Source organism: Hibiscus syriacus, unplaced genomic scaffold (assembly GCF_006381635.1).
Source record: "Hibiscus syriacus cultivar Baekdansim isolate YM2019G1 unplaced genomic scaffold, ASM638163v2 tig00003725_pilon, whole genome shotgun sequence".
Lineage (NCBI taxonomy): Eukaryota > Viridiplantae > Streptophyta > Magnoliopsida > Malvales > Malvaceae > Hibiscus > Hibiscus syriacus.
Genome location: NW_024061982.1, coordinates 131,489 through 202,654, shown reverse-complemented (window position 1 = coordinate 202,654; position 71,166 = coordinate 131,489). Strand labels below are relative to the sequence as shown.

The 71,166-nt window shown below is 32.0% G+C and overlaps 4 protein-coding genes across 6 annotated transcripts; 3 read left to right on the top strand and 1 right to left on the bottom strand.

Moving 5' to 3' along the window:
• The first annotated feature begins 17,089 nt into the window (after positions 1-17,089).
• On the top strand, positions 17,090-24,411 carry LOC120183176 (phosphatidate phosphatase PAH2-like). Of its 2 annotated transcripts, none has more exons than XM_039187927.1 (11): positions 17,090-18,616; positions 18,843-19,632; positions 19,982-20,559; positions 20,693-20,766; positions 21,255-21,339; positions 21,587-21,673; positions 21,839-21,911; positions 22,865-22,908; positions 23,354-23,482; positions 23,576-23,674; positions 23,968-24,411. In XM_039187927.1, exons 1-11 carry the CDS (start codon positions 17,240-17,242, stop codon positions 24,022-24,024), a joined length of 3,393 nt encoding a protein of 1,130 aa, XP_039043858.1. In that variant the 5' UTR covers positions 17,090-17,239; the 3' UTR covers positions 24,025-24,411. The 2 variants fall into 2 exon arrangements, with proteins under 2 accessions (XP_039043858.1, XP_039043855.1); XM_039187924.1 differs by lacking the exon at positions 23,968-24,411 and adding an exon at positions 23,821-23,961.
• A 34,274-nt stretch (positions 24,412-58,685) lies between these two features.
• On the top strand, positions 58,686-60,843 carry LOC120182861 (exocyst complex component SEC5A-like). 2 transcript variants are annotated; one of them, XR_005521881.1, is made up of 8 exons: positions 58,686-58,789; positions 58,917-58,990; positions 59,077-59,136; positions 59,261-59,453; positions 59,537-59,688; positions 59,947-60,035; positions 60,300-60,526; positions 60,660-60,843. XR_005521881.1 is itself a non-coding variant. In XM_039187714.1 (8 exons), exons 4-7 carry the CDS (start codon positions 59,322-59,324, stop codon positions 60,452-60,454), a joined length of 528 nt encoding a protein of 175 aa, XP_039043645.1. In that variant the 5' UTR covers positions 58,686-58,789; positions 58,917-58,990; positions 59,077-59,136; positions 59,261-59,321; the 3' UTR covers positions 60,455-60,498; positions 60,660-60,842. The 2 variants fall into 2 exon arrangements, 1 of the variants encoding a protein (XP_039043645.1); XM_039187714.1 differs by having other exon boundaries at positions 60,300-60,498; positions 60,660-60,842.
• Positions 60,844-62,542: 1,699 nt separating this feature from the next.
• Positions 62,543-63,934, bottom strand: LOC120183815. The gene is made up of 3 exons (XM_039188438.1): positions 63,685-63,934; positions 63,176-63,586; positions 62,543-63,093 (listed from the first exon to the last, which is right to left on the bottom strand). The coding sequence occupies exons 1-3, from the start codon at positions 63,932-63,934 to the stop codon at positions 62,543-62,545; spliced, it is 1,212 nt and encodes a 403-aa protein (XP_039044369.1).
• A 973-nt stretch (positions 63,935-64,907) lies between these two features.
• On the top strand, positions 64,908-65,973 carry LOC120183806. The gene is made up of 5 exons (XM_039188433.1): positions 64,908-64,915; positions 65,034-65,148; positions 65,275-65,364; positions 65,497-65,595; positions 65,682-65,973. Exons 1-5 carry the CDS (start codon positions 64,908-64,910, stop codon positions 65,781-65,783), a joined length of 414 nt encoding a protein of 137 aa, XP_039044364.1. The 3' UTR covers positions 65,784-65,973.
• Positions 65,974-71,166: the final 5,193 nt, after the last annotated feature.

The window sequence follows — 71,166 nt, the reverse complement described above, 5'->3', positions numbered from 1 at the left end:
AATTCATCATATGTTAATGAACAACTTATAGGCACTAAGTGTGCAATATACAAAATTCATCATATGTTGATAACAACCGTATAGACACTAAGTGTGCAACCTACAGAATTCATCATATGTTGATGAAAAAACGTATAGGAACTAAGTGTGCAACCCACGAAATTCATCATATGTTGATGAACAACCATATGGGCACTAAGTGTGCAACCCACGAAATTCATCATATGTTGATGAACAACAGTATAGGCACTAAGTGTGCAACCCACAAAATTCATAATGTGTTTATGAACGACCGTATTGGCACTACGTGTGCACCCCAGAGAACTTATAATGTTATGAAAACAATGGATTTTGATATATATGATATACTTATGTTTTAATTAAGGCATTTAGTTGCAACTCAGGTACCATATATTTTTATTCATCATATACTGGACAAACAAAGGATAAATTAGAAAATACTGATTGAAAGGTATGCTGGGCATACTAAAAATAGTTATCATGTTATTTGATGGAAGATTTGTTCTCTAGTATTGGTTTGAATTATGCGATTTTCATTTGTATTTTGATAAATTTGAAAATGTTTATATTTAAGTATAATTCTTTTTGTATTACTATGCATCACTAAGTAAATACTTAACGTGTATTGGTTTCAAGCGTAGGTAAAAGCCGAGATTAGAAGTAAAGAGTACCGAGCAACTCCAAGCATCAAGGAATATATTGTAATATCAGTAAGACATCCTATGATGGAATTTTTTACTTAGTTTAGTGGCATGTACTTATGGATGTTCTATTAGCTTTATTTTAATATTTTGGAAACTGGTTTGTATATATTAACTTGACCGTTTTATATTGATTTTAATATGGATAACATGAACTAGTATTGCTAATCGGAGTAGAGTGTTTAATATCTTATTAAATGGTTTTATTTAAAGAAAACGAAAAATTTTATTGATTTTCAAGTATAGAGAATGTTTCAAAAGTCATGTGACATCTGTGTCTCGTGTACGGAAACATATACAAGAAATGGGTGTTACATTTATTGGTATCAGAGTTACAGGTTTAGCCATTTCTGGACATGAACCAAGTATTAAATTTGTTAAGAATGAATACATGCCACTAGGATGTCAAAAGTTTACTAATATTTGTATATATATATTGTGATGATGCTTATAAGAGAGTAAAGTTACTTTTTATTAATGTAAGATGATTTTGACTGTGTTTAGATTTCAGAAACTAAAGATAAAGGAAAGGAAGTTGATAATATCGAAAAGAAGGTCAAGATCAAAATCAACCCTAGAGAATCCGACATGACTTAAGTATCACGTCTTATAAGGGTAAAAGCTGCTAGGAATTTTCCTCCATTTTGTGGAAGGAATGCCTCAACGTTTGACGACATTTTAGCATTTAAGGAATCCATTAAAAAGTTTGAACGTTTTACAAGAGAAGTTGAATCGGATGAGGATCCAGAGGAGATTTCTGAATTAAGTGATGATTCCGAGGTTTTTTCATGTAATCTTAAATAATTAAGAAAGATTTAAGTAAATCATTAAATTGTTTAAAGTATTATTAATTTGAGTAAGAAGAAATGAGTAAGCAGTAAAATACGTTGTCCGCTAAAAGTTTATAGATTATCTTAAGAATGAAATAAGAAATTTTAAAATAAAAGTATTCTATTCAACTTAATCTCGAGTGAGATGATAGCGGTAAATCCTATGGGTCATGGTGCAAGTGTGAGTTGGGTAGGTAGTAAATATTTGATAAAGATTCAAGGGACTATGCTCCCGGCGAATATGATGGAATTATCATTTGATGAGTTAAGATCATATTGGGTATAGGTTGTTTGTCTCCATAAATGATTAGTTCAGAAAGATGCAGAGGATATGAAAATTATAGTTTTGGAGAGAAAGTAAAATAATCGCTCCAGATGATATCTACAATGATTGTAAAGAAAATGATGTTAGAAAGATGTATAACTTTTCTGGATAATGTGTTAGATACTCAAATAATTAAAGTATAATAGTATGATATCTCCACAACTAGGGAATTTATAGATGTCTTTTCACATGAATTATCTGGGTTACCTCCAGATCGAGAGGGGAAAGTCAAGGTTGATGGTTATCAATGTATAAGCATGTTTCTATGATTTTCATATCATTTACTTAAGCGAGTTAAAAGAATTAGAGGCTTAATTAAAGAGTTGGTTGATCAAGGTTTCATCAAAATGAGTGTTCCTTTTTGAAGAGTATTTGTGTTATTAGCGAAAAGAAAGATGAGTATATGTGGTTATGCATAGATTATTGCAATTAAATAAGGTAATAATAAAGAATAAGTATCCTCTTTCGAGGATTGATGATCTGTTTGATCAATGGAAATGCACAACAGTGTTCTTTAATATAGACCTTAGATTATGATAGCACCAATTAAAGATTTAAGAGAGGATATATCAAAAACAACTTTTCAGACTCGCTAACGACATTATGAAATGGAGGTGATGCCATTCGGATTGACGAATGCTCCTGCAACATTTATGAACTTGATGAACAGAGTATTCCAATCTTACTTGAATTAGTTTGTGGTGACAATTATAGATGATATTTTGGTGTATTCCAAGTCAAGAGAGCTTTGAAATGCTAAAGAGGATTTTAATAGAGACAACAATGTTTATACAACTTGAGTTGGGTAAAGATTATGTGGTTGTTAGTGATGCATCTCCTAACGACTTAGGAAGGGGTGCTTATATAAAAGATAGAGTTGTGTCATATATCTCAATAAAGTTAAAGACTCACAAAAGTAATTACCTTACGCATGATTTAGATTTGGCAGTAGTCGAGTTTTCTTTAAATATTTAACGCCTTTACATGTATGGTAAGCGGTGCTATAGTTATGCTAATTGTAAAGGCCTAAAGTACTTGTGGACTCTAAAAGAGTTAAACCTGAGGAAAGTAAGACGAAAATTTCATGATAAGTAAATACTTTTGAGGCAGGCTCAACGGATGTCTGTATTATTATGGGATACTTTGTATTCCATACGACAAAGAATTTAAGAAAGATATTTTTTGGGGGCATTAAGCCAGTTAAGTATGCATTCAGATAAAAAAAATGTACCAAGATTTAAAGAGTCGATTTGGTGGCCTGGTTTGAAAAGAAACATCACATACATTGTGGCAAAGTGTCTGACGTACCAATAGAGGAAAAGGGAAACGAGTCATCGTGAGCTTTGTTACAAGGCTACATTTGAAACCTAGCAAGAAAGACTTATTATGAGTGATTTTTGATAGATTTACCAAGGCAATTCACTTCATATTAGTACGAACATATTATTCGATGGATAAATATGATGAATTATGCATATAAGAGATAGTTCGACTACGTGGACTGCCATTATCGATCATAACTGAAGAGATCCAAGATTTACTTCAAAGAGTTTGGAATTTCATGCATAAAGTTTTAAGTACTTGATTGAATTTTATGGCAGTCTTTCATCCGTAGACAGATGGGCAGTTAGAATGAACTATTCAGGTATTAGAGGAATATGTTAAGGGCATGTGTGATTGAGTTTAAAGGATCATGGGAAAGGTATTTACCTTCAACATAAATTTGCTTTTAATAACAATTACCAATTGAGTATTAAGATTGCTCCATATGAAGCTTTGTATGGGAGAAAATGTCGAACACCATTAAATTGGTTTGAACTAAAAAATAGAGACCTGGTTGGCCAGATTGGATGAAAGAAATGGAAAATAATAATAATAATAAAAATGATTCAGGATAATATGAAGATAGCCTCTGATCGACATAAATCATATGTTGATTTGAAAAGAAAGGAAATTGAATTTCAAGTGGGAGATAAGGTGTTTATGAAAGTGTTGCCTTGTAAGAAAGTGTTGCCTTGGAAGAAAGTATTGCGATTTGGGTGAAAAGGAAAGCTGAGTCCGAGATTCATTAGACCTTATGAGATTTTGAAAGGTCAGACCAGTAGCATATCAATTAGCTTTGCCTCCGGATATGGACAAGATCCACAATGTTTTTCACGTGTTAATGCTTAGAAGGAATATATCAGATCCATCCATGTCATCAGACCTAATGAAACAGAAATCCAATCATATTTAACTTATGAGGAGGAACCAGTGCGGATCTTGGCTAGAGAAAATAAGGAGTTGCGTAACAAGAGTATTTCTTTAGTTAAAGTGATATGTCAGAATCATAAGGTTGAAGAAACTACTTGGGAAAGAGAGGAGGACATGAGGAAGCAGTTTCCACACCTTTTCATTCCAGGTACTTCATTAAATTTGAGGACGGATTTTCTTAAGGGGAGAATTGTAATATCCCAAATGGTAGGTTAGTTGCTATTTTGAAAGAATTAAAAAATTGAGGATTGAATTTAATAAATGCTAGAGTATAAGGAATGATTTGAGTAAAACCAATTAGTAAGAAATAGATGATTGAAAGGGCATTTTAGTTTTTTAGAGTGAAATGAATTTAAAACTCATTTTTTTATTAGGGATTTAAGAAAAGGGGAAAGTTAAAAACTAAGTTAAGTTATTTACTCCTCTTCTTATTCCTCCTGTGGGTTATGCTCTCCTCCATAGCTAAAGGTAAACTTCATCTAACTAGTTTTTACTTGTGATTATGGTTTTTTTCTTGCAACCTTAGGTGATATGTAAGCTTAAGGAAATGTTAAATAAGATTAAAACTAGGAGATGGATTAAATATTTGAGATTTAAGAAAATTGGTTTTTGAATGATATGTTAGAATATGAGTTCTTATTGATGTTTACTAGTATATTTGACTTTTCAAGGAAGTAAATAAGATATTAGAAGCATTGGATGGAAAACATGTTAGAAAAAGTGATATGATTCTTGGATTGAAATGTTCTTTGAAGATTGTAGAAGTTATAAGAAGCTAAATGAAGGAAAGTTAGCAGTGATAAGTAAAGAAGAGTTTTATAGTATTGTTGGAGGTAAAAATAAGGGAAATTGACAAAATTTGGGTAAAAATCAGGTTGAAAATGGAAAATATGGGTAAGGGTATTGGTACTGGAAGAACAACACCGATACTACATGCTTAAATTTAAAAGAAACCAGATGAACAATATCGATACTGTAATGAAGTATCAGTACCATAGTATAGAAGTATCAGTACTAGGAGAAAAGTATTGATACCATGGATCTAGAATGTGGAAATGGTATCGATTTTGAAAGGGAGTATCGGTACTACAATATAGAAGTATTGATACCATGGTAGGGGTACCGATACTAGTGAGCCAGGAATTTTAAAATAGCCTGAGATTATTATAGAAAATTTAATAATAGCACTTTTGAGTATTGTTAAAGTATAAATGTTAGAGAATATACTAATATTTGGTATAGTATGTGTCTTTAATGGATATTTGATTGGATCGTAATCAAGCTCCCGAGTCAAGCAAAACGAAAGGCAAAGATAAAGTCGCCGAGTAGTCAGATTTGCGTTTTGGATATAATAGTAAGGCAAGCCAGGTGAGTGCATTTATTATGTATAGTAAGAGTTATAAATGTGTCTGTTAAAAGTATATGTTACAATTGTATATCAATACTATGTGTACTTTTGGAACTATATGTGCAACCCACGAAATTCATCATAAGTTGATGAACAATTATTTTGGCACTATATGTGCAACCCACATAATTCATCATAAGTTGATGAACAACCGTTTTGGCATTATATGTGCAACCCATATAATTCATCATAAGTTGATGAACAACCGTTTTGGCACTATATGTGCAACCCACGGAATTCATCATAAGTTGATGAACAACCGTTTTGGCACTATGTGTGCAACCCACAGAATTCATCATATGTTGATGAACAACCGTATAGGCACCAAGTGTGCAACCCACGGAATTCATCATATGTTAATGAAAAATCGTATAGGCGCTAAGTGTGCAACCTATGGAATTCATCATATGTTGATGAACAACCGTATAGGCACTAAGTGTGCAACCCACATAATTCATCCTATGTTGATGAACAACCGTATAGGCACTAAGTGTGCATCACATAGAATTCATAATGTGTTTATGAATGACCTTATCGGCACTACTTGTACACCCCAGAGAACTTATAATATTATGAAAACATTGGATTTTGATATATATGATATACTTATGTTTTAATTAAGGCAGTTAGTTGCAACTCAGGTACCATGTATTTTTATTCATCATATACTGGGCAAACAAAGGATAAATTAGAAAATACTGATTTAAAGGTATGATGGGCATACTAAAGATAGTTATAATGTTATTTGATGGAAGATTTGTTTGCTAAGTCTATTTGATGTATTGGTTTGAATTATACGATTTTCATTTGTATTTTGATAAATTGGAAAATGCTTAAAAATAATTCATTTTGTATTACTATGCCTCAATAAGTAAATACTTAACTTGTGTTGGTTTCACGCGTAGGTAAAAGCCGATATTAGAAGTAAAGAGTACCGAGCAACTCGAAGCATCAATGAATATACTGCAATATCAGTAAGACATCCTATGATGGAATTTTTAACTTAGTTTAGTGTCATGTACTTATGAATGTCCTATTAGCGCTATTTTAATATTTTGGAAACTGGTTTGTAATAGATTAACTCGACCGTTTTATATTGATTTTAATATGGATAACATGAACTAGTATTGCTAATCGGAGTAGAAGTGTTTAATATCTTATTAAATGGTTTTATTTAAAGAAAACAAAATTTTTTTTTACTGATTTTCAAGTATATAGAACGTTTCAAAATCCATGTGATATCTGTGACTCGTGTACGAAACGTATGCAGGAAATGAGTGTTACAACAACCATTGACTAAATTCTCTCTTTTTCTCTTTAATTTATATCATAATGATATTTGTATCCACCAGGTGGTATAACCGCACTCAAATATATGCAAATCAAAGTGCTTTTCATTGTTTAATTACCATCATCAACCTTAAGTTCTACATTTTTTGTGGTAAAAGCGCAAAAAAGACTGATATAAGAAGAGGAGGGTAAAATAAGTTATTTAGAAAAAAATGTTTTTAAGGTTGAAGTAACAATTAATTTTATGATGATTTTTTTATGAGATTCATATATTTTTTAGTTAAGATGTTTTTCTATAAAATGATCGATTGTTATTTATTTATCCAATATATCTTGAAATGTCTCGATTAAGCGTCGAACATTCAAAATACGTTTATTTTAAGGAAGATAGTGTGTGCCAAATTTTTTATACTAGATTAATATATGAAACTTTTATTTATTCTAAATTTTTAATATTTTTATTGATTGTTTGTAATTAAATTCATATTAATTTTTTTATATGTGTTTTAGAAAAGTTAAATTTATTTTATTCATTTGATTTTATTAAGTTTTATAGTTTAGTTTAAATATATTTTTAAGAATTTGAACTAAATTTTAGATATTTTGTAGCTTATAAATAAAAATCTCTCATACATATTTTAGAACACCATTTGACAATTCAAAAAAAAATTCAATTAGAAACTATCAATTACTCATTATTCTTCAAAGTTCTATGAGGGAGTTTTTCTTTCTTTCTTTAATATTTTTATTTTATTTTTGCTCCGGAGTGTAATATCTAATGACATTGCAACATGTTAAGGTGTTCTTTTCCACTGTCTAGGTTGTCAAGGTGAAATATTCATGAAGGGTTAGACGATCATTTATCACGACTCAAGGCCTCCGTTCAAGTTGTCAAGGCAAAATATCCTTAGAGACTTGGGTGTTTCATCAATCCAAACACACGTTTGTCTAAGACAAGGTTTTAGAAGGGAGTGTCGTCATATCCAGGGATGGACCAAGGGCTCAGTCATCCCCTGAAATTCCAAATTATTTAAGGATAGATCGAGGGCTTGGTCGTCCATTTTATTTTTCTTATTCTTTTAAATATATGTTTTCATTTTCTAGAATCATTTAATATTTTTAATTTTTAATAACTATTCATCTCGTTCATCTTGCCGTTTGCGAATGGAGCAAACTGAGTTGGGAGGGTCGTCCTTGCCTCTGCAGTACCTGATCTGGATTAGTCGGTCAATAGATCGGATACCATTGATTAATTCAAAAAAAAAAAAAGCTTTTCCCCTTTTATCATTTGGTATCAATTTTTAGGCGTTTTTTATTTATGATTATATTTTTAAAATTATTTATTTTAAAATTTTTAAACATTTTAAACCGAGGACAACCCCACTTTTCCAATAATCTTACAAAATCTATTTGTGTAACATAAACTCCAATATTTATAGAGATCACAAAAGGATTATATCTCTCCAAAATAATTATGTCTCATAATTTTAAAGGGTAAAACTTACTCTCTATTTATAGAGTCAAATACTTGGTCGCCAAGAATCTTTATTCCATAAGAATTATTTACTAAATAAACTTAATCACCAATAATCTTCGACCCGTAGAATTGCAACAAAATTCAACTTAATTACCAATTATAATATGGGTTAAAATATAACATTTTATAATTTGGTTAAAATATAAGATTAGGGATGGGTCAAATATATTTAAACTAAACTATAAAAATTAATAAAATAAATTTTAAATTATCTAAATCGCTTAATAAAATAAAAATAAAAATTAATCTAATCTTAACTTATCTAAAACACATATAAAAATTTATATTATGAATTTAATTAAAAATAATTAGTAAAAATATTAAAAATTATTAATAAATCATCATGAATAAGAATGTTGCATGCGTTGCTTTTGATAAAATAGATATATCTTGAGTTCTCTACATTCAATTGAAGCGTTTCAAGATGTTTTGGAATGCCTAGATCACATTAAAAAAGTTTTACAAATTTGTTGATGTTTCGACCTTAAAAAATTAACTTCAATTTCTTACCTAAGCTGACTAGTTTTATCACTCAGGTGCATGTATCATTCTCTCACGCCTAGAAAATACTTGTTCTTGAATCTAAAAAGTGAAAAGAAGGATCATCAATGTTAATCGAAAAGTAACCATTGTTACAGGTGGGGTGATTCAACTGACCTCCTTTCAACGAATTCTTGCAAGTCAAAGAAGGATGTCCAAAAACATCTTTCTTTTTCTTTTGCACTTCTCTTAGATTTTACCTGTAGCGTTTGTTCTCTCATTGAAATTAGGCCATTAATATGGCTTCTTTTTTGCTCTCAACCTCTTTTCTTTGGGTCTTTAAAAGTAACTCTCTTCTGATGTCCCCTCACAAAGAAAATAAGAAATTATGCAATGTTTTAAAATAATAATGCTGTACATACTATATCCAGCATGTCTTTTAAAAAAGAGAATAATAATCTTCTGACATATGCATGCATTAATATACTAGCAATGCAAATTTTGATCTAGATCTAAAAAATCAATCTTGTTTATCCTAATTCTAATTCAACTCAACTTGATTTATAAAAAAAATGGCTTCAATCCGTCTAACATACGCAAATTTTAAGCGACTAAAATCTGAGTGACCTGACTAGATATATGAACATAAAACAATGACATTCGAACTAAATCAGAAATCGACATAAACTTACAATGATCCGTAATTCAACTGGCTTGGCCATAGCCTAATTATCCATCCAATGCCCTATCATTAGGCTTCATCATTCTCCAACTTGAAAACATTGCTACAATTATAATACCATCAAAGTTAAACATATAAATTTCTGAAAATCTTTACACTGCAAGTTTATGACATTTTAAATTTAATAAAAATATTAAGAATTATAAACATAATTATGGAATAAGAATAATATTAATCAATGATTATTACATTTACAAAAGCATAAAAATTATTGGTATGAGTAGTAGGCATCAATGCACGTGCAATTGCTGGCAGGAACGCAGGTAGGAGAGGGCATGTGGAGTCCCGTCCCGTTTTGGAATTAAATAATTAATAGAAATAAATATAGTTCTCCCATCAGTATAATTTACATTTTATTGGCAATTATTATCTTATTATTTTTTTCTTTTACGTAACCCTTCTGTTTGACTTACTTACCCTTTGCCTGCCTATTCCGAGATTGCAATAGAAGCAGTTTGGTTATCTTCAATCAAATATACTTGTATCAGTTAAATAAAATGGTTAATATATAAAAGTATTAAACTATACATTTTTTTTATTTAGGTGTCTAAACTACTTTTTATTCAATTGATGTGTTTAACAATTCAAATAAACAGAAATTAAAAAAATTTAGTCAACCAAAGAATGTGACACATCACGTATTTATAATTTTTTATAAATTTAATTTAAAATTATTACTATTTTTCAAAAAATTCTAATTTTTTCTAAAATCTCGAAATCCTTAATCTTCCAAGCATCCATCCTACTTGTTGATCGTCTACCGTTGCTACCGCCTCCACCGGCAGCCTACCCATCGACCACTGTCAATCGTGGCTTCAAATCCCCAAAATCCCTAAACTCTAACACTCATCCATCTCAATTGGTGGATGGCTGGTCGGTGAACTGGTGATCGACGGGTGAGTCGATGATCGCCGACTGTGGTGGTGGTTAGCGTCGAAATTGAAAGTCTTTAGTCATTTTATGAAAAATAGGAATAGTTTGGATTTTTTTGAAAATTTATGAATTTTATTTTTAAAAAAATAAAGAAAATAAAAAAGCCACATGTCAAATACTGTTTGGTTGACTTATTTTTAACGGATTTTTTATCGACCATTACGACGTAGGCACCTAAATGATAACATTACGAACGTTAGACTATACATAATTTTTAACTATCACATCAATAATTTTATTAATTGTTAATGGCTAATGTCTTGATTGATAGCATTTTAATAATTGAATAATTTAATTAAAGAAAAAAATAGCTTCGATGGTCAAAATAGAATCAATCCTATAGTTTATTGACTATCTTAGTAGTTTACCCTTAAAAATATATGTATGATAAGTATAACAAATTGATGAATTTGTGGATTAAATTGTTGAAATATTGTATATCTATAGGGTTATTATTCGATATACAATCTATCTAATATTTATTTTATATAATCTATCTATTTTAGTTTTAAATCTTAAAATCTAAAATTCTGATCATAAAATTTAAAATCTAAACCGTTATGTTCTAAAATCTAAACACTAAAATAAATTTCTAATTCCCTAAAATAAATAAACGTGTGTAAATTAAAGTTTACACAACTAATGTATGCTATGTTTGTACATGTCCATATTTAGCGTACGCTATCAATTTAGTGAGTAGATACATGGAGAATCCTGGTGAAGAACATTGGAAAGCTTTCCAATTGATTTTCAAGTATTTTTATGGTACTACTGAAGTTTTCGTGTAGTTCAGGTGAACTAAAGATGGAGTCATGGGTATATTGATTCTGATTTTGCGGGAGATCTTGATAAGAGGAGATCACGTACGAGGTATGGCTTCACGGTTGGAGGATGTGCCAATATTCGGAAAGCAACTCTTCATAATACAATAACCTTATCAACTATAGAAGTAGAGTACACGGAGATCAGTGAATCTTGTAAGCAAACGATCTAGTGAAGGGATTCTTTGGTGAACTTAATGAAGACCTTCAGACCAATACATTGTTTTGTGATAGTCAGAATATTATATTCTTAATGAAAGATCAAATGTTTCATGAGTGAAAAAAAAAACATATTGATATTCATTGTCACTTTATGTGCGATATAATTTCTCAAGGTGACATTATTGTGATCAAAGTTAGCGCTCACGACAATCTTGCTAACATGATGACCAATTGCTCCCTAAAACTAAGTTTGAGTATTGCTTGGACTTGGTTGGTTTTCATTATTGAATATTACCTCTTAGAGGGGTGTTGTGGAAGAGGTGAAGAACTTGTTCGTTGAAGTGAATAATTGTTTTTTTGCCTCATCGAATTTGGGTTTTTTTGTCTCAATTTTTTTCGCTCTTTTAGAATTCGTGTCAAGGTGAAGATTTGTTAAAATTTGACTCAAATTCAAAGTGGTACAATTTAATTGGGAAAGTAATAAACCTTGTTTGATTAAAAGTAGAGAACTTTATTAAAGAAGTTTCTTTTTATAATGTAACCTTTTTTATTTAGTTTATTTTGTAATCAAGTATCTATCCCCATAAATAGATACAAAAGGTAAGGTTAGATATTAGGTTTTTCTCTCTACTCTTGTATTTTCTTCCTTCACATTAGTGAAATTCTTCTCCTCTGCCAATGGATTTTCTGGGGTTTTCACGTAAATCTTGGTGTTCTTTTTTTTTTTTTTTGTTTTCTTTTTCATTTGTGTTTATTTATTTGAAGATAATCGTTATGATATTTTAACACCCTCAATGTTAACATAGTCTTTCAAACCTCATACACCCAAAGTGAGGAAGTGGAACTCATTTGTGCTACTCTCTTCAACCAAAAATTTTCCAAGGAGGAAATTTGATGTGATATTGACGACCACATTCTTAGTGCTTTGTTCACACCATTGAGGATTCCAATGATTGATTTTAGTGGATTTTTATTTAACTTATGTTATAATCTCATATATGTCACACACTTAATAGATCAACATGTTAGTCCAACTTTTATAAGCATGATATTTGCATTACACATTCTATCATTGTTGCATTCCATTTATTTTATATATTTGCATAATACTTCCTCCATCCTATTAATTGTGTCTCATATTGACTATGCATATACAATTAGGAAATATATTTGATTAAGAGAAATGACAAAAATATCCTTAAAAGGTGATTAATAGATTTGAAAAAAATTAATTTTATATGTGTAAAAGGGTGACACATATAAGGGTAAAAAAGAAAATATAAGTGTTGTTGTTTGTTGATTTTCTAGTAGGATTCTTTGAATGATGTAATTTAAAAAACCAAAAGAGACACATTTTTTGAGTATATATTGTATGATGCATACACATATTCATTTCATAATATATGTTGCATGTTCATGTAAGTTACATATGTAACACCCCTTTCCTATATCCGTGCATGAATATGAGTTAGAGATGTTACATAACATTTGTAAAACATTTCTTATTTGAAATTGGTAAAATTTTGTTTCTTTTAAAATTGTTAAATTTATCATTAATCATGAAAAATTCTTATCGCATAAAATTGTAATATAATATTTTAACGTTCAAAATGAATTCGGTTTCAAGCAGCAACTTAGCAGTTCAATACTATTTTATATAAAGAGTAAAACTGTCTAAAAAATGCTTAATTTATAATTCCTTCTTATATTTATAAAAATATAACTTTACCATAACATACACTAAAATTGATTACTTTAATTATATATTTTGCTCACTAAAATCCATGTATATAAGTTTCTATGACTCGTTTAAAACCTTATAATCATATTAGAGCATTTTTAATTTAACTTAAAAAATTATGACATATTATTGATTTACAGAAATTTCTTATTCATATACATGCTAGCTAGAAAATCAAAATACAATAAGATATCATTACTAATAGCTGTAATTATTCTTGGATGATTGATGTCAAGCTCAGCTGGTTACTCTACTTGCTCTTTTACCTATGCGTGAAAACCATCTCATGTTAAGTATACACTTAGTGAGGCATTATCAAATGTAAAATAAAACATATTGATATATAAAATATCCCAAAAATTGAAGTACATAAAATATCATATAATAATATATGATAATGTAAAAACATATTTTCAAACATTTTTTTAAAGAGAAATTTAAAATTCAACAGTTTAAAATCCATAGAGCAGAATGAACAATTTGAAGTCAATAGTTCAGATATAAGGCACTTTATGCCAATCAAAATATTTGATGAAAGCTTTACTTTTAACAAATCAAATAAACCTGTACATTTCACATTTATTTAACTGACAACCCAATATATAACAAATGAGAATGCAATGTATGTGAGTCAGACGATTGTGTGCAATATGCAGTCACAACTGTAAGAAATAAATTACAATCTTGGTGCCAAACAGAAATATATGTGTTGCATAACACAACATCACTATATTAAATCAGATATCAGATGTGGTAGCTCACAATGTCAAAACATTGTGAGACCCAGAACGCATATATATTGCCAGATAAATGTACACAAACGTACTAGATACAGAATCACTCCAACTAATGGCATGCCAATTGTGCAATAACTCTCAATGCACATACAATGGGCTTTATATCCAAAATTATATCTCATCCATTTATCAGAAGTATCCCTAGATACTAACATATCAAAATATTATATAAAGGTGCATTGGACAGTTCATACCCGAATCATCCATAAACTATTTAATAAAATATAGTATAAAAATATATTAGGTAATTCATACCCAAAATCATCTTAATACCATTTTGTAAAACAATATGAAAATAGATCAAAATACGAATTAAATTATTTTCTTTTCAATTCATTTGAGATTGAGTTATCGTAAGTCTTCCTCATATCATATATAAGAATAATAAAAATGCACTCACTTACTAGTAAACATCACTTTCGACACCCTTTATTCTTGTACATTTTCCTTTGCTTTAAACTTGTTTATATCTTGATCTCGGTCACAATCTACATAAGCATCATTTACCTAACACATTCATTCGAATCATAATTTAGTATCATACTAACATAAATGAAACCTTATAACAAAAATCATAAAAATTCTTTCGATACTTGTTTGATGCTATATCCATTTCATAACATCAATTCAAATCACAACACTTTATTATTCAAAATGACATTTCAAGTCCTTTACTATTCATATTTTCTATATATTCATAACTCATATTTTTAAATAATGTTGGTTTATAAATGGAGAGTGGTTAAATATTGGTGGAATAAGGTATTGATATAATTAATTAGTGAAAACTAAAACTAAATCCTGAAATTAATGGTTTGCCAGCTACAGCCAGCAATTTGAATCACTCTTACATGCTGTTTAATGTGTCTATTCTCTGCCAATCATTCAAAAGATTTTTGTTCCTAATTCTATCATCTCTACAAATGCTTGTCGGCGATTTTGTTTTTCCCTCTTTACCATTCTCTATAATTTATTTAATTTTATTAACCATACTTTTTCGAAAAATTAAATGAAATTAACGTTTAAATTTGCTCTATATTTTTAACGTTATTAATTAATCTATTAATTATATTAACCAAAATAATTGTTTTTCTTAAAAACAGTCACCATGCTTATATTAATTTGATTTTGTATTTAAGGATGTTTTCTTTTAAAGAAAGAAGTGAGTCCGAATTTTTTTTAGATTAGTTAACAATATTAATTATTCGAATCAGCTTATAAAATTATGAAAATGAAATACTAACTTATATCAAATTAAAATATTATACTAAAATATGAACATAATAAAAGAATGTGAATAATAGTTTAATTATTTATTTATGTCAATGTCAATTGTGAACCCATCAGACTATACAGCCTGTCTTCGTAATACGTTCTGCAATCATAATAAAAATGTTGGTCTAATGTTAATTTTGGTCCTCAAATGTTTAAGAAAAAGTCATTGTGTCTTTATTTTTTTTTTTTTATTTTTAATGAAATTAAACTAATTGAGAAAAAATTAACAGACCTATTGAGTCAACGTAAATTATTTTAATTATTTTTAAATTTTATAATTTTTATACATTTATAATTTTTAAATAATTTAGATATATTTTTTTAATTTTCATATAAAAGTTTAAATATTTTCATATATATATATTTTATTTTTATGTAAAAATAAAATAATTAACATTAATATTAATAGAAAGATATAATAATGTATATGAACTTAATAAATCCATTTTCAACCGCTAATTTGATTTAACAAATATAATTATAAGGTTAACAAAAAGTGAAAAATTTTATTAGGAAAAGAGTTAATTGCATCATATGTCCCCAAACTATGATCCTCATTCCAAATTGGTCATTAAACTTTTAAAAATTCTAATTTCATTCCCAAACTATGACTCTCCTTCTAAATTGGTCCCCAAACTTTTGAATCATCAAATTTCATCCAAATATGTAATTAGTTTCAACCATAGTTTAACATAACTTTTATTTTATTTTTCAATCATATACTAATATAACTTGGACTAACACTTTTATTAATAAGGGATGTGGTTACCATATACGCATAATTTGGGATAAAATTGAAATGTTCAAAAAGTTTGAGAACTAATTTAGAATGAAGATCATAGTTTGAGGATGAAACTGAAATATTTAAAAGTTTGAGGATTAATTTAGAATGATAGTCATAATTTAGAGATGAAATTAGAATACTTAAAACAATTTAGAATGACGGCCATAATAGAAGGAGCTATGATGAAATTAACTCTTAGGAAAAAGATGTTTGAAGAATGGCTAAACTTTAATTAAAAAGAAGAAACGAAAAAGAGAAAGGAGCTGACTCTTGTTTTGATTGTATTGCAAAAAAATGATAAAATAGAAGCAAAACTTAAATTATGAATTAGAATTGAAAATGGGCAGTTGGCTGTATCCTTGAATCTATTCCTGACATATCATCTTCTCTTTTCTCTCTCGACTCTCGACATATCCGAGGTACAAAATCTCTCTTGTTCTTTCATTCTCTCTTTTGCTCAACCCTCACTCTACCTTTCAATTTTCCCAGGTCCGTTCCATTTTTCTTTTCAGTCTTTGATTTTTCTCTTCTTTTTCTTTTGTAAGTAGGGGTCTTAATGATGCTGTGCTTTCTTTCTGGGTTCGTTCCAATAGTAAAAAAAAAACGAATATGCTTTAATGCCATCAACTGTCCTCTTTCTTATTTATTTATTTATTTATTTTGATTGGCTCCATCAACTCCTTACGTTGAATTTACACCTGAGAAACACACTACCAACAGAAGAGAAAGAAGAGAAAACCCGAGTTTCTCAGCTGTTTTTTTCTTGATTCATGTTTTTCTTCTTTTTTCATTTCGACTTACTGGGCATTGAACTGTTCCCAAATTGATACGTTTTTTCGGTGTATTGCCTTGTTATTTAATACAGAGGTTTTGTCTCTGTCTATCTGGTGCGTTATTGTTACTTCATCTGAAAAGGAAGCATTTCTTTTCTCTTTTTTATTGATTGGGGTCTTTAAATTATGTATTGATTTTGATGTTTTACAATCTGGGTAGTTGCAGAATTCAAAGCTTTAGACTTTTTTGAGTTAGATTTCCCGTTGATCCTACTTGTCAAAAGGCAGTCCATTGAGATTCTGAATTATGGTTGAATTTTCAAGTGTTTGAGATCTGGATAGTGTTAGAAATTCAAAGGGAGGAGAATGTACGCGGTGGGGCGGCTAGGTAGCTATATTTCCCGAGGTGTTTATACGGTGTCTGGTCCCTTTCATCCTTTTGGAGGTGCAGTAGATATAATTGTAGTGGAACAACCAGATGGGAGCTTCAAATCCTCGCCTTGGTATGTTCGGTTTGGTAAATTTCAAGGGGTTTTAAAGACAAGGGAAAAGGTGGTTAGCATTTCTGTTAATGGCGTCGAAGCAAATTTCCACATGTTTCTTGATCATAAAGGGGAAGCTTACTTTTTGAGGGAGGTAGATGGTGAAGAAGGGGAATCTGATGGTGTCCCTTTTCCCTCTGGATACGAAACAGATGAGCCTATGTCTGCTGATAGGATGCCAATGAAGTCCAAAAGTTTCAACTATGTTGCTGATAAGTCTAACTCTGTGGGTGAAGTTGATGTGAGCAATGGGAAGATTTTGGCTAGGACTAATTCCCGGAGGTCACGGATATTTGGATTTTTTGGACGGAGGTCGACGACAAAGGAGAATGGTTACAAGGAGGGTGTTGATGATGCTGGTGTAATGAGGTTAGATTCGTTGGAGCGTGCTGATATTGCTGCTGACCTGTTGGAGGTGAAGTGGTCTACCAATCTTACCTCTAATAGATCAAATATTAATGCGTTCAGATTATCTTCTATGAATGATTCACTGGATAATAAAGGTTCTGAAGAGCATACAGGGATTAACTGTGAAGAAAACTGGTTTCCCTCTTCTGCATATGATGAGGAAGGGCAAAATAACAATGAAGAAAATCGATTTAACTCTTCTGTACACAATAAGGAGGAAAATAGCATCAGTTGCCAGACATTACTAGAGGAAACTGAATGCTGTAATGAGCAAAAGGTCAGTTCTCATTCTGGCCTTGAGAACCTAGAGTATTCTGTTGAGGAAGCTAGCATACGAGTGTCTAAGCTGCAAATTGTTGAAACCCCATCATTAGGTGAAGGTTTCGCAGAAGATAAATGCAAAGTAATAACCAATATTTCAGGAAGTATTGATAATCTTAGTGTTGGAAATTGGGATCACAATGAGAATGAGATGGGTGCTGTCTCAGGGATGAGTGGTCCTGATATGCCAAGTCAACATAACATTGAAGCATCAACGGACGAGCAGTTTGATGAAGAACTGGTCTGCCACGAAAGGAATGTTGTTTTACCGGTCTCGGGTAATTCCAATAAGGAAGTTGTTCCAGAGAGTCTTCAATCTTTTGTTTTCCCCAAAACATCAGAATGCTCAGGAATAACATTGGATGGTTCAGGTGAACAAACAATTCAAACAATGAGCATTTCTGATGTAGGAAATGGGAAAATACATATTCATGCCGAAACGCTGGTTACAACAATTGAGCTAGTGCCAGAGGTGAACTCTCTTCCAAAATGTTCCATGTAGTTGCACAATATATTTTAAACAAAATAGGATTAAGAACATGTTGCACCTTATTTAATGATATTGCTCTTTTGAAGGCACCAAAATTGATTTCAACTGCACTTGAAATGTTATGGACCTATTTTTTTCTTTGAAAAATATGCCGTTTATAATTAATAAAAAATCTTTCTGAACTGATGGAATAGATGCTTTAAATCAGGTTACAGTTCTTAAGCAAAAGGAGGACATGGAGTTGGATTCTGAAGGGATATTAAAAGTCTCAGAATCCTGCTCTCAAATGGTTAGTGTTGACCCTGTAATTGGTTTGGAAGAAATGAAGTTACACAACTTTCATACCACTTCCACCATCAGTGATTCGGCTGATCAAGCTGAAGATGATAAAAATACCAAGGACGTTGTCCAATATTCTTTGGACTCTGTTGATGATTGCTATCATGATCGTGACCCAAAGAGAAGTACTCCACCATCAGAGAGTTCCGAGGATGAACAATTCCTTTTCAGTGATCTTGATGGATTGGGACTTTTTGAGCCAGATTCTGTAAATAAAGATCTTCATCCTTCAACTTGTACAGAAAATGAAGGAAGTGATTTATGTAATGTTAATAATGAGTCATATTTAAATCCAGATAATTTTGTTCAGGAGAATTCATCCAATGATCTGGAATACTCAGTAGGAAAATCAAGGAGCAATCCTATTAGTATTTCTAGAAATCATAGATTAGCTGGTGAGAATGATGGGTTGCAGGTGGAGTCCCTCCCTAATATGTGGTCTCCTGATGTCATCTTTGATGCTAACAGCCATCTTCCTGTCAGCCATTCTCTGGACTCAAATTCTGAAACCATGAAGTGGACATCGATCAGGAAAGATGATTCGAGCCATATAAGGTCAGATGCAGACGAGGAACAACCATTAGAACATGAAAGGTCTAGTAGTGAGGGGAGCGAAACTTCAGGGAAGCCGAAAAATACTCCTAATAATCCTGCTGTTGGTAAGAGAACACCTTTATATTTTTGTTTTCTCTTTCTTTGATGAATAAGAGAACTCGGTTACTGTGTGTTTAACTTTCTTGAGTTTACTCTTTACACTGCTTTTTGACCTTTTAGGGAATGCTTTAAATTAAAATATATATCTTGGTCCCAAAAGGACAGTAGCAAATTACTCAGGAAATTAATTCTTTTTACGTGATGAATAAAACATATAATCATGCTAAAGTACATGTCATGCGTACCGTTTGTTTTGATTTTTAATTAAGCATTAAGGAAATGGTCTGTTGTTTCGGTGCAACTGCTCTCTAGGCTATAAGTTGTTGAAAGTGACATGCATTGTGCTTTCTGCAGAGATATCTCTTTGCAAACACTTACTATTTGAAGGGATGGGGGCTGAAGCTGCTTGTCAAGTATTTGAAGCTGAAAAACTGGATAGCAAAAAGTTTAGCTCTTTAGGTCCTGCTGTTGTGAAGAATGATAGGCTTGTTGTTCGAGTCGGTGGCCGTTACTTTCCATGGGATGAAGCAGCCCCCATTATTTTAGGGATGGTTACATTTGGAAGTGAAGAAATATTTGAACCCAAAGGCATGATACCTGTTGACAGAGTGGAGAAATCCATTGAAGGAGATCCATCAAAAGACGTGTCCCGTAGTGGTAGCTGGAGGCTTTGGCCTTTTTCTTTGAAAAGATCAAGATCTAGGAACACTGTACAACCGGCTACAGCTGAGACCATAGGTTTGGATGCTGAGAATGCTGCAGATGTTACTGTTGCCAGCAATGATGATAAACATATGCTTAAACCCAATCAGATGAAGAAGATGATCAGGGCAATCACTCCTACCTCTGAACAGCTGGCTTCATTAAACATAAAGGACGGGATGAATCATATAACCTTCACATTTTCGACCCCTATGCTAGGGAAGCAACAGGTCCTTTTTGTTGAATCCTGACTGGAAGTTGCTTATTCTTTTTGAAATCTTATTTAGTGTTTTGTTGTTGAGATCATTTCTTATTTATCACTTATTGTCTGGATGTGCTCACTCAAAAGCATGTATTAATCAGGTTGATGCGAGAATCTATTTGTGGAAATGGAACACTCGTGTAGTAATATCAGACGTCGATGGGACAATTACAAAGTAAGGATGCTTCTAAGATTTCCTCATGCAGAAGACCCTATTATGCTACTTCGTGTTTTAGATTGAGTACTGGCTAAAGTTTTCACATCTATGTTATTGAGTTCTTTTTCTGCAATTAAAGATAATTCAGTATATGCTTCATATTGCCCACTGCTGATTTATTGGCTTTTTATTTATTCTTATAATGAGCTGTGGCCTTTTGAGGTGTTGCTCATCGAAGGTGGTAAAGCTTTGCCACTGTTTATTTACTGGCTTTTTATTTATTCTTATATGCATCTTTAACATTAACTTTTGGTTAACTTGAGTTATATTTTGTTTGGTCTTCAAATTTTAATCTTGGGAACAAATTCATGGATGTCTTACATAACCTTTAATTTCTTTCACAGTGGTTTCTTCTATAATATGCTTTTCTCTTAAGTTCTTAATTGCAGCAGCTAGGGATTTTCCTGTTCATTTCCAGCTTCCCTAATTTTATGTTGTTGTTACAGATCAGATGTTCTTGGCCAGTTCATGCCTTTGGTCGGGATAGATTGGTCACAAACAGGTGTTGCACATTTGTTTTCAGCTATTAAGGTCTGCTGTTTTCATCTTCCATTATAATTTCTTAGTTCATGATACTTTATTCCTTGTAAATAAAAAGAAAACCTTGGGTTGGTGAACCATGGATAGTCTTAGTGAAGGTCCTTGCATACGTGCAACTTGTCTTATTTCAAATTGTAGAAAGAAAAACAATTCTATATTTTAGATGGATTCTAACGCATGATTTTGAGAAACACTGTTAATATAGTCAATGGATTAAAATTCCTCTTCTATACTGCAGGAAAATGGCTATCAATTGCTTTTCCTTAGTGCACGTGCAATATCCCAGGCATATATCACTAGACAATTTTTGGTCAATCTTAAGCAGGTAATCTATGCTAGTTTGCTGCTTTTGTTATACCAAAGTCATACTGTAAAATGAGTAAAAAAATTCAAAATTTCTTCATTCGGTTGTCCTTATTCTTTGTTTGCCTTACCACCATTGCTCATAAAAAGGAGAAGCTCCTTGACAAATATGTCTTCGTATCTGTAGGATGGTAAGGCTTTACCAGATGGGCCAATTGTAATTTCCCCTGATGGGCTTTTTCCATCCCTATATCGAGAAGGTAATTTTTTTTTTTTTGCATTGAAGAGACTTATATAATAGTTTTTTAGGGTTGCTTTTCTTGTAGCAAGATGGGTGACTGTTATTTGTGCTTAGTTTTCTTATTCAACTATACCATTTTAATTTACTTGTCTTATTAATCCTTTTGGATTTGTTACGTAGATTTTAATGTGGACATTAGTTATGTTCTATATCGTAGTAAATTTTTTTATATATAAAAAAGTGGCATATGAGTATCTAAATTGCCAACCCTGTGCATAATAAGGCAAATGACCTCATTCTTTTTCATCAATTCAATTTCTATTGCATCCCAGGACGATATGGTGGATTATCGTAATTCTGTGTCAACCTCTAGATGGATTTATGACATTTATGCAATAACTAGCTTTAGAAGCTGTATCTGTACCTTCGGAAATAGATACATGAGACCTACTATTACAAAAAATAAAATAAAATCAAAGTTTAGTTGTTATGACACTCCGAGCTGTAATAAGTTTTAAACGAAATATTGTTCTATTTTATTTTGCATCTGTTACATATTATGTAGGAAACTGAAAGCTTCCTTGGCATGACCCCTTTGAAATCCAAGTTGAAGTGGGCTTCAGATTCATTATTAATATGTTATCATTCTGATTTGGAGCATATACTTTTAACTCTTGAAGCTTATCAGAGTTGAGCATCTATTCTTATCTGTTTCTTCCTTCCAGAGACAAAGCCAGGAAACTTTTAGGAGGGCAGAAGTAAATAATAAAATTTTAAAGGGTTAAAATATAATTAACTGTTATAACTGGTAACTTTATCATTTTTAAAAGGATTGAAATCAAGATTTACCCTTTTAGAGGGGGCCAAGGCCACTACCTTGCCCCATCTGGCTTCATCCCTGCTTCTTTCCCCCTCCCGAAAAAAATCTCAAACCACATTATTTTGACTGAAGCATCTTTATTTGTTTCTCAGTTATTAGAAGAGCTCCTCACGAGTTTAAGATCGCGTGTTTAGAGGTTAGTTCTCTGATCTGACATCCTTAACTTCTGATATGGTATTTATGCTGTTAAATAAATTAATTAGTCTTTGCACCTTCTCGTTTTTCAAATCAGTTGAATGGGTTACGTGCAAGTCTAAGAAGAATCTAAAGCATTTTTAGTGATGTAAATTACACTTTTTAACAGAATATGATTTTAAGTGGAGTTATAAATAAATTTATATTATTAGAACTCTTGAATTAGTCTTTTGCTCGAAACACATCATTCCTTGTAATTTGAATCTGTCTTTAATATTCTGCATCTCGAGTCTTATCGTTGAAATTCTTTATGGCTTTGTAGATACTATTCGTTATGGTTAGAGATTTAAAAGCTTTCCAATATACACAGATAGATGATAAGGAACAGTGTGTCTAAAAATTGGAACATTTTTATTTTCTTACCATATATATCTTTTGATTAATAGGAGATTAAGGCGTTGTTTCCATCTGATTGCAATCCATTCTATGCTGGTTTTGGGAATAGAGACACTGATGAAATCAGCTATGTTAAGGTTGGAATCTCGAGAGGGAAAATCTTCATTATAAACCCGAAGGTAATTAAAGGCTTTCATACTTAAAGAAAGGCGATCAAGTACTTCGAATGTCACTGCACCGAACATTCTCTTCTAATGATTTCATGTTTGTAGGGTGAGGTTGCTGTGAACCGTCGTGTTGACACAAAATCTTATAGTTCCCTTCATGCTCTTGTTCATGGCATGTTTCCACCAACGACTTCATCCGAGCAGGTTTTGTGACCTTTCCTTTTCCATTTATATATAAGACACAATGACTGGTTTTCCGGAGCCAAAAATTGACTTCAAACCTAGTATGAGTGGGGCTGAATTCATACCTGTTTTATGGAAAGATCCTCATTGTCCCTTCTTTCTTCTAGATTTTCCATCCTTTGCTTGGGTGGCGCTTATTGATCGAGGTCTCACCTTCTGACAATAAATTACGTCTAAATTTGCTAGGTCTATTCATTTTCACCGTTTCGTCGCAACTTTTGTTGCTTAAATTCTTTTATTTCTATTGATTACAGGAAGATTTTAATTCATGGAATTTCTGGAAATTGCCACCTCCTGTCATTGACATGTGAGGTTTTCTACTAGAATATGTTGCGTTAGCATTCAGTTACCGAGATAAATGGTTCTGGAGCTATCCAGGTATATTTTGATGTCAATGTTGCCTGCACTTCCTGAGATCTCACCAGCTACCACCATTAAATGTTTATAACAAGATTACACTTGCATACGTAATCATGGCTGCTTGAAGTAACCTCCTCCATGCTCTTGAAAGTGCAGGGCTGGCCAACTCTGGGTTGTTCAAAGTAATTTATATGAAATTTGCATGGAATCTCAGGTTTTATATTGGCTTCACTGTAGTTGGTTTTGTAGTTTTGTATAGTGAATTCTTGTGATTCTAAAAACAGTTGAAACATGTATACATTCATGGGAGAAAAGGGCAGCTTTAATTTTTGTTCATAGGAGATTGCTTGTAATACTAGATCTACTTAATGAAAGGAATTCGAATTATTAACAGTGTTTGATTAGAAGAATGTATCAATAAAGAAGAAAGGAATAAAGGGATACGACTCAAATGAAGATTTTAAGGATACAAAATTCTCACGTTCAAGTGTTTCTCTGCGAATTCTGCGAGGTTTCTGATCTCATTGTCGTCGATAAAGCCATTGCCATTCACATCCACGGATTGGATTATTTGTTTGCTCTTCCTTCTAGCAAACCATCCGCCACTAGAGACTCGTATTGCATCTGCAAGCTCGTCTCTGCTAATCCGGCCATCCTTATCATCATCAAATTCTTTAACCATCTTTTGAACTCATTGATCGTCATTTCTCGCTTGCCATCGACAGAGTATGCTCGAGTTTTAATGGCCATTCCTATTGTCAAAGTCTGGCAAGTCCCTTCGGTGTACACTGGTATTGCTTGCTGGTTAGCTTGCCAACTGCCCCGGTGTACAAAAATTTGGAGGCTTCTCATATTTATACCATTCCCTAGTGCTTTGAGCTTTTACAAACGCTTAAAATCAAAAGGCATAACTTCAATTTAAATACGCAGACGCGCATTTAAAAGTTTAGGGTCAAATTGTTGTTTTGTTCCCTCTACTATGCTTAAATTAAGGATTTGTTCCCTGTGGTTCCATTTAACCATCTTTTATAATGTCATCAGTTGGTCCAAATGAGTAAAAGCATCGATTATCCCTATTTAAATGTCGACATGGATTTTTTTCTCTTAAAAATACCCTTGCCAACTCATTATACTGGCATCTTTTTTCTCTTTTTTTTTTATACTAGAAGTGTTTCACATTTTAGCAACAATAATGAATAATATTATCCTTTTGGAAAAACTAATGATATTATAAAAGTAGAGGGATCAATTATACCATATTAAACAGTATAGACTAGATCTCAGATTTGAGCATAATAGAGGGAGTAAAACTAGAAATTGACAAAAGTTTAGACAGAATTGTTAATACCCTACAAAGGATAGGAAGAAAAAAAAGGGGGTAGATTTATGGGTAGCTTTTTGCAAACGTTGCCTAATATTCTTTTATTCCTTCATAGGTTGGCACAAAACAAAGCCTATAGAGCCATTAAAGAAGTATTAAACCGGCTGATGGTTGTTCAAATCCAAGGAACCGGATGACAAGTGGGTTGATTAATCTATATGAAATTTTGTTCAGAGTTGCCGGCTACTGTGTCAAACTGCGATAGGCATATAAGTAAGAGTTTATGTTAAGAGGATGCAATTATAAAATTTTAATGATTATAAAATTATAAAATTTGAGAGATAAAAATAGGTTATAAATAAAAAATATATAAAATTTAAATTTTTTAGAATACGACTGCTTCGATCGACCCTCAATTCATCTATGACTAGATGTTGCGAAAAGGGTCATAAAAAAAATGGATATCAGACCAGCCAAAACTTGTACCCGACGCATTTAACTGTTACGAGCCCCTTGCGGCCTTAGATTAGAATAATGGTAGTGCTTTGTTATTGGAAACCAAAGGTTAAAGGGTTTTTAAAAAAACAAATTTAAATTTTAAGTGATTTTAAAAAAATATCATCTCGATTAATTTGGGATATACTTTTAAAAATCAAAATAAAACATGATTCGAGGAGTCGCTACCAACCTTTGATTAGGGTGCGATTGAACATCCAAAATGTTTTGTCATTTTAATAAAATTTAATTTAAAAATTATTAAAACAACATTTTAAGGTATGCGTACCAAAAATTGAGTTCGACAGTCAATACGTATGGGGAAGTATTAGCACCTCACAACGTCCTAATCGATACCTAGTCGATTAATTAGTTGTCTTTGCAATGAATCTTACAAGTTCGAATTTAATTTAATTTAAGATCCTCTAAAATATTTTTTTTTTGAATTTTAGAACTAAAAACGACGATATTTAATTATTTCCTATCGAGAAGAAAATACCTCTCATGCCTTAAAGCAATAAATTCTCACTCCGATCGAAATAAAGAAATATTACTATTTCATTCTAAAATTCATTATTAATTTAAATGCATGAATGATAATAAAATAAAACAAATTAAATAAAAAAATATCAATCCATTTAGAAAGAAGAATGATATTCGATTATTTAAAGATGTCGAGATCGGACATTTTATAAGTTCTAACGATCTTTTCTCAAAGAAATTTAATAGGCGAAAATTTCTTTTTCTATCGTTTCTAAATTTTAGGTGTGGTCATTTTTTATAGTTCCACTTAACGGGGTATACTTTCATCTTAAGATTATCATAAATGACTTTCTTATACGTTAAGGCAGTCACTCCACGACTACTTTAAAATGAAAAGGTATTACCCTTAGTCAAATTATTTGAATCAAGTCGAATGATGCTTACGAGTATATCATACATATTATGTGAAATGATATCATGTGGTTCATAAATTATTCGTTTACATACACATGTATACATAAATGTGTCAACGATTAAACAAACATGCATAACTAAACGAAAGAAATAATTATCAAAACAAAAATAATACCTACAAGATAAACATAACACATATTCAAGAAAAGGATAATTACTTTATACCACATCTAAACATAAAAATAAAAATAAAGAAATAAAAAAATAAAGCAATCTCCCTACAACATATGTTATATATTAAGCCATATATGAATACACGTAATATAAGGAAATAATCCTTGATAATATATATATATATATATATATAATAATAATAATAATTACTATATTTATAGATATGTATGTAAAGAAAACTTCACATACCATGTATAATTATATTTAATAAATATATATGATAAAATTAATTAAATGGAAAGACATAAAATAAATGGAAAAAGTGTACATAGTTTTGGAAATATAGAAACGAAAGTAATATTTAATAATAGGTAAAACTAATAAATAAATAAATAATTAAAAAGAAAAAAACAGTGTTTATAAACAAATCTATTTAAGAATTAATGCCTCAAGTATATATACATAAACATATAACTTACCCATAAAACTTAATATATAATAAAAAGAATAATCTTTAATCCTATGCAATTAATCTAAACATATATATACTATGCAATTAATGTTACATATTACAATGAAGTAAATGTACGCGTAAATATGGAGAATAATTTTTAATGGGCTAATATTAAAGGAAATGAATGTAAATGCCAATATGATTCTAAAATGGATGGAAAGTAAGCTTATTTGGTGATTGTATATAAATGAGGAAAAAACTAAAATAAAGGTGGAAACTAATAATATAATTTGAACGTAAGAATAAATAAGTAAAATAGTAACTTTGACTAGTTAATAAGTAAACAAAGATAGAGTCTAAAATTAAGTGATCGAAAAATTAAAAGTCCCAATAATAAGAATTGAAAATTTTAGGTGTATTAAATTAAAGACTAAAAATTAAATTGCTGAAAATGAAGTTCATAATACAAAAGGGCAAAAAGTTAAATAATAAAACAAGAGGAACAAAATCGCATGAAAATAAAGGTTAAGAGGATTATAGTGTGACTTACCCCTAGACTAGTGGCTAAACGCAAAAGGCGCTGAAAAAAGGAGGGCCAAACATGTAAATAATCCATAGCATGCAATATTAATTAGAGTAGTGACTAAAATATAAACCAAATAAAATTAAAAGCATGAAACTATGTATTAAGCATGTAGGACTAAATCAGAATAAATTAAAATTACAAGCAGCCATCAAAATATTAAACCATGCTATTTCATGTAATTTCAAGAAAAAATGGTTATCAAAATTAATTCATGGAAAAACTACAATGACCTATGTCATAAATAAGACACTTTCAAACACACAACAATAGTATGGACTATAATGCTATAAATTAAAATTCACAAATCAGACCATAAATTTAACCCAAGTATATAAATAAAAAGCACAGTGACTATGTAATACCCCAAAAATTTAAATAACGACCAAAATTTAAATTTTGATGGTCAAAGTAGAAAATTGGGAAAAAGTTTATGGAATTAAGTAATAGATTTCCTAAAAAGGATTCTATTCCATAAATACATAGATTATTATTGAGAGTGGGGTTTTATAGAAATCATATTTTTGTATTTGGAATTTTAGTAAAGAAAAATTAGAAAAGGTTAATGCCGATAAGGAATTGGAAATTCAGATCGAATTGGAATTTCACAAAAATTTGAAGGATGTTATAAAATGGTTGGAAATATTATTTTATATTTTAGATCAGAGAAATTTGGTTTGGAAATGTGCAATTTTTCAGATTTAACCAAAACAGTGGAATTTAGTGACTAAAATGAAAGTTTTAAAATTTCATGGGGAATTTCAAAAATCAAAGTCAAATTAATTCATCTTTGACTTTGAAAGATGACAAGGATGAGTTGTCATGGTTTTAAAGTGAATAAGAAGATTCATTAAGGGTGTTTTGGTATTATATCAATTAAATGAATATTATATTCATTATAGTGGAATTTATTTTAAACAAAGATGAAATGCACCCAACATTTCATTTCACTTGTTCATCTTCTTCATCCAAAGCTGCGTGAGTTTTCTCCAAAGGTGAGAGAAAGCTTCAACTCAATTTTCAAGCAATTTACTTAGGATTTTGAGTATGTTGTAAATACAAAATTGTTATATGTGAAAAACACTATCATCTTGTACCAATATTGCATGATAATCTTGTTGGTGTGCAAAGATCCCAAATTCTATAGTTTGTGTTCATAAAAAGGATCATGAAATTGATGATGGATTTTGATGTTTTTGAGGTAGTAGATTCATATTCAAGCATGTATGATGATTAGAACATGTTTAAACATGTTTAATCTTTCTAGAACTTGTTCTTTAAATTTTGGCTATGGAGTGTTTAAGTGAGAAAAATTATGGAAAAATTATATAAGGGTTGGAAAGGATGAAAGAAGTATTTTACAAGCCTTAGAAAATTTGAGGACCATTTCATAATTTTTGGAAAATTTGGGATCAATTCGTAAATTCTGGAAAATTGATGGATTGTTGTGTAAATGTTCTATAATTGATGTACTATGCGGGAAAATGCTATTTTGGAATTTAAATGAGTGTTAAATGTGAAATATGACTATTTTGGAAGTTTGAAAAGATTAGTGATTTAAGTACAACATTTGCATAATTGGGATACTTAAATGAAATTATGCTTTTGTGAAAGTATTTGAATGGAAATATATTTCAATGCTGGAATTATTGGTATTAAGAAGCTAAGTGATAAAATGGTGAAAGACCATTTTGTATAAATTGGAAAATTTGGTTCCAATGTTAAAAGGAAATATTAAGAGTTAAGTATTTTGATAGATAATGAGTTTTTATGTTAGTATAATAATAACATATATATCATTATGAATTTATTATTTATACAGATCATTATTGATTTGTGATAGAAGCAAGTCAAGTATAAAAAGGTTTATTGTGGACAATAATGAGGCACATATTTTGGAAATTATAAAGTGTCAAGGTGAGTGCATTTAATTATGTACATACATGTGGTAATAATTAAAATAACATAATTTATTGATGTATGTATAGTGATTACCGAATGACACTTTGTTTGCTAAAATGATAAGGAAATCATACTGAGTGTATAGATTTCCATATGGAGCACTGAGTGTGCTAAATGATAAGGAAATCATATTGAAAATATGGATTTCCAGATAGGGCATTTTATGTTCTAAAATGGTAAGGAAATCATACTAAGTGTATAGATTTCCATATGGAGCACTAAGTGTGCTAAATGACAAGGAAATCATATTGAAAATATGGATTTCCATATAGGGCATTTTATGTGCTAAAATGGTAAGGAAATCAGAATGAGTGTATAGATTTTCATATGGAGCACTGAGTGTGCTAAATGATAAAGAAATCATATTGGAAATATGGATTTCCAAATAGGGCATTTTATGTGCTAAAATGGTAAGTAAATCATACTGAGTGTATAGATTTCCATATGGAGCACTGAGTGTGCTAAATGATAAGGAAATCATGTTGAACATATGGATTTCCATATAGGGAAAAATGGTAAGGAAATCATACTGAGTGTATAGATTTTCATATGGAGCACTGAGTATGCTAAATGATAAGGAAATCATATTGAAAATATGGATTTCCAGATAGGGCATTTTATGTGCTAAAATGGTAAGGGAATCATACTGAGTGTATGGATTTCCAGATAAAGCACTATGGGTGCTACAAAGATAAGGAAATCATACTAATGATATGGATTTTCACATAGGTCATTTCATGTGCTAAAATGGTAACAAAATTATACTAATGGTATGAATTTTTGAATAGGGCACTTCGTGTGCCAAAATGAAAGGGGAAGCATACTAAGCGTATGATTTTTCAGATAGAGCACTGAGAGTGCTAATATTAAAAGGAAATTTCATGAATTGTATGAATTTCCTATGGAATGTATGGATTCCAATAGTGATTGATAAATGAGGTTAATGGAAGTATATTGGTAAAATAAGCTTACGAGCTTATGGAATAATGGTAAGTATATTGGTAAAATAAGCTTACGAGCTTATGGAATAATGGTAAGTATATTGGTAAAATAAGCTTACGAGCTTATGGAATAATGGTAAGTATATTGGTAAAATAAGCTTATGAGCTTATGGAATAATGGTAAGTATATTGGTAAAATAAGCTTACGAGCTTATGGAATAAATGGTAAGTATGTTGGTAAAATAGGCTTACGAGCTTATGGAATAATGGTAAGTATGTTGGTAAAATAGGCTTACGAGCTTATGGAATAAATGGTAAGTATGTTGGTAAAATAGGCTTACGAGCTTAAGGAATAATGGTAAGTATATTGGTAAAATAGGCTTACGAGCTTATCAAATAAATGGTAAGTATGTTGGTAAAATAGGCTTACGAGCTTATGGAATAAATTGTAAGTATGTTGGTAAAATAAGTTTACGAGCTTATGGGATAAATGGTAAATTTATTAATAAGAATGTTATATTATTTTGATCATGGTAAAATATTGAATATGCAAATAACATGATTTTATGGCATTTTAAATTTGACATTGAATTTCATGGATGAATTGTATTACTCTGTTTATTGTTTTAATTGCCTCACTAAGTATATATTTAACATGTGATGATTTTCACGCGTAGGTAAAAAGTCAGTAGTAGAGTAAAGATTTCATAATGACATCAAGCATCGAGGAGTCTATTTCAATATCATTAAGACATCCTATAATGGATTTTGAATTAGATAATGGCATGTAATTAATAATGTTTAATTTATTTTGTTAAATAAAGTTGGAAACAAAAATAAAATTTAATAGTGATGAAAGGTTAATTTTTATGAGTTTTATACGTATTTTTCGAAATTAACTGTAGCAGTGCATCGATACACATTTTAAGTTCAAAAATTTGGTGCATCGATACACTGTTCACGTTACTGTAGTAGTGGATCGGTATACTATTCACTGTTCACGATATTGTTCACTGTTCACTATTCACTATTCATAAAAAATACTTTGGTTTTAAATTTGTTATAATGAAATATAATTCATATGATATGATATTTTTATAATATCATTTATCATTTTAAAGGAAATAAATTTTAAATCACTTTTGAAGTGGAAATGGTTTTAGAAATTTGGGTGACATCTATAATCTGTATAGGTATAATTATACGGGTTATGGGTGTTACATTTATTGGTATCAAAGCTACAAGTTTAGCCGATTCAAGGACTAAACCGAGTTTGTTTTGAGTTAAGAAGTGTATACATGCCACTAGGATGTCAAAAGTTACTGATAGTTGTATATATACTGTGATGATGCTTATAGGGAGTAAAGTTATTATTTACTAATGTATGATGATTCTGACTATGTTCAGATGTTGGAAATTAAAGACAAAAGTAAGAAATTTGAAAATGTTAAAAAGAAGGTCGAGATTGAAATCGACTCAAAAGGGACCCGATATGAATTATGTAAAACACCTCAGAAGGGTGGAGTTGTAAGGGATTTTCCTCCATTATGTGGAAGAAATGCCCTAACTTTTAATGAAGTTTCTGAATGAGAAGAATCGATTAAAAAGTTTGAACGACTTACAAGAAAAGTTGAATTGGATGAGGATCCAGAGGAGAATTTTAAATCTAGTGATGATTATGAGGTTCTCCAGGTAAGCTTAAATAATTGAGAAATATTTAAGTTAAACATTAAATTGTTTAAATCATTATTGATTTGAGTAAGTGAAATTGAATAAGTGGTAAATATGATGTCCGCTAAAAGTTTATAGAAAGTTGAGATAATAGTGAATCAAATGGTTATAAGTTGGATTAAGAATATATATCAAGTCCATAAAAATGGATAGAGTTGCCTTGTGGAGGTAAATATGCGAAAATGGATTGTCTAACCTTCCATGTTGCTATGAATTATTGTATAGATCGAGATTTAATCTCAAGAACTTGAAAGTGTCAGGTTCATAGTGAGAGGAAAAAAATAGAAAATTTGTTTACTAGTGTGATTTTAGCATTAACTACTATGAAGTTATTGCTACAAATTGTCAAATTTTCTTATTGAACAATGTGGATATTTAGACTATCATTTGAGATGGAAAATGTTTCAACTGTTCGAGAATATTTTTTTATTGATCTGGATAAGTTATACATATTTCCTTAATAATGAAATAAGGAATTTCAAAGTAGAAATATTCAATTCTACTTGGTATTGAGTGTTATTATGGTGGAAGACCTAGGGGTCATAATACAAGTGTTAGTTGGAAAAATAGTAAATGTCCAATAAAGATTCAAGAACTTATGTTACAAGTGAATCTTATGGTATTATCATTAACGAGTTTTATATCATTTTGATAATGAGTTGCTCGTCTCTGCATTAAGGTTGGGTTAAAGGTCGCAAGAAGCGATTAATTTAGAAAACAATTGCGCAGAAATTAAAATTTTTAATGTTTGATAAAAGGTGAAATCATCACTAAAGTCAGCAATGATTGCGATTAATGGTTGCGTTTAAGATGATGTAAAAAGGATGCATAGCTTTTGTAGCTAAGGTAAGAGATACTTAAGTATCTGAAGTAAGATCATATGATATTTCCGTAACTTGAGAATTTTCATGTCTTTCTAGATTTATTATGTGGGTTACCTCCAGATTTAGAGGTGGAAATTCAATATTAATGGTTATCAAGGCATTAATCATGTATATATGGGTTCATATCGAATAGTTGTGATTGAGTTAAGAGAATAATGAACCAATTGCAAGAATTGCTTGATTGAGGATGCATTGGACTGAATATTTTACCTTGGGGTGAATCAGTGTTGTTTATGAAAAAAATGCTCTAATAGCATTCATGGATTTGATGAATCGAGTATTTCAATTTTACTTGGAATAATTTTTAGGAGGTCTGTATTGATGACATTCTGATATACTCGAAGACAAAGATAGAGCATGATGCTTATCTTCGTACTGTTCACGGTATTGTTCATTGTTCACTATTCACTATTCATAAAAAATACTTTGGTTTTAAATTTGTTATAATGAAACATAATTCATATGATATGATATTTTTATAATATCATTTATCATTTTAAAGGAAATAAATTTTAAATCACTTTTGCAGTGGAAATGGTTTTAGAAATTCGGGTGACATCTATAATCTGTATAAGTATAATTATACGGGTTATGGGTGTTACAGACTACAATATAAAAAAAAGGAAAATTAAGAGCTTGAAATCATAAAATTAAAAGTTATATTTAATGACTAAAATGAAGGGATACAAACATTGGATGGCCCCTTGGGTGGTTTACCCATGCGTTGAGATGGGAAACCCTAGCTCCTGAACGACGTCATGTTGGGTGAGTTATATAACCCATTTTTAGCCCTTCTTCCTCATTCTCATTTCGTTTCTTCCTTATTTTTTCCTTTTTTTCTCATCGCTCTCTTTTCTCTCTCAGACCTTATTGAGAGAAACCATCATCGATTGTTGTGGTAGCCATCTCCATCCATCGTATGTTGTTATTCGTCGCTGTCTTCTGGCAGTTTTTCGAGCCTAAATTTTATGGGAGACTTCGTCTCAATGCCCCGAGCATGAATCCAGAGTCTTATTGACTCCAAAATGACTGGAGTGACGTAGATCTAAGGAAACATTTTCAGTTTCTCCATTTTATGACGACCCTTTTTCGGTGAGCCTTTTTCTTCCTCTTTTTTTTCGGGTCTCCTTGATACACTATGTCTTTTCCTTTATTTTCTTCTATTTTTTTATTCTCTCATTTTATTTTTTCTTTCGTTCTCTACCTTTTTTTAAGATCTCGTTTGAACACCCTCTTCTTTTATATTGCATTCTGATTTTTTTCATGGTTGCTTATTTAGTGAGGCTATGGCATATAGGGGCAGAGGAGTATGGCTTGTGGGTAGGTTTAGTGAGAAAAATCAGGATTAGGATCGGTTGGTGGGGATCCTAGATTTTTTGGGATCAATTTTTTTATTTGACTTTTTTGGATTTGATTTGAAATAGGATTCAGTCGTACTGAGGTGACCGACGATGAGAACGACGATAGTGTAGCTCCCCGATAGTGGCGACGACATGACTCTTCTTCTCCTCGGCGATGATGGAGGCTGAAACCCCTAGGGTTTCATACCCTAATTATTTTGGGTTCTGTTGGGCTAGGGTTTGGGTCGGTTGACTTCTTTGTAACTGGGCCCAATTTAGGCTTTTAATAGCCTGTAAATAAAATAAAATAAAATAATAATTAAATAATAATAATAATAATAAGGTTTCGACCTAGACAAAAACGGGTGCCTACAGTTGCACCTCTTTGCCCATTCTTATGTTAACAAGAATATGGTAAAGATAAAGAGACAATGAGTTTTTATCCTGTTCCATTTATACTTTGAAGTTTGATATTGTCTTAAGTAAGACTGGAAATGAACAATATCTCAAGAGAGATTTTTGAAGATCAAATCTGAAAAGAGATATACTCCACTACATTTTAGAGTAGATCAATATGGAAAATTTGATTCACTTCACTGCTCTTAAGGGAAGATTGAATCGAGGTAGATTTGCTTCACTACTCTTTAGAGAAGATCAAATATGAAAAAAAGGATCTTCTCCGTTACTCTTCAAGGTATATCAAATCTAGAAACATTGATTCACTTCACTTCTCTTTACAGAAGATTGAATCGATGTTGATTTGCTTCATTTCTCTTCAGAGAAGATCAAATATGAAAAAAAGGATATGCTCTGCTACGTTCTATGGTAGATCAGATCTGGAAAGTTTGATTCACTTCACTGCTCTTCAGGGAAGATCAAATCTGTAGATAAAAATTACAACTTGTCAGTGTATATTCAAGAATTTGAAAATATCATACCCGAAGTCAATATTCAAGAAATCTTCGAAAATCAATTTCTCGTATGAAAGTTTATCTCCAGTTCAACAAACATCAAACTATTCCTTGAAAATGTGACTTTTCCCATTCTCCATCTTGAAGGTTTTGAACTAGTTACTTTTGTTTTGTATCCTCCATCTTTAAATTTGAATTTCTCTTTATGAGGTATTCTTGTCATAAATCTTTAATTTTCTTGAAAAATCTGTAAAATGTTCATCTTGATAGTGCAATGTATTTTCTATCTGAATAATGCTCTCATGAATGCAATAATGCAATTCACTTATCTTTACTCCATTGAAAATGTGAAAAGGTCTTTAAGAAAAACAAAATTATAACTTTCTAATAAACAACCCAAAATAGATAAAGTTGGTTTCTAGAGAAACAGTCTTATAAAAGACAAGGTTGAGGTTTGTGGGGGAAATGATTTAAAGAAAGAGAAAATGATTTCTCAAAATAGATTTTAAAGACATCCTCATTAGAGGATAAATTCTTCTTACTTTGATGAAATGATGAATGATATATAGATGCATGTTCATGTAAAATGCATGAACCATTGGTGTAAAGACATAAATAGGGCAAAGACAACAAGGTAACAATTTTCGTCCGATAATATTTTTTGCTTGAAAATTTGATGTTGGAAACGTCACTACTCATCCACTTTGAAGAGATCTGGCCACTTTCAGGTAAATTATTTGCTGAAGATGACATTGTTCCTTCTTGTTGAGTAAGCCAGGTCAATCTAGAGATAATTTGGTGCTGAAGACGACTTTGCTCATCCACATTGAAGACATCTGGCCACTTTTTGGTGAATGTCTGACTTCTCTACACGAAAAAATTAGGTTGAAGAAGGATACTACTAAAAAGTTGACTCCTCTTCATGAGAAAGTCAAGTTGAGAATAACATCACTAAAAGGTTGACTCTTCTTCCCGAGAAAGTCAAGAATGACATCATTAAAAGGTTGACTTCTCTTCATGACAAAGTCAAGAATCACATCACTAAAAGGTTGACCCTTTTCGCGAGAAAGTCAAGAATGACATCACTAAAAGGTTGACTCCTCTTCGCGAGAAAGTCAAGAATGACATCATTAAATGGTTAACTCCTTTTCACGAGAAAGTCAATAATGACATCACTAAAAGGGTTGACTCATCTTCACGAGAAAGTTAAGAAGAACAACATTAAAAGATTGACTCCTCTTTGTGAGAAGGTCAAGAAGGACAACATTAAAAGATTGAATCCTCTTTGCGAGAAAGTTAAGAATAACATCACTAAATGGTTGAATCCTCTTCACAGGAAAATCAAGAAGGACACTATTAAAAGATTGAATCCTCTTCACAAGAAAGTCAAGAAGGACAACACTAAAAGGCTGACTCATCTTCACGAGAAAGTCAATAAGGACAACATTAAAAGATTAACTCCTCTTCACGAGAACTTCAAGAAGGATAACACTAAAAGATTGACTCATCTTTGTGTGAAAGTCAAGAATGACAACACTGAAAGATTGACTCCTCTTCATGATAAAGTCAAGAATGACAACACTAAAGATTGACTCATCTTCATGAGAAAGTAAAGAATAAAAACACTAAAAGATTGATTTATTTTCACGATAAAGTTAAGTTGAAGTTTCTAGGGAAACAATCATGAGAATGACTAAAACGAATTTGAGAGAAACGATCCTAAGAAGTACTCTAACAAATTTATAGAGAAACCATCATAAGAAAGACTAGAGTGAGGTTTCTAAGGAATCAGTCTTAAGAAAAACTAAATGGTTTCTCAAAATAGATTTTACATGCATCCTCATGAGAGAGAAATACAAAATTTATCATGTATGTATGAACTGATGAATGCATGATGCAATTATGCAAATTCATGTAACATATATAAATGCGTGTTTTCTTGATCTGTAGTGGGAATGGTTGCAAGAATAATATTCATTCTCTTCTTGGTTGGTTGTCTTTATTCTTTTTCTACACCAGAGTGTACCCTTACAATTCTTGACTTGTAACAACTTGTTCCGATTGCCTCAGTTCATTTTTCCCCAAAAATTGTCATTTGCCCTATTTTTGATAATGAGCTTCTATATCTGAGAGACACTTGCCATTTTCCAAGACCTACTCTAGAAAGATTGTCTTGTTCAAAAATGTTTTTTTTTCTATTTCGATTTTTCAAAATGTGAACACGTTTGATGAAGAATTTTTAAAAAATGGTGCCCTATACAATGGGCTCACAATTGAAACAAATTATAAAACAAGAGTTAATTGGGTATCAAAAAAATTAATTACTCTTTTTTATTCTTCAAGAATTATAGCCTTTTGACAAGTGTCAAGATTAATAAAAATTTGAGGTATAGGTCGATTTTGAAAAGACAAGGTCTCTCAGGTAGGCCTTTTTTATTATCGCATATATGGGAGGAAATGGTTGTTATGTTCATCTTCTAGAGATACTCACTGGTTCCAAGATCTTAGGAGCACATTTGAAATGTGCGGTGTTTCATAAATAGATTTGTAAGACCATCTCTTATGATGTAGTTGTACAATTTAATATTCAAGTCGCCCTTTCATATTTTCAACTCAAATCCTCCTTTGGCTTCAAGAAGTCTTTCAAAAGTTTACGTCTTGAACCTCCCTTTATTATTTTTCCTATCATGCGTTAAAGGATTTAGAAAACCTTTTCGAAATAAAAAAATTAATCTTGAGAGGCAAAATGAAATCTGAAGATAGTCTCTTATGCTTAGAACTCCATGTATGATTAGAAGAAACTTTTTAGGCACGTAATGTAGGCCACGGTTCACAGTTACAAAAGAAAGGGATAAATAGTCTCAAATAAGTGTTTATGGTGATAGAACCAAGGATCAATTCATTCATATGCCTTCAATCTTGTCTTATCATATTTGAATATACTTGCCACTTGTCTTTTATTTTCATTATTTTTCTAGATCTCTCAAGATTGCCTATTTTTTGGCTTTTACCCTAGAGTTCATCTCCATTTTCCTATATATTTGGTATTTATCGCTCTTCTTGTTGAATCTGGATCTTTGAACCATTTGTACTTGATCAACTTTGTGGCTTGAGGCCCAATGAGTCACTCATCTTGAAGTACTTGATCTGTTCTTTCTTATTCTTATTCTTATTCTATTTTTTCTTATCTTTTTCTTATTTTTTTTCTTTATCTATCTTTTCTCTTTTTTTTTGTCTTAAACATGAATTTATTGAATGAGTTTAGGAATTGAATTGCTTTGAGCTCATTATTGTCCTCTTTATTTGAAGAACTTTACATTTCTATATGAGTACAAATTGTTTTTTTGTATTTGAGCATATTTTATTGTTCTCGACTTGATTTGATCTTCGAGGACTTGTACTTGGTCTACCTTGCGTGTCTTGTTATTTCTCACTTGATTTTACAAGGGATTGCCCCTGTAAAAAACTTGGATTAACGGTTTTCACTCATGCAAGCAGATTTCCTTTACCTTGCCCCCAATGGAGGGTGATCATTGGTTAGGGTTGAATCGAAAGAAAAATAATTTAGGCTCAAATAAAGGAAACAAGTGATATATTTTCTCTTTTTGTGAAGGGATAAATGAAAGAAGATCGTTCATCATTTCATACACAGAAGTCCTTGCAAAAAGAGGTATCTTCATGGGATGAATATTCATGATTAACTTTTATTCACATGAAAACAATGTAATTAATGCATGATAGAATCATTTCAATCATATCATTTCAATCATTCCTTTTATTTCCTCTTCTTCTTCTTGCTTATGGTATGCTCTAATTATCCGAGCTTATATTCAAAAACTTGATATATGATGCACAATCTCGTCTCTTTTTGCAAGAAGATTCACAGACAAATGAAAGTTTTGCACTTAAGGCCTTCAGGTTTTATTGACGTAAAAAAAGAATTTTGTGCCTGAAAGACGAGGATGTGACTTTGAAGTCATATATATGGAGAAAGGTAGTGTTAAAAAAAAGATCAACTCTACCTGAGAAGGTAAAAGTATGAATTTGGTGTCTTGAAAAAGGTAAGGGTATGACTTTGGAGTCTCAAATAAAGGTAATGTCAAGGTAAAGAATCAAGTGATTATACTTTTGGCTATGGACGGGATACGAAAGATCTAATCTTGCCACTTGCAAAAGATCTATAATTGTTGAAAAATTAAAAGAATCTTTATTTCATCAATATTCAAAGAACTTGAAGATTAAAACTTCTTTCATTAATCATAACCCTAGAAGAAGGTATAAGTTCAATCACCAAACATTTTTACAAAATATTTAAGTAAATAAAGAGAGAAATAACAAAAACAAGTTCAAATAAAATAATACAAATGCAACAAAGCTTTATGATGGATGGAAAGGATTTCTTCTTGATTAGCATCAAAATGCCCTATTACTCATTGAAGGTCCATGCCCCTGAAACAACCAAATTCTCAACCTTGCTTTGCAGTGCCCCATAGTTCTTAGTGGCATACCCCAAGCTTCATATCCAAGGTTCTCAATTATTCTCTAGGTATAAACGGGGTGGTTTTAATTTACCTTCAATATTTTCATCACGGAGTCCTCCACAAATTACCCCATACTCCAAGATTGATGCATGTAAAATTGCTTAAATTAAAGCAATACAAATGCAAATGTAGATGCAAAATACAAATGCAAAAGGTGTTAATTCCATAAGTGGCCACCATAGAAAAACCTTTATTTAGAAAACAAGGTTTCATTACACCAAGTAGTCAAAATAAAATTGTGATTCTTTATTTCTTCATTTTCTTGAGCCGTACTCTTCATGGGATCTAAAATTGTACCCAAACGTCGTTACACTTCATCACATTTGATGACACTCAATGTTCTTAGATTATTTATGGTTGAATCGTGGGATCTCTATTTTTACTTCCAATGCAAAGTGGTCTTCACGCCTTCATGAAGAGTCTTCTCGTCCTTGATCTGACTGCATCTATCTCTTAAGAAAGCATCTTAGCCTTGGTGTCTTGAAAGAAAGTCTTCAACCAGCTTCAAATCTCTTCATTCATCATATGTCTTTCTTCATGGATCTTTAGAACATTCTTGGATCTCCTGGTTTTAACTACATGACTAAGAATTTCTTGTCTCATTATGAATAGTCTTCTTATTTAGTCAATCACTTGCGAACATGAAGATGCAAATGCAGGAAAATAAATCAAAATAAAATAGACACATAACAAAAATGGGTTAGTACACATAAGATAATAAACAAGATAATAAGTACTATAAGCATCAAATAAAACCTATCGTCATAGGTTGACTACCCATACATCGTATAATAAATCCTACCCAAACATGCTTTCTTCTCATATGCTTTGTTATTCACAAAATATCCTAATATCATGATATCTAATTCACATGCTTGTTTGAAAAATAAACATAATTGCATGATATCTAGTTCTTAGGTATTTATTCAAAATATCAAATTATTCTACCAAGACTCATAGAAGTTCTTCCTTGTGTACACTCCTCACATGATTTCTAAGGGTAAGTCAAGCTCTATAGTCTTGGGCTCACGATATGATGGGTTCGTCTCTAGGGAAAAAGGTACTCAAATTGTCCTTATCGGTTCCCATTGGCTACCAAAACCTCAATCCTAACACATGACAGACTTATATGGATCAAGTTCAATTCGAGGAGGTACACTTCCCTATGTCCATACGGAGGCGATTACCATCACTAGGACCATAAGGTGTGCACCCCGTGAGCGATTAACTATCCCATGCGAAGGTGAAAACCATCACGAGAGAGTAGTTTCTCACTCCCACTTAAGTGGGAGATAGAAGGGTTTTAGCTCATGTTATATAAATGCAACTGTATAGTGTATGAGAAAAAGCAAAAACAATACAAACAACATAAATCATAGTTCCCAAATCCTTGAATATTTATTTAATATGAAAACATTAGTAAATAAATCAGTACAACTATCTAGTGATTAATCAAATTATAAACATAAAACAAATCAAAACACCCAAGGATCTCAAATTAAATTACGGTGAATTTACATTTTTTATTGCAAAGACAACTAATTCATTAATGGCTGACTCTCGAATGTCCCCAGTGGAGTCGCCAAGCTTTCGAAACGAATTCTTAAAAAACAAATTTAATTTTAAAAAAAACTTGTCTCGATTAATTTGGGGTTTTCTTTTAAAAATCAAAATAAAACAAAGTTAAATGAGTCACCACCAACATTTGATTATGGTGTGATTGGGCACCCAAAATGTTGTCATTAATAAAATTTAATTTAAAAATTATTAAAACAATATTTTAAGGTTCGCGTACCAAAAATTGAGTTTGAGAGTCAATTACGCTTGGGGAATGATTAGCACCCCCACAACACCCTACATCGGTACCTAGTTGATTAATTAGTTGTTTTTGCAATGAATCTTACAATTTCAAATTTAATTTAATTTAAGATCTCCTTAAATAATTTTTTTTGAATTTTAGAACAAAAAACGATGATATTTAATTATTTCCTATCTAGAAGAAAAAAAAACCCTTAATGGCTTAAAGCAGTTAATACTCACTCCAATTGAAATAAAAAATATTACTATTTCATTCTAAAATTCATTATTAATTTAAATGCATGAATGATAATAAAATAAATTAAATTAAATAAAAAAATTACCAATCCTTTTAGAAAGAAGAAGGATATTCGATTATTTAAAGACATCGAGATCGAACCTTTTATAAGTTCTAACAATCTTTTCTCGAAGAATTTAAATAGACGAACATTTCTTGAAGAATTTAAATAGATGAACATTTCTTTTTCTCTCGTTTCCAAATTTTAGGTGTGGTCACTTTTTAGAGTTCCACTTAACGGGATACAAATTCATCTTAAGATTATTAGAAATGACTTTCTTATACGTTAAGACAGTCATTACACGACGACCTTAGAATGAAAGGGTATTACCCTTAGTCCAATTATTTGAATCGAGTCAAATGATGCTTATAAGTATATCATACATATTATCTTCATCAAAAAACAAGTATATCATACATATTATGCGAAATAATATCATGTGGTTCATAAATTATTTGTTTACATGCACATGTATTCATAAATGTGTCAACGATTAAACAAACATGCATAAGTAAACGAAAGAAATATTTATCAAAGCAAAAATAATACCTACAAGCTAAACATATCACATATTCAAGAAAAGGATAATTACTTTATACCACATCTAAACATAAAAAAATAAAAATAAAAATAAAACAATCTCCCTACAACATCTGTTATATATTAAGCCATATATGCATACACATAATATAAGGAAATAATATTTGATAATAAAAATATATAATAATTACTATATTTATAGATATGTATGTAAAGAAAACTTCATATACCATATATAATTATATTTAATAAATATATATCTGATAAAATTAAGTAAATGGAAAGACATAAAAAAACATGGAAAAAGTGTACATAGTTTTGGAAATATAGAAACGAAAGTAATATTTAATAATAGGTAAAACTAACAAGTAAATAAAAAAGAAAAAAACAGTGTTTATGAACAAATATATTTATGAATTAATGCTCCAAGTATATATACATAAACATATAACTTACCCATAAAACTTAATATATAATAAAAAGAATAATCTTTAATCCTATGCAATTAATATAAACATATATATACTATGCAATTAATGTTACATATTACAATGAAGTAAATGTACGCGTAAATATGGAGAATAATTTTGAATGGGCTGATATCAAAGGAAATGAATGTAAATGCCAACATGATTCTAAAATGGTTGGAAAGTAAGCTTATTTGATAATTGTATATAAATAGGAAAAAAAACTAAAATAATTGTGGAAACTAAGAATATAATTTGAACGTAAGAATAAATAAGTAAAATAGTAACTTTGACTAGTTTAATAATGATTAAATGCTCAAGATTATGTTAAATAAATAAACAAAGATAGTCTAAAATTAAGTGATTGAAAAATTAAAAGTCCCAGTGATAAGAATTGAAAATTTTATGTGTATTAAATTAAAGACTAAAAATCAAATTGCTTAAAATGAAGTGCATAATACAAAAGGGCAGAAAGTTAAATAACAAAGCAAGAGGGACAAAATCGCATGAAAACAAAGGTTAGGACGACTATAGTGTGATTTACCCCTAGACTAGTGGCTAAACACAAAAGGTGTTGAAACAAGGAGGACCAAACATGTAAATAATCCATAACATACAATATTAATTAAGGTGGTGACTAAAATATAAATCAAATAAAATTAGAAGCATGAAACTATGTATTAAGCATGTAGGACTAAATCAGAATAAATAAAAATTACAAGCAGCAATCAAAATATTAAACCATGCTATTTCATGAAATTTCAAGAAAAAATAGTGATCAACATGAATTCATGGAAAAACTACAATGACCTACGTCATAAATAAGACACTTTCAAACACACAACAGTACTAATGCTATAAATTAAAATTCACAAATCATATCACAAATTGAACCATGTATATAAATAAAAGGCACAATGACTAAAATATAAAAAAGAAAAATTAGGAGCTTGAAATCATAAAATTAAAAGTTATATTTAGTGACTAAAATGAAGGGATACAAACATTGGATGGCCCATTGGGTGGTTTACCCATGCGCTGAGACTGGAAACCCTAGCTACTAAACGGTGTCGTTTTGTGCGAGTTATATAACCCCTTTTTAGTCCTTTTTATGGGATGCTTCGTCCCAACGGCCCGAGCACAATATGGAGTCCGATTGCCTCCAAAATGACCGGAGTGACATAGATCTAAGGAAACCTTTTCGGTTTCTTTATTTTTCGACGACGCTTCTTCGGTGAGCCTTCTTTCTTCCTCTTTTTTTTTCGGGTCTCCTTGATGCACTCTGTCTTTTCCTTCTTTTTTCTAATTTTCAATTCTCTCCTTTTTCTTTCTTTCGTTCTCTCTGCCTTTTTTTCTATATCTCATTTGAACCCCCTTTTCTTTTATATTGCATGCTGAGTTTTTTAGGTTGCTTGTTTGGTGAGGGTATGACAGATAGCGACAGAGGGGTATGGCCGGTTGGTAGGTTTGGTGAGGAAAATTGGGATTAGGATCGGTTGGTGGGGATCCCGAATTTTTTGGGATCAGTTTTTTATATGATTTTTTTTGGATTTGATTTGAAACAGGGGATTCGGTCGAGCTTAGGTGATCGGCGGTGAGAACGATGACACTCCCCGGCAGTGGCAGCGGCACGACTCTTCTTCTCCTTGATGGCGACGGAGGCTAAAAACTCTAGGGTTTCAAACCCTAATTGTTTTGGGTTTTATTGAGTTAGGGTTTGGGCCGTTGACTTTTTTTTAACTAGGCCCAATTTGGGCATGTAATAGCCTGTAAATAATAATAATAATAATAACAACAACAACAATAATAATAATAAGATGGTCTCGACCCGAATAAAAACGGATGTCTAAAATATTTATATGGAAAAGAGGAAGAAGATTATGCCAATCACCAACCTTGGATAGAGTGGCTACACATAACCTGGAGTTAGCCTATGCTTTTAACAGATTCAATTATTTCTCAAGATTAGAGAATGTGCATGAATATGTTGTTTTTCTGATTCTGATACGTATCGATAGGGTGTATCGATACAGAATTTATGTTACAGGGATAAATTTTAAAATTTTAGGAAGGGATGTATTTATAAAATTATAGGGGTGAAAACATATTTTCAATAAAAATTCATAGAAAAAAATCTAAAATATATGTTAATTTTAAACTTTCATGGAGACTATAACCCACACATCTCCTGATCCATCCCTACGTATCGATCTATTTTATAATTTTAATATTTTGTTTTGAAATTATTAATATTTTTGAATATATATATATATAAAGAACATTTAGAAATGTCAAATGAAAGAAATAAAATAAATATAAAATATAAAATACTTTAATAAAAACAATCTAACATTCAATAAATCCAAAACAACAACAAAAAAATCATTCTATACCTTAAACAACTTTATTCATACACATTATTCTTGAATCTTACACGTTAAAAAATATCTTTTATCTTGTTTAGGGGTGACTTAAAAGTGAGTATTTGATCTAACCAAGTTGAATATAAAAATTGAATTAATTGAGTTGATTAATCATGTTTTATCATTCAAATTTTATTTGATTTTTTTATTTAAGTCATTGAGTTTCTGTTCAAATTTAATTATAATTATTTATAAAATTATGATACGAATTAATTCTAATATCTAAAAACTACCAAGTCTCAGCTTGTAGAGAGCTTTAAACTTACTCCTCCGCCCAATGAAGCCTTCAAAGAACATGGCTCCCTTTGAGCCAGTTACTATTTATGGATGAAACTTCTGTATAGGACCTCTTACATACATAATATGTTAGAACTAAATTCGAGGTCAAACTACTAGATCTACTTAGTCTACCGACCTACAAATAATCATCATGATCATATGATTGACACTACTACTAAAAACCATTATAAATACTTCCATTCAGGACTAGAAAGAAGAATGAATCATTCATTACTACGACCGACCCTTTTTATTTCTTTCGTTGACTTATTCTCTTCTTTTTCTTTCAAACAATGATCAATAATCGTTCTCTCACCGATCACGACTCTTCATGTAAGTTAGAAGGAATGTATTACTCACCGCTAACAAGATCCTTTTATCGTCATCAATAATTGGTGTGGTGAGCTTGAACAGACTTCATGATAACAAGAATCAATTGAAATCTCACCGAGAAATCAAAGCAGTCATCCTCACTTCCTCATTCTACCTCCCAAAATACACCCACCTCCTTTGACGGCTCCATGGTCAAAAAGCTAAAGCGGCACATGACAGAGAAAAGGAAGTGAGAAGGAGGATAAAGCGAACAACACCGTCTATCTCCTCCAATTGCAACAGGAAATGGTAATAATGTCCATGTGTGGCGTGCTGACCCGAATCAGTATTCCAATGGTTTGACTTTTCAACATGATTTTAATGGAACATCTTCAATGGTGGATTTGTTACAGAATCCTAAGAAAACTGTTAACTGAGTGCTTTTCATGACAAGCAACAATCAGTTTTCGAACATTCTTTCTTCGTATCCACGGCAATACATTGATGGAGTATCACCGGAAACAAGGTACAAACGGAATCAATTCACAGAACAAGGATCACCGGAAATCATCGATGGGAACCACCACCAGAAGGGTGGTACAAAGCAAACACCGACGGAGCGCACAGAAAGTCAGATGGAAAGGCAGGATGTGAATGAGTGATTTGAGACTCGGAAGGCACATGGAAGCTTGGGTTCAAAAAGGTTGTGGAGATATGTTCAATAGTGGAGGCAGAAATCTGGGGATTGTATATTGGTCTGCTATGTGCACGAGAGAAAGGAAAAAGACGCCTGATAATCGAAACAGACAGCCTAGATGCAATATGCCTGATCAAAGAAAGTACAAACAATCAAAGACCATCGACCATAATTGCACATATAACCGATATAATGCACCAGATATGAGAGGTGCAACTGCAGCACATACACCGGACAGGCAACAAGGTAGCAGACTTATTAGTAAGAGATGCAGACACTGAGGATGATGAAACCAGGTTCTTTTAGAGACCACCACAGCAAGTTCTACAATTATTACAATGGGACATTAGGGAGTTTAACTACAGCTTACTTTTTTCTTTTTCACAAAAAAAAGAAAAAGGTGGAGCCGCAGGATGTGGTGGAGTGTTGATAATTACGCAGGGGAAGTGAAAGCAATATTTTCGGGTCTGGTTTGACTTTTGATCATGATTTTGCACAAGTTATGGCGATTAAAATCGTTGTTAGAAGTGTTTATTAAATCAAATAGTAGAATCTGACTCGCAAGTGGCGTGTTTAGTTCTTAATCCGATACAGAGGCTATGGAAATTGTGGGCAGTATTTTGCAATATTGATTGTAATGTAAATCTAATTTGTCGGGTTCAGTTTCGGTCTGCTCGTCGTCAAAGCAATAGGATGTCAGATTATCTTGTGAAAGCGGGTCTTAAAAGTAAAGAACTTTTCAAAGCTTGGTGGTAAATCCAGATTTCCAGAGAGATGTTTCAATGTGTTCTTCATCATTTTAGTTAGTTTTTTTTTTTGGTTTAGTGTAACCTTAAACCTCTAATATTATGTGTACTGTCGTGTAGCTATCCTGCAATTTTCAAGTAGCTTCAACAGGTGTTTTACTTTGCTTTGCAATGCTGGGCATTTGGCTCGATCTTATCAATAAACTTCATTCTGAGCGAAAAAAATAATTTAATATTTTAACCTGGAAGTTGATTTTGCGAGTTGACTTCTCATATTCAATTTGTTTTATTCAAATATCATCAGTATTGTCTCGTTTCTAATACATTACCTTATTTATGTGAATTTGAGGATACTTGGTCGGAAATCTACATCCCCGAGGAACGTATAGCCATCTCAAATCAAAGATAATTAACATCATAGTCAAGCTAATAACGTCGTACACCTTGAACTTTGAAGTGTTTCATTTCTTTTATAAATATAATGTTTAGTTGATCTGATATGATTACATTATACATTATTCGAATAATGGTAGTAAGTTGACATGGTTCCATGAGATGAGATTTGAGTAATGGATGGTAAATTACTAAAATACCCTTAACTAATAAAAGGATTTTAAAGCCTAAAAATTAGATGAATTTAATCATTAAACTTCTTATCCTTTATTTGTAGATGACTAATGTTCCCTCCGGTGAAGGAAAATGACTAAATTATCCTAATGTACCAAAATGATCAAAATACCCTATGTGGGTTGAATTGTTTAGAAAAGCCTAAGAATAATGAAATATTGAATTGTCTTTAAAAGGAAAGTGCTGTAAATACTCGTAAGAGTTAAAATAAGTGTCTCTATGGAGGAAAGTTACTAGAATACCCTTGAGATATCTAGAAAAAGTTTAAAGACATCAGAGTTGAGTTTAGTATCGATATTCAAGGAGAGTATCGACACTCAAGAAGCTGGTGTTGATACATATGGAGAATAAAAACGTCAAACAAAGATACAATTTTGATACTCATGGAGAGTATCGACACTCAATGGTTTAATATCAATATTCGAGTGAGAATATCGCTACCCATGGAGATCTTAATATCATTCGATTTATATTTAGTATTGATAGTGACACCTAGGCACAATATCACTTCTCAGGTATGAATATGATATCAAGAATAAGATTTAACTATTAAACTCGCGAATAAGCATGATTCGAGTTTAGGTGGTTTAATATTACTTGAGATTTATTAATGGCTTTATGATGATAATGTTAACTTGATAATATGTGTTGATAGGCATAATTATATTATGATGTTAGATCCCATAAAATTTATGTCTTTTTTAATACTTGGAAAATGATGAGGAAACTCGAGTTACTTGTGTACAACGATCATCTAATATATTTGGTAGTTATTCTAGTTTCCCAATAGTTGTTCTACAACACTTGAAGATGCTAGCCAGGTGTATATTCTTGATTAAGCTCGAGTATTGCTGAGCTCGACTTGACTTGAAAACTTTAAAATAGAGCTTGACTCAGCTCAAAAACTCCCGAGCCTAAAATTTTCAAGCTCGACTCGAACTCAAAATCATGAATTGAAGCTCGAAAAAACTTGAAATAAAAAAAAATTCTTAAACTTAACTTGGTTGAAGTTCAAACTCGAAAACAAACATGAACCTTAAGTACATGAAAATATTACATTGAATTTAAAAAAAAAAAATGTAACATCCCCAACCAGTACCGGACCCGGATACGAGTTCGAGATGTCACATTGACTTTTCAAACCGTTTACTTTTACAAAATAGTTGAAAATTCACATTTGTATTGGAAACTGAATAACTTATATTAAATACAATCAAATAGTTTTACAAAACCGATCTGAGCATGTTCAACTAAATCTTTAATTACATCCCAACTGTACTCATTAAAATCAAATACACACAATCATTACTTTTCTGATATGATATTTAGAAAGGAGAAGTTGACCTGTATTAACCCTCGCTGCTTCTTAATCTTCTCAGAACCTACGTGTGAAACATTCACACGCTAAGTCGATGACTTAATGAGGCATATAACATGAATAATAGAAACTCTAGATACTTAACAATGCATGAACATTTCACATTTCATGTAATAATATAAAACAAACATTATATAACACTTCATAGAACCAACTATATACATACACACATATCATCGCTATCCTAATCACATGATTGTCATTATCATTATCATGCATCCGTTTAGAACATATAATCATGAAGTTAACTTTTATAACACTTCATACCATACCTTTGACAAGCAAAGAACATAGCATCACACAAGGTTTCTTTATGTTATCTCTTTTATTAGCCCATGTATACTTTTTGAGAACTAAAGATATGTGAGTACATTGAGGTTGTGCACATATGTTGTCACCATAGCTCGTATAAGATCCCACTAGGTGCATATAAAATTGTCCCGAAGGATCGTGTAGTAATGTCCCGAAGGACCACATATATGTCCCGAAGGACCACTCCTTAAGGATCACATATATATTCCAAAGGACCAAATATGTATCCCGAAGAACCGCATATATGTTCCAAAGGATTACATATATATCCCGAAGGACCACATAGAACCCTCGACTCTTGGCATGCCAACTATACCCCTAGCTCTCATAACACATAACATGGGAACTATCATTTATATCATTTCACATATTCATATAGGCATGTGGTTCACTCATAAGATTCACATTCATATATCACATAGTCATATAATATTTCATATGTTCACTTAGATCATCAGATGTACCTTTTCTCATATACCTCATATCATATCTCATATAACCACATATGTATTATCTCATAACATGTATCATATATGCACACCTTCACTTATCTCATATCATATAGTTTATGTTTTGTTCTCTTATGTTCACATAACATATAATGCATACAAGTCATATTCACACAATACCAATCCTAATCATTCTTCTACTCATGCAATCATATATTTCAAAATGTAGGAAACATCATATATTTCAAAATGTAGGAAACAGACTTGTCGCAAGTCTAATTTCTCATCAGATCATATTTCATACTATTATGCACTCACCTGGCCTCACTATCAATTCAAGCACTTTACTCTTTCTAGATATCTTATTTCATTGATTCATCTTGTACTTGCTTTTGATCGATATCTACACAATTATACAACTTATATGAATATCGAAATTCGAATCGCTTATAACCAATTAATATCACTTAGGCTAGAAGAAACACTTGATTTAGCCTTTCTAACTAACAAGTATCGATACTCTTACTATAGTACCGATACTACTCTCTTATGGTATCGATACTCCCCTAGGTACCGATACCATTTTAGCATTCTGTATTCATAACTTGGTATTGGTATCGATACTAGACACTTGGTATCGATACCCCCTTCAATCAGTACCGATACCACTCTTTAGGTATTAATACTTCTTAAACATTTCATCAAATATTATCATATGGTATCGATATTGTTCCTTCAGTATCAATACCCCAAGCTCGAATCCTACTTAATTGACTTTGAAGTATCGGTACTAGATGAACAGTGCCGATACCCCATGCATAAAATACACTTCTTTAACCCAAATGTTTTTCCAAAACTTATAAATTTCTACTATACTAACTTCTTTCAATTCCTTAAACTCAAATATACTTACTCAAACTATCTTATATCACTTTAGCACATCCAAACATCCAATATCTCAATGGAACACTTGAAACTAAAAAACTTACCAATTATTCAACTTTGTAATTCATCCCATTTAACCTCTTTAATCTCTTATTCTAGATGATGACAAGTCAAATATGACTTCTAAATTCATTAACAACATTTGATTCAACAATTCACTTAAAAACTCTTTATATTCATTCTTTTATAACTTATCCCTCTTCGAGTTTTAAGTAATCTAAAGCTTTCCTTAAGCTTTCTTTACACTTCAATAATCAAAATCAACCTTAAAATTAAAGTAACAACTAATTTAAGCATTCCTTACCTTAACTAGGAAGACACGAGAAGAGAAGAATAAGAAGCTAGCTGAACTAATAAGTCTCCAGACTTTTCTTTCTCTTTTCCTCTTTCTTCTCCACGTGTTTTATACCCTACCAAAAGTAGAGATAAAAATCTTTCTTGGGAAAATACCAATATACCCTCTCATCTTTTCTTCTTTACTAATCAGTCCTACACAAAGAAATTTCAATTAAACCTCTGAACTTTTAAAATTTTCAAAATTAATCACCAAATTTTAAAAACTTCCATTTCAGTCACTAGGCCTGATTTTGGGATGTTACAATTCTCCCATTCTTTTAAGAAAATTCATCCTCGAATTTTCACTGCACACATTGATAAGAACATATCTTTTAATGTTCTCATGTTGCTTCCTTTACTTACTCTTTCCTGTTTACCGCTAATAGACTTACCTTTTTTCCCCCCACTCAAATCTTCATATACATCTGACCTTTATAAATCCATATAATGTCACTCATTATATAGACAGTAACTCCAATCCTTACTACTCAATATCATAACTCACTGGATTTCTTTCATCATTCTCTAATTGCTTTGCCACATAAACCAAACATTTACTCATTCCTTAATCCTTAATCCTTGTTTGTATAACGATACACATAATCTTTTCATATAACCTTACGTGCTCGTGCAAAGAATAATCACCCCTTTATAATAAAATGTGCTAATTTACTCCATTCCTTATACAAATCCCAATTAATCTCCAACTAAATTTTTATACATAATTTATAACGACTCTTTCTCGTTTCACTAAGAATTTAAAATTTTACTACCTCAATATCATACTTATAATCCACACCTTAATCTAACACTTGGCATACCTGATCCTTTAAACTCCATCATTTAATTTACTTATTTACTTACTCCTTCCCTCCTCAAAATCTTCTTACAACATAAATAATATATTTTCTTCCTTTTTCAATACTCTTTTCCTATCACTTATACTCATCTCTGATTACCAATCTTTATCGCATCTTCATAACTTTTATAATCAAGTTTACTTATACATAACCTTATTCTTTATCATCTCTTGTACTTGTATTTCCTCCACTTAATTCATCAAGTACCAAATCCAAATAATCACTTAATCCATGAAAATACTTGTTCTACTTCATTAAAGCTCCCTTCAAACATATAAATCCTTATCTCTTTGACTACATCGTATCTACATGATCAGAACACACAACCACATATAGATCCACAACATACTTGATTAACTTAACCTTATATCTTTTTTTTAAATCATACAACTCTATTACCTTTACCATTACAGTTAATCAGTAACAACTTTTCAATATAGGGCATAAGCCTTAATCAAACCAATCATATACATCCTTATCATTCGAAATTAACTCATTGTAATTTACTCAACTTATCAAACCTACACTTTTACTCATACACAATACTATTCCCTTGATTCAAACTCATAAACTTTGGCTTACTTTGTCTTATAAACTTGTCACTGATGTACTTATTCTTGAAAAATTTCCATAAATTCGAACCATATCATTTGATCTTTTAACGTTCTTATGGTGACATTTTTCCACCATATTCTATCTTATTCACATAATAACCTTTGATCTTACAAGACACTTCCTGAGGTGTCTGCTCTTCATCCTGCCTGGTTAGGACAAGTGAATTGCTACCACCATTAAGTCTATCACCTTCGCTTACTTTGGAATTTTCATTACTATACATCTAATATAACATAATAATCCTACTCTATTAACAAGACAACTCACTCCTTATTCTATCATATCAGAAAATTTTCACTTCGTGTTGGCATATACATATTTTAAAATTCCTTTAACTTCGGTTTAAGCCTAGAATCGACTAAATCTTAGCTCTGATACCATTAATGTAACATCCCCAACCTGTACCTGACCCGGATACGAGTCTGAAATGTCACATTGACTTTTCAAACCGTTTACTTTTACAAAGTAGTTAAAAATTCACATTTGTATTAGAAACTGAATAACTTATATTAAATACAATCAAATAGTTTTACAAAACCGATCAGAGCATGTTCAACTAAATCTTTAATTACATGCCAACTGTACTCATTAAAATCAAATACACACAATCATTACTTTTCTAATATGATCTTCAAAAAGGAGAAGCTGACCTATCTTAACCCTCGCTACTTCTTAATATTCTCAGAACCTACGTGTAAAACATTCACACGCTAAGTCGATGACTTAGTTAGGCATATAACATGAATAATATAAACTCTAGATACTTAACAATGCATGAACATTTCACATTTTATATAATAATATAAAACAAGCATTATATAACACTTTATATAACCAACTATATACATACACACATATCATCGCTATCCTAATCACATGATTGTCATTATCATTATCATGCATCCGTTTAGAACATATAATCATGAAGTTAACTTTTATAACACTTCATACCATACCTTTGACAAGCAAAGAACATAGCATCACACAAGGTTTCTTTATGTTATCTCTTTTATTAGCCCATGTATACTTTTTGAGAACTAAAGATATGTGAGTACATTGAGGTTGTGCACATGTGTTGTCACCATAGCTCGTATAAGGTCCCACTAGGGGCATATAAAATTGTCCCGAAGGATCGCGTAGTAATGTCCCGAAGGACCACATATATGTCCCGAAGGACCACTCCTTAAGGATCACATATATATTCCAAAGGACCAAATATGTGTCCCGAAGAACCGCATATATGTTCCAAAGGATTACATATATATCTCGAAAGACCACATAGAACCCTTGACTCTTGGCATGCCAATTATACCCCTAGCTCTCATAACACATAACATGGGCATTATCATTTATGTCATTTCACATTTTTATATAGGCATGTGGTTCACTTACATGTAGAACATTTTCATATGATTCACATTCACATATCACATAGTCATTTAGTATTTCATATGTTCACTTAGATCATCACATATACCTTTTCTCATATACCTCATATCATGTCTCATGTAACCACATATGTCTTATCTCGTAACATATATCATATATTCACACCTTCACTTATCTCATATCATATAGTTTATGTTTCGTTCTCTTATGTTCACATAACATATAATTCATACAAGTCATATTCACACAATACCAATCCTAATCAATATTCTACTCATGCAATCATATATTTCAAAATGTAGGAAACAGACTTGTCGTAAGTGTAATTTCCCATCAGATCATACTTCATACTATTATGCACTCACATGGCCTCACTAGTCAATTCAAGCACTTTACTTTTTCTCGATCGATCTTATCTCATTGATTCATTCGGTACTTGCTTCCGATCGATATCTACACAATTATACAACTTATATGAATATCGGAATCCGAATTGCTTATAACCAATTAATATCAGTTAGGCTAGAAGAAACACTTGATTTAGCCTTTCTAATTGAATAGTATCGGTACTCTTACTATAGTACCGATACTACTCTTCTATGGTATTGATACTCCCTCTAGGTACTGATACCATTTTATCATTCTGTATTCATAACTTGGTATTGGTATCGACACTAGACGCTTGGTATCGATACCCCCTTCAATTAGTACCGATACCACTCTTTAGGTATCAATACTTCTTAAAGATTTCATCAAATTTTATCATATGGTATTGATATTGTTCCTTCAGTATCGATACCCCAAGCTCGAATTCTACTTAATTGACTTTGAAGTATCAGTACTATATGAACAGTACCGATACCCCATGCCCATAATACACTTCTTTAACCCGAAATTTTCCAAAACTAACTAAATTTCTACTCTACTAACTTCTTTCAATTCCTTAAACTCAAATATACTTACACAAACTATCTTATATCACTTTAGCACATCCAAACATCCAATATCTCAATAGAACACTTGAAACTAAAAATCTTACCAATTATTAAACTTTGTAATTCATCCTCTTTAATCTCTTATTATAGCTTATGACAACTCAAATATGACTTCTAAATTCATTAACAACCTCTGATTCAACAATTCACTTAAAAACTATTTATATTCAGTCTTCCATAACTTATTCCTCTTTTAGTTTTAAGCAATCTAATGCTTCCCTTAAGCTTTTTTAACACTCCAATAATCAAAAGCAACCTTAAAATTAAAGAAACAACCAATTTAAGCATTCCTTACCTTAGCTAGGAAGACACGGGAAGAGAAGAAGAAGAAGCTAGCTGAACTCATAAGTCTCCAGACTTTTCTTTCTCTTTTCCTCTTCCTTCTCCGCGTGTTTTATACCTCACCAAAAGGAAAGATAAAAATATTTCTTGGGAAAAGACCAATATACCCTCCCATCTTTCCTTCTTGACTAATAAGTCCTACACAAAGAAATTTCAATTAAACCCCTAAACTTTTAATTTTTTCCAAAATTGATCATCAAATTTCAAAAACTTCCATTTTAGTCACTAACCCTGATTTTGGGATGTTTCAATAAAAAAACATAAATGTTAATATTATTAATAATTTAATTTTTTAAAAACTAAAATTTTAATATATATTATTTTTTTGAGTTGCTCGCAAGGTTTTTGAGTCGAATATCAAGTAGCTTGTTTCGTTTGCTTAAGAACTCGAGCTTGATTCGAGTCTATTCGAGTCAAGTATTTTATCAAGCTTTGATCGAGTCGAGCTCGAGTAAGTCACGATTTGTCTACTCTTATTTACAGTCATATTCTTGTTGCATGTGTAACTCTGGTCCCACATGACGTACTTGGCAATTGTGAGCCAGTAAATTAATATTTTTGATGCTTGTATGATCTAGATCTCATCCAAATCATCAATGTTAGTATACTAGAGTGATGTGAGTTACTAAGGTTATGTGACATCATACTACATTATGATGTCTATATGTGTGCTTGTAGATGTGCGTGCGAACTATGTGAAACTGAACCTTATCCATGATATTTGCTTGCATTTATATATACTTGTATTATGTACGTCACTTGATGTTGTGTGACAACATGTATCATTGTTGGTTTTAGTATTTGAGGCTATGTAAAACCAGGGACTATAGATAATTATTAGCTAACGTTGAGTGGTACCATATAACTTATGGATTGTAAAATGATTGTGTGTAAGTCACAAAGTCGTGGATTAATAGTACTATTGAGTAAAGTATATACGAATGTTAATAAATATGATATTCATAAAATGAGGATGATATGTCATGATACTCCCTAAGTAGGGAAATACGTTGAGCCTTGATGACTAATTATGGAAGATTTATATTATGTTCAATATCTTTATGCTTATATTTTATCTGCATATTTGTATTTATGAAATATAATATAGTAGATGTGTATCACTGAGCTTTGTTAGTTTAGCGTTCATATTGTTTTCATGCGCCAAATACATGTTTTATGGATCACAATAGGATAATTACATCAATGGGAGAGTCTAAGTGAGGTTACCCAAATATAGTAAATGAATACATAGGCCGTCATGTAAGAGTTGTCTTTGGTATTGAGTTAATAATTATTTATGGCTTAATATTGTGCTCAAATTATACCATTTTCCCATTTAGGTGTCTAAATATTTTTCGGTCAATTCAAGTGTTTAACGTTACGAAACCTTATCATTTTAAGTGTTTCGAGAATAATGACCGTTAAAAAAATCCGTTAAGTGACATGTGTCATGTTTATAGAATTTTAAAAAAATTATACAAAATGAAATCTTAGAATTATATTTTTTTTAATTAAAAACCTAAAATTTTATAAAATTACAGAAAAACCCAAAAATTTTATAATCTCTAATTTCAGTTCTCTTTACCTTTGTCGGCCTCCACTAATACCAATGGCTTTGGTCATCGATCGATCCAACACTACCAACCAACACCCCATTGGGCGAAACCTCTTACTCCAACCCCCAACATTACTATCGAAATCTTAAATCACTACAAGAAAATATACTTTTAATGACACACGAACGATGACACACGTTAATTTATGACTTGCAAAACATGTGTGTCATAAAATAAATGTCATGTTTTTTTAAAATCTGAACAATTTATGACTTACAATAATGTGTGTCATATTTAATAGTTATAATCCATAAAATTTATAAAAACACAGAGTATACTTTTTAATTATGTGTCATCTTTAGAAGTCGTATTCTAATTTCCACCGTTATTTTCATTTTTTTTTGGCTTATTCCTCTCCTTTTCTCTCCTGCTTTACATCCCGATTCTCTTCTTCTATTAGGCATGAGTTTGAATCCCCAGCCTCTGCCGTCCATTTCCGTCTCTGATGAACTTGACGATCTCCATCTCTTCCACCGCACCATCGTCTCTCCTTCCGCCTCGTCCCACCTCTCCTCCTCCTCCCCTAAAATCGTTTTCCTTTTCTTGACCAATACCGACCTCCGCCTATGGGGACGAAGATGTCAATGGATGACAAAGAAGCCTACGGGGGCTTCGTCCAGGTGGATACAATGATCAGAAGGGTTTTTGTCCCTCCTATAATGGCAGAGGTATCTTTATAATAATGAACCTTTCTCACAACATGGATTGATGACTTTGGTTTGGTAGATGACAATTAAATGTTGTGATGTTTAGCAACTGATATGCAATTTTCTCTCAGTATTAGGAGAAGACGGAGTTTTCGTTCCAAATTATTCCCAAACTCGGTGCTCTTAGTATTGCGGGTGGTACCATCAAGGTTAGTCATATCTGGGTTTCGGTTTTTTAGCTTATTTGTTCCTTGGAAGTGGAAATTAAGTATGATGTTTTGTTATTACTGATTTTGTAGGGTTATGGATGCCCTGGTCTCTCGCTTACTGCAAGTGCAGAGATTGCTTGGGTCGATGCAAGTTGCTCAACTTTTATCTTGGTGCATTCATCTCTAGCCATGCTTACCATTGGTGAGATCTGTGAAACGACTTTCTATAATTCTTTTTAATTTATGGATTCACTTTGTTATGGTTTTCTTTAAAAGAAGCTAAACAACTAATCACGATCTTCTACACTTGTCTAGACCATCAATGATAGCATTATGCGGGACAGAGGAACAGAAGCAGAAGTATTTACCTTCTTTGGCCCAGTTAAAAACTGTAGCTTATTAGGTAGGTGTTATTTTCCTCATTAACTTCCTGGTTGATCCTTAGTGTCTTTTTGAGCCATAATTGAAGAAACTTAATGTTATATTTAGGCTTTGACTGAGCCTGACTATGGAAGTGATGCGAGTTCTCTGAAGACAACTGCAACAAAGGTCTATCCACAACCTTGTATTTTAGTTTTCACATATATTCGTTTAATATAGCTAATTTCAACCACTTATCAAAATTCTAACTTTTTTTTGTTATATCATTTTTGCTTTCATCTCAAACATTTAGGTCAAAGGAGGTTGGATACTCGAGGGACAAAAACGCTGGATAGGAAACAACACTTTTGCAGATGTATTGGTTATCTTTTGCAGATCCAAAAGGAGGAGCCAGAGGGAGACCTGGAGGGAGGCCAATGAAAGACGACAGTGGAGTATGGGATGGAGAAGTGCCTGATACATGGAAACGTGTAGATAAAGCTGAGGTACTTTTTTTCCTTCAATGGATTTTTAAAAATCGAAGTGGCTATTGGATATGATTAGTGAAGCAAGAGTTCTTCTTTGATAGCTTGCTCGTTGGGTTCGCGAGATGAGAGAGTCGAGAACAGCTCTGGTGGCACAGAAGTTTGAGCGTAAAGCAACTGCACCAGCGGGGAGAGTGCTTAACACTATGCAATCGTTCCCTCATAGCGTGGACTGTGTTGATCCACTTGGACTAGGGTAAATCTTTTCAGCAACTTCTTATTAATTGATATTCATTTTTTTGTTTAGTTTAGAGTAATTCACTCTAATTCAATCTAGTTATGTCTCATTAAGATAAGACCGTGAGAGAAGTTAGTTCTATTATTAATTATTGTACTAATGTGATTACATGAATTGTTGCCTGGTATTTTTTTAGCCTTAACTGGAGTCAGTGGATCCTCAATTTCATCGGCTATAAGTTTTTCTTCTGACCTCTATGTTTTCTACGATTGGCAGAATAATAGACAACAAGACCTTCAGGTTGGTCAATGATTCATCTGAAAGCACTCGCGTTGAGAAAGATCATATCGACAGTAACGTCTGTGGTATATTTTTTTTCCTGTCTTCCGTATATTTTATGCAGATTATACTTCGTAATAGACTTTAATAACAACGTCACTCTCACAAACTGTGTATCTGCAATCTAAAATATATAGGTATTTTAGATGGGTATCACTTGTCTGAATTCCTCAATGAGCTGCTTTTCTCCCTTGAATATTTTAATTTTATACCTAAAACTCTAATGCCCGTAATTTTTCAGTAAATGAAATGCCAGTGAATTATGTAATTTGTTTAGTGAAACTTTGCAGAGAAGTTGATGTATTTCTCTGAAAATCTTGATGCAAAGTTGTTTCTGTCCCGGATACACCAAGATACACCACCTGCTGCAGACTTGGAGGCTGGAGCTCTTGCACTAAAAAACAGATCTCCAAGGGCAGACTCAGCAGAGGAAACAATTGGTTAAAGACAATTTTGAATGTTTTGTTTCATGCAAAACAACAATTGATGGTAAAGCACCTCGCTTCACTTGATTCTGGTAATACTTTAACTATGGAAGTGCAATTTTCTTATGGGCTAAAACAAATTTATTGGCATACTCTTTGCCATATAAGTTCATAGAATTTTAGCTGTTTGCAAACAGTGCTAATTTGGGGATGGTACTTGCATAGATATCGAGTCAAAACTGAAGCGAATCGAGGAAGACCCTGAAGGTTCAGGGACAGTTAACTTGTACAAATGTATGCAAGGAGTATGTTCACAGGCAGAACGGGCCTTTGAGCCTCTATTTGAGAGACATGTTGGTTAATTGCAGGTGTTGGTTTGCTTTCAAATTCATTTATGATTATGCTACTCAAACATGGGATATGATTTTGTTGTGGTAGACGTGAAGTGACGGATTCTTGTTGTTATCTAATATGTTAGTTGACTCAATGCCTGAATGCTTTACCCGAATTCCATCGTCACTGTCGTGGTTTAGATGGTATAGTTCCGACGATTGGTCGTGTCGCTAGTTTTACTCCACTGTTGCTATATAGTTGCGAGTTATTGCACATATACAGATAAGTGTAGATAGACAGTCATAAGAGCTCAATTAGGCATCTTGTAGTTACGGTCTTGGTTTTAAAAAGCGTAAAGCACCCTAAAGAGCCTAGGGTCCTAGACGCCGAAGCGCTAAGCGAAAGCGCTCGCTTTATGCACACGAAACGTCAAAAAGGCCGAAATTCACAAAAAATACATAATATTTATAAATTATCTTATAAATACTTAAATATCAAAGTGTCAATGCATATATTCAAAACTTATAAGTACTTAAACACCAAAATATAATTCTCAATTTACTTATAAGATATAAACACTTAAATACTTATATACCATTAACCATACGACTATACGAGCATATTAATCTCAAAAGATGGTCTACACCAAAAGTAGTCTAAAATGAGATGAACAAAAGTATTTTTCTAAACCCTCAATTCCTTATAACTAAAAATTTTCTAAATCGTCATCAACTCGGTCAACACCATCTCCTTCATCACTAGACACTCCAATATCTTCTTCCATCTCATCTTCATCAACTAAGCATCTACGAGATGGTCTACTAGAGATAGGATTATGAGCAGGAGATTTTCCTTTATCATTTCTCGATGGTCCAACTCCATCATTCACTACTTTTGATGCTCTAGTTAGATAACTAGGCTCATATGCACCGGAAGCGTTAGCAACATCACTCCATGTCAAATCCTCACCAACAAACACCGCTTCATCATCATCTTCCATTCTTCCCATCAACCACTCATTGCTCTCATCAATATCTTGCAAAAAGAATGGGATCGATCTCCTTACTTTTAGCTCGGCGCTCCAAGGCACGATTGAATTTTACAAACACCATGTCATTCAATCTAGATTGTGCTAATCTATTTCGTTTCTTAGTGTGAAGCTATAAGAAAAAAAACCAAAACTAGATGTTAGCAACATTATGCATATATATATATATATATATATATATATATATATATATATATATATATTTTCCAGCAATATTATTAAGAAAAAACATGTAAAAATAACTTACTTGTTGAAAAACACTCCAGTTTCTCTCAGAACTTGTAGCACTACAAGTGAGACTAAGAATCCGTATAGCAAACTTTTTCAAGTTAGGAGCCGAAGATCCATACATTGTCCACCAATCAGCTATAAAAAAAATGTAAAATGAACATGAAGCATAAATTATATTTGAGAGAATAATTAATATAATTTAAAACTTAAAATATAAAGTAGCTTTTTTTTTCTTGGTGATTTTGTTTTCCTTTGCCTAACAGCCAAGCTAATACCAAAGAGACCTTCTGCCTTTCGGTATTTAACTAACTCGTCTGAAATCTTGTCTTGAGTTTCTTGGTCGCGAACAAGCCTCAACATGCATTCATAAAAACCATTTTCAACTTCTTCACAAAGCACACCACCAACTTCATCATAAAAGATCCTCGGGTTCAAGAAATGTCCCGCAGCATGCAAAGGTTTATGTAGTTGACATTCCCACCTATGATCTATAATTTCAAAAGCTTTCTTGTAAATCATCTTCTCGATTCGGAAAACTATCACGAATTGCCTCCTTAGCTCTATCCATTACCTCATAGATGTACCCCATGGCTGGATTTTTTTCTCCATCAACTAGTCTAAGAACTTTCACTAAGGGGTCCGTCAACTTGAGAGAATAAAGTACATTCCTCCAGAACGTTTCTTGCAAAAAGTAAGACTTTATTTTCTTACCCGTGGGTTCTTTAGACCACTTGCTCGCTTCCCACTCTTGAGAAGTCACCATCTTCCTCAAATTATTTTTTTGTTTGTGGATCTGGGCAAGAGTGATGAAGGAAGTAGCAAATCTTGTGATGGCCGGTCTATGCAAGTTTCTTTGGTTTGTGAACTTTCTCATCAAGTTCACAAAACCAACATGACTATATATATATCCATTTGAGTAAATGGCCTTTTTTAAAGCATTTTTAACCCTAGGAATGTGTTTGCCAATATCCTCCAACATCAAGTCTAGGCAGTGTGCAGCACATGGTGTCCAATAGAGATGTGGTCTTTTAGCTTCCAATAACTTCCCTACAAAGTTAGAGGAATAAGATGAGTAGATGACATTAGACAAAAGATTATCAAAAGACTAAAGTTGCAACTCAACTCTTACCTGCCTTCACATAAGCTGATGCATTATCAGTCACCACCTGCACCACATTCTCTTCACCAACTTCCTCCACCATTTTATCAAGAACATGAAATAACAAATCAGCATCCTTTGAAACATCAGATACATCAAGTGACTTCACGAAGACCGAACCCTTTGGGGAGTTTACCAGGAAGTTGATGATATCTTTTAGAACAACGGAATCACGCCATCCATCCGATAGTATTGAACAACCTTTTTCTGCCCATTCTTTCTTATTTTCCACAATTTGGTTTTGAACTTCCTCTACTTCCTTGTTAAGTATGGGAACTCTTAACTCGTACATACTTGGTGCTTTTATCCCGGGGCCAAACTGTCCGATTGCTTCGATCATTATTTGAAAACTCTCATATGTTGCGGCATTAAAAGGAATACCTACATAAAAAAATATTTCCATCAGCATAAACAAAAAAAAAAGACTTCCAGCAACTTAAAACTAAAAAAAAAATTAAATATTTAATTATTTATAATACCTGCATCGTTAAACCACCTCCCAATCTCATGACAAACTTTATCCCTAAGGTTCTTTCGACATGTTTCATTGATGGTTTGTTGTCTCCCTTCCTTCCTAGCTTTGATTGCTTCTCGAGGATTAGGAGTGAAGTACATGTCTATAGGACCTTTTTGCCTTGGTTTTTTGGGTGGGGGCATCTTGCTACTACGACCGCCTATTTCAACATCTTCTTCTTCACCATCGTATTCATCAGCTTGTTGTTGGTGCATCCAGTTTTTTGCTTGCATATGTTGTTCTGCCTTTTGCCGTTTGTTTCTTCATCATGAACAAGTTTAATTCTTCCCGCACATGCTCCGGACAGTTTGGACATTTACGAGCATCCTTAAAACCACCAATCATATGCAGTTTGATCCGAAACACACCTCCCTTAAATGTTTGTCCACAAAAAGAGCATGTAAAGCTGATTTTATTATTCGGATCTTGTATTGTATATTTCCTAACCGGGTCTTCTGACCCGTTCTTTGAAGAACCCGCCTTACCCGCCATTGAAGTCATTCTATAAAAGATAAATTAAACATAAAGTCAAACTAAAATAACAAGTCAAACTAAAATAACATAAAGCAATACCAGTAATCCAGTATACAAAGTTACAAACTATACCAGTAAGGCAGTAACAACTATAAAACAGTTTAACAAGCATTTTGCTTGCCTTAGTCTACATGTAAAATTCAGCAATACTAAGTACTTAAAGAAGGATAAAGCAATAAGCTATAAAGAAGAACAGTATTCTATAAACTATAAAACACAATTTTGCAATAAACTATAAGTATATAAACAACAGAATTACGTACCGGTTGATGAAGTGCAGCAGTAGCGTGACTCGAGTGAGATGAGAGGAAGATGATGATCAAAACTTGAGTCGTGTCTCGTGAGTCAGGAGTCGTGAGCGTGAGGCGAGAGGCGTGGAAGATGATCGCTCTCTAGGAATTTTTTACCGCTCAAGCTCAACCTCAATCGTTCTCTAAACTCTTATATTATCGCTTATTTCAATCACATTTTTTTACCCTAGCCCACCTAAACTAAAAGACAATCTAAGTCTAATAATCTAATAGCCCGCTAAACCCTAAACAAGCCCAAAAATTGTATATGCTAAAGCCCAGAATCCTATCTTCTAAATTCGCGATTAAGTGCCGATTAGCGCTTTGCTAAAAGCGCTGTAAAAGCGTCGATTACTACCGCTTAATGAATTCGTAGTGCTTTTGCTATGCTGAAGCGCCAGAGGCCTCGCTCGAGTCGCTTAGCGCTTTAATCGCGCTTAAGCGGCGCTTTTTTAAACTAAGGTTACGGTGACGGTCAATATGTTGGCAGGTTCAATGAATTTGGGGTCGACAGCGGGCTTACAGCGAAGGAGTTGATACCAAAGCTTGATCTTGCTAAGAAACACATATCTTCGCAGCTCCATGTGGGTTTGCCGGATATCGAAGTAAGATATTCCTTTTCTCTCTTAATCATCTACGATAAATTTATTTCTTTTGTGGAATATTAAGTTCGTGTTAAATGTTAATATGATATATGATTTTCATATTATGGAGACCTCTCTTAAACGCAGGTTAAACAATTAGTTTCGGCTGCTATTGCTTTGAAAAGACTCGGTGCTATTCTATTTGTATTTGGCCATGGCTTTGGAGCCTTCCTCCTGGTGAGATTTTTGTTTCTCAAGAGTGATTATTTTGGTTACGTTTGAACTATGAAGTTATATGTTAATTCCACCAAGCAATTACGTTTGATTCTACTTTCGTGTCTTGTCTAATTGTTCTTTCTTTTGACGTAGTTTATGTATTTGCTGGTTAGCACTCTTATTCTCTATGACTTCTACAACTATCGACCTGAAGAGCCCCAGTACGCTGCTCTGCTCGGTGATTTTCTGCAGGTATTTGTATATCCATATCCGAAGTGTTTCCCTATGCATTACGAAATACAACATGCAAACATCATTGATTCTTTCATTAATGGCAGTCTGTTGCGCAATGCAGTGCATTATTGTTCTTCTGGGGGTTGAAGAGCTTGATCACAAAGAGGCAACTAAGGAAGAAAGTCGTGAAGCCGAAAACTGCTTAGATATATCGAAGTGGTAGCAGGTGAAAGATTGTTGATTTGCAGTGCCAGGTAATATTTTGCAGGATCATCCGTTACCGAACCAAACTTTTAGTAGTTAAGCTTATTTTAGTTATTTATTCACCGGAATATTCAAAAAATACGTTTGCAGATTCAAATATTTTCCCTTCGATTACAAGTTTAAGTTTAAAAGTAGTGTTTGACTGAATCCGTCGCTTCATGACTCCACAGCAATATTTATGACAGGCAAAATCAATTGCTCTCCCCTCCCATGTAAGCAGAATGCTTGGAATTGTTATGTAGAAGGTAGAAATGCGTGAACACGGTTGGTGTGGTATTTGGTTGTAGTGCATATAGTGAACATATTATTTGATGTTTGAGCATGATTTTAGTCAAAATTCTAGCCATAAATCCATTGCATCTATAAACTAATTTGTTATACATTATTTATATGCATTATGTGTCACATGATTTTGGTGGTCTTATTCTTAGTTCAGGATTGTTCTGTACTCGAGTCTGTTTAAATAGAGGCCTTTCAAGAACTATGTTTGTGAAGACATTATGTATGGGTTGAAGAATACCATATCTATAATCCATAATTAATATAATTTCACACGGCCCGTTGCTCTTTATTTGCTTAAGCAGGCAAACTTAGCATTATTTGTTATTTTCAAGTAAAAATACTAAAAGAAGTTCTTGAAGAGGTTGAAAGAGTGATGCAAGAATTCAAAGGCACGCTTTACAAGTCCATGGAAGATCCACAAATACACCTAACAAGTGTAAGCATTTGATAAGCCCTTTTCAATATTTTGACAATTTTTACTTGTGAGGAAATGTATAATTGATGTTGATTTAAGACCTAAATTTTCATGGATATTTGTTCAATATTAATGCTCGTGGTATTAAAATATTATTGCTCTATCTTAATCTGGATGTTGAGGTGAGTATTAGATTCAAATATGTATCTGATATAGATATGTGGTGGATTATACTTCCATACCTATATCCAAACATGTGTCAGCCATAAGTGTAGAACTCAGGTACTTTAAAAAATGGCATGTTCGGGCAACATAACAATTATTTGATGCTTACTGACCCATGAGATGCAAGCTTTTTTCCCACTAAATCAATTTTATGATGTTAAAATCAGTTTTTACAAAATTTTCTGAGTTGCTTGGGTAAGCTTTGAGTGGGGATGTAGATAAAGAGAACATACTAGTATTCTACAAACCAAAGGACTGCTATTGAGAAGTCAATGAAATGATTTCCATTAATTACCATGTTGGAATGCTCCTGTTTTCATTTGAGTTGTAATGTTCCATGATCTATATGCCCTTCCTGTTGTCTTAGGAGTAGAAGTACGAGATATTTATGCCAAAAAGTTGTGAGATGGTTGAAAATGGAATCTTGTTTTTTTTTGTTGAATTGGTGAGAGTATGAAACTGGAGTTCTAGGATATTGTCATAAATGTTATTTCTTACTATAAAGCAAATTATTGTGGCATTCAAGCCTGAGATTGAACAAATGCCGTTTTATTGATCTTACTTGCATTTTAAGCTGACCAAAAATTAGTTTTTGGGAATTCATATTTTTTAGGTTGATGAAATGATTTCCATTGATGTACACTACTTAACCATCTTTTGAAGATGTTTACTGCTTTGGGCATTTACTTGGAAAGTTTTGAGAAGCCTTTCCTGGAGTGCACATCCGAGTTTTATGCAGCTGAAGGAATGAAATAAATGCAGCAATCAGATGTTCCAGATTACTTGAAGCATGTAGAGGTGCCTCTTCATATTTCACTTTCTCAGTTAGCAGTGATTGTTACTCTGTATTTGAATTGTGCATGTTTTATCCTTCTAAAAAGAATGTTAAATTTGTCACATTATTCCATATATATGGAATTTGAATGTTTATCACTTAATGTGAATATATTATATGCAAATGGATTGCTTATATATAATATGATATATATTTAGTATTACAAGGCATTAAATGTGAATTAGCTTGATTATTTGTCAATCTACAATATATATATATATATATATAATTTACGAAATACAATCATCTTCATTTATGACGGGGGCTTCAATGACACGCAATGTAAGTCATAAATGCGTGTCATAAATTTATGACACACAAATGTGTGTCATCTTCATTTATGACAGGGGCTTCAATGACGCGCAATGTGCATCATAAATGATGCGTCATAAATGAGCGTCATAAATGCGTGTCATAAATGCGTGTTATAGATTTATGATGCACAATTGTGCATCATCTAAGATTCATGTCGATGGCTTCAACGACAGGCATTTGTGTGTCATCCGCACTCATAGATGACGCGCAATGCACGTCATTAAAGAGGTTTTTTCTAGTAGTGAATCTTAATAAACAATTTCCTAAATCCTTAAATACCAAAACTCAAATTTCAAAATCTCAACGGGATTGAGAAATTTGCTTGCCGATATGCGGGGATGGGGTTCATATGTGGAGTTTAGAGGAAGGAATTGTATTGTAAAGTTTATAACTTTTTCTTAAAAGGTAGATTTTTATTTTGGTTTAGCGTATTGAGAAAATCTTTCATTATGCAGAGCTAAGGTAATGGATGAAAAATATTGAAGTGTTGAATTACAAAATATCAACCGTATTCATTTTTCTATCATTTCTTATTGATTTATCAAAATTTTATTCATCAATTCAACTGTTCCCTCGATAATTATCGAGCTAACCCAACCTCTATCCTAATTATGCCTTGACTAAATAACTAATTCAACAATTAAATCAATTCAAATTAACTAGAGCATTGACGCATACAATGCAAAAGAGAATTTAATGTGCAAAAGGAACATATGGTAAAATATTTTGCATAGAAAATACAGTTACTTTTCGTTTGAGAAGCAACCAGAATACATAGATTCCTCCTAAACCTATTATTTAATTTGTTAGCTTTTATTTTCTCAAATCCAACTTTAAAAAGGAACCTAGCGTGTAAAGGTTTTTTAATATACAATTAAAATTATAACTAATATATTTGCATAATTAAAATTAATTGGTATAATATACAAATAAAATATTAATATTGAAAGTTAATAGATTTACATAATTATGATTAAAATGTCTTTGAACCTGGCAGAATGAATCTCAACAAGACAACAAATAATGGAGCATGGCCCAAAATAAAATTCTAAATTTAGAGGACTGCACTAGAGAATGAAAGTGGGCTTGGCCCTCCTTAAATGTGAAACTTTATGTTTAGTTCCTTCAAAATTTATGAAATCATAAACTAGTACAACAGTAAATTCATTCTTTGACCCCTAAGAATTAATAATCTAGTCTAAAATACTATCTTATAATCATCCTAGACTATTAAAAAAAAGCAAAATGGTTCATCCATTAAAAATTTCATCCATTTTAGTGTTGATTGTTGAAGTGATAATTACAAAAAAAGGGATAAAATAACTTTTAATCCTTAATGTTTGCAGTTTTTATCAAATTATCCTTTTTTTCAGTAGAGGAGCCAAAAAGAAATCTAAGATATAATACAGGAACTGCTATGGTAATTTTACCTATTGCAGTGGTAGATTACAATTAGTAATACATAATCTACTCCCGACACCGGAAATTAAACATCAAACAAGCAGGCTAATTAAGATGATTATACACAAAATCCAACTTCTATTTGAATTTGTAACCACGTTTCAAAGTATATTTAACAAGCTTGTCCAACTCAGCCTGACCGATGTAACCATCGCCGTTAACATCTGCATGGCGCAGCGCCAGCGACGCTCGAACACGAGGCATTCGTGACCCGAGGCTGGCGAAGGCTTTCTTAAGCTCTTGTTTCCTAAGAAACCCATCTTTGTTAGTGTCATAGCGATTGAAGACACCCTTCACCAGATCCTCATTTGCGGCCACCCCTGCGTGCTTGTCGGTTCTTACGGCCCTTGGGCAAGCTTTGTCGACGCTTTTAGGTGATGCCATTCAACTACAATCAGAAGCAAAAAGGGTTTAATTTTTTAGCTTGGGTTCTTGCTCTCTAATTTGTACATGAACTTTCAAATATATAGTACTTGGAAAACATTATTAACCATTAAAATAATTAGAAATTAAAAAAAAACAATGTAAATATTAGTTATTGTAAAAGTCCCACTATCATTGGAAGAGTTTTTTTCTTTCTTTCTTTTCTCTGTGTTGAACCCGAGCTAAAATTATACAACTTTCGGCGAAGCTTTCAATCATATGATGTATTACTATATAGGAAAAAGAACCATACACTATATACTTCATTTTATTATTTTCTCAGTATGATAAATAATAAACACTACTGTGTCAGTTGTGAATTTTTTATACACGAATACAAAGGTTCCCAAATCCTCAATATATTTTTATCAATTCACATTTATTGTTGTGGTACATATATAATAGTGTTTTTCATTATTAGATAGATATGTTTGTATTGCTTTATATATTCCTTATGATAGGTATCACTTTAAATATATACTATAATGTTTGAGGTAGGCTCCAAGGGGTAAGGGAAAGAATATTTATTACAAATTAAGATTATTAGAATCAAAATCAAATGGTAAAGACAAAAGTGCTTTAATTTGATTCTGCCCCCATTATAGACAGAGAGCTATAATGGAAGGTGAAGATGAGAAGGGCGGCACTGCGAACGTGGATGAAATTGAAAATTACTTGAGAGGATCATAATATCCACAATAATTTTTATTGAGGTTTGGCCTTCCAAAGAGGTTAAACAGGAAAATTAATTAATACATGAATTGAAGATCTTGTAGACAATTACTGTAAACTATTTCTTTCTTCCATTAACTATGAGTTATTAACAAGTTAAAAAAACATCCATATTAAAAATGGAATTGGAATATCTCTTCCTTTATTAGGCCGATGAAAGTCGCACTCACAATTGCTCATAGTAAGATCAGCTTAATCAACTTTAAATTAAATAATAGTCTTGCTATACCACTTCCTACCTCCAGAGTGTTGAAAATTGGCACACCAAATTGCATCAATTGTCAACATTATGGGTGGCAATTTGGTGGCATTAATGGGGTGGCAAAATTGGTCAAATTTGGCCACCAAATTGTTGAAAATTTTGGATGGTAAAACTATGCAATTAGTCATTGTAATTTAGGGTATTTACAAATTAGTCCTTAAAGCTTCAACTATAAATACCCTAGCTCATTTAGCTTTAAAACCATCCCAAAACATTCTAGCTTTCTTCCAATACTAGAGAGATTTTAGAGAGTTTCTTGAGAGTTGTTTTCTCCTTTTTATCTAGAGAGAATTATCATTGTTTTCTCCTTGGTAGATCGAGAGAGGTTGTAATTCCTATTTTCTCATAGTGAAATTCTTCTACCGTTGCCCGTGG

What these genes read in the sequence shown, in the direction of transcription:
- LOC120182861 (XM_039187714.1), top strand. Translation starts at nt 59,322, where the DNA reads ATGTATTGGTTATCTTTTGCAGATCCAAAAGGAGGAGCCAGAGGGAGA. An exon ending in AACGTGTAGATAAAGCTGAG is followed by an intron (nt 59,454 to 59,536) that starts GTACTTTTTTTC and finishes CTTCTTTGATAG; the next exon opens with CTTGCTCGTTGGGTTCGCGA. An exon ending in TATCGACAGTAACGTCTGTG is followed by an intron (nt 60,036 to 60,299) that starts GTATATTTTTTT and finishes GAAACTTTGCAG; the next exon opens with AGAAGTTGATGTATTTCTCT.
- LOC120183815 (XM_039188438.1), bottom strand. Translation starts at nt 63,934, where the DNA reads ATGCACCAACAACAAGCTGATGAATACGATGGTGAAGAAGAAGATGTT. An exon ending in GAGGTGGTTTAACGATGCAG is followed by an intron (nt 63,587 to 63,684) that starts GTATTATAAATA and finishes TTTTTTATGTAG; the next exon opens with GTATTCCTTTTAATGCCGCA. An exon ending in ATCAGCTTATGTGAAGGCAG is followed by an intron (nt 63,094 to 63,175) that starts GTAAGAGTTGAG and finishes CTAACTTTGTAG; the next exon opens with GGAAGTTATTGGAAGCTAAA.
- LOC120183806 (XM_039188433.1), top strand. An exon ending in TGGGTTTGCCGGATATCGAA is followed by an intron (nt 65,149 to 65,274) that starts GTAAGATATTCC and finishes TCTTAAACGCAG; the next exon opens with GTTAAACAATTAGTTTCGGC. An exon ending in TGCTCGGTGATTTTCTGCAG is followed by an intron (nt 65,596 to 65,681) that starts GTATTTGTATAT and finishes CATTAATGGCAG; the next exon opens with TCTGTTGCGCAATGCAGTGC.
- LOC120183176 (XM_039187924.1), top strand. Translation starts at nt 17,240, where the DNA reads ATGTACGCGGTGGGGCGGCTAGGTAGCTATATTTCCCGAGGTGTTTAT. An exon ending in TCCTAATAATCCTGCTGTTG is followed by an intron (nt 19,633 to 19,981) that starts GTAAGAGAACAC and finishes TGCTTTCTGCAG; the next exon opens with AGATATCTCTTTGCAAACAC. An exon ending in CAACGACTTCATCCGAGCAG is followed by an intron (nt 23,675 to 23,820) that starts GTTTTGTGACCT and finishes TCTTTCTTCTAG; the next exon opens with ATTTTCCATCCTTTGCTTGG.